The 72,089-nt window shown below is 39.6% G+C and overlaps 1 long non-coding RNA gene and 1 pseudogene across 5 annotated transcripts; one reads left to right on the top strand and one right to left on the bottom strand.

Annotated features, from left to right (window-relative positions):
• The first annotated feature begins 15,153 nt into the window (after nt 1-15,153).
• LOC116621856 lies at nt 15,154-16,111 on the top strand (annotated as a pseudogene).
• An 18,507-nt stretch (nt 16,112-34,618) lies between these two features.
• Nucleotides 34,619-71,440, bottom strand: LOC116621816. 5 transcript variants are annotated; one of them, XR_004297477.1, is made up of 7 exons: nt 55,081-68,439; nt 53,552-53,644; nt 43,725-43,933; nt 43,220-43,470; nt 42,682-42,811; nt 39,671-41,586; nt 34,619-34,969 (listed from the first exon to the last, which is right to left on the bottom strand). It is a non-coding gene; the product is annotated as an uncharacterized LOC116621816 (long non-coding RNA). The 5 variants fall into 5 exon arrangements; XR_004297478.1 differs by lacking the exon at nt 55,081-68,439 and adding an exon at nt 69,298-71,440 and having other exon boundaries at nt 34,619-41,586; XR_004297476.1 differs by having other exon boundaries at nt 34,619-41,586; nt 43,721-43,933; nt 55,081-68,435.
• Nucleotides 71,441-72,089: the final 649 nt, after the last annotated feature.

Here is a 72,089-nt window from a genome sequence, read left to right as displayed (position 1 = left end):
CATCTTCTTTAACCATTCATCATTTGATGGAAACTTGGGTGGCTTCTATATCTTGGCTATTGTAAATAATTGGTGTTTTTTTAATTCCTTGGGTAAATACCCAGCAGTGCGATTGTTGGATCATAGGGTGGTTCCATTTTTAACATTTTCTGGAAACTCCATATTGTTTTCCAGAGTGGCAGCACCAGCTTGCATCACCACCAACATTGAGAAAGGGTTCCTTTTTCTCCACATCCTTGCCAGCAACTGTTGTTTCTTGTGTTGTCGATTTTAGCCATTCTGACTGGTGTGAGGTGGTATCTCATTGTAGGTTTGATTTCCATTGCCCTGATGAGTTATGTTGAGCATGTTTTCATGTGTCTGTTGGCCATCTGTATGCCTTCATTGGATAAATGTCTGTTCATGTCTTCTTCCCATTTTTAATCAGATTATTTTGGTGTTAGGTGGTGAGATGTATCAGTTCTTTATATACTTTGGATATTAACCTTTTATTGGACATGTCATTTGCAAATATCTTCTCCCATTCTATAGGTTTCCTTTTAGCTTTCTTGATTGTTTCCTCCACTGTGCAGAAGCTTTTTATTTTGATGAAGTCCCAATAGTTTATTTTTCCTTTTGGTTCCCTTGCCTCAGGGTACATATCTAAAAAAATGTTGCCACACCTGATGTCAGACAAGATCCTGCCTGTTCTCTCCTCTAGGATTGTTAGTTTCAGGTCTCACATTTAGGTATTTCATCCATTTTGAATTTATTATTGTGCATGGTATAAGAAAGTGGTCCAGTTTCATTATTTTGCATGTTGCTCTCCAGTCTTCCCAACACCATTTGTTGAAGAGACCATCTTTTTCCCATTGGATATTCTTTCCTGCTTTGTCAAAGATTAACTGATCATATAGTTGTGTGCTCATTTCTGGATTTTCTATTCTGTTCTGTTGATCTATGTGTCTATTTTTGTGCCAGTACCATGCCATCTTGATCACTACAGCTTTGTAATACAACTTGAAGTCTAGAATTGTGAAACCTCCAGTTTTGTTCTTCTTTCTCAAGATTGCTTTGGCTATTTGGGGTCTTTTGTGGTTCCATAAAACTTTAGGATTGTTTGTTCTAAGGCTATGAAAAATGCTGTTGGAATTTTGATAAGGATTGCATTAAATATGTAGATTGCTTTGGGTAGTATATAGTATAGACATTTTAACAGCATTTGTTCTTCCAGTCCATGAGCATAGAATATCCTTCCACTTGTTGGTGTCATCTTCAATTTCTTCCATCTGTGTTTTATACTTTTCAGAATATGGTTCTTTCACCTCTTTGGTTAGGTTTATTCCTAGGTATCTTATTTTTGGTGAAATTGTAAATGAGATTGTTCCTTTAATTTCTCTTTCTGCTGCTTCATTATTGATGTATAGAAATGCAGCAGATTTCTATACGTTTATTTTCTATCCTGCAACTTTACTGAATTCATTTATCAGTTCTAGTAATTTTAGGGGGAGTCTTTCAGGTGTTCTATATAGTGTCATGTCTTCTCCAAATAGTAAAAATTTTACTTCTTCCTTACCAATTTGCATGTGTTTTATTTAATTTTGTTATCTGATTGCTGTGGATAGTACTTCCATTACTATGTTGAATAAAAGTGGTGACAGTGGACATCTTGTCTTGTTCCTGACCCTAGGGGAAAAGCTCTCAGTTTTTCCCCATTCATTATGATGTTCAGTGTGGGTTTTTCATATATGGCCTTTATTATGTTGAGGTAGGTTTCCTTTAAACCTACTTTTTGAAGGTTTTTATCATGAATGGATATTGTACTTTGTTAAATACTTTTTCTGCATCTGTTGAAGTGAGCCATTGCTTCATTGTTGATTTTCTCTTTAGATAATCTGTCCATTGATATAAGTGAAGTATTAAAGTCTCCTACTCTTATTGTATTATTATCGATTAGTTCTTTTATTTTTGTTATTAACCGTTTTATGTATTTGGGTGCTCCTGTGTTGGGTGCATAAGTATTTATAGTTGTTATATCTTTTGTTTGATTGTCCCCTTATGATTATATAGTACCCTTTCCTTGTCCCTTGTTAGTCCTATTTTTTATAGTCTAGATTATCTGATTTAAGCATTGCTACTCTGGCTTTCTTTTGACATCCATTTGTATAATAAATGTTTCTCCACCCCCTGACTTTGAATATGTAGGTGTCTTTAGGTCTGAAATGAGTCTCTTGTAGGTGGCATTTAGATTGGTCTTGTTTTTGTGCATTCTGTCACCATATATCTTTTGATTATAAAAATTAGTCCATTTACATTCAAAGTAATTATTGATAGATATATATTTGTTGACAGTTTGTTACCTTTTTGTGGTTGTTTCTGAAGATTTTCTCTGATCATTTCTTGTCTTTCCCTCTTTCCTGGTTTGCTGGAACGTTAGTGATATATTTGAATATATTTTGCTTTATACTTTGCATATTTATTAGTGGTTTTTGATTTATAGTTATCATTAGCTTTGTATATAACATCATCTGCATATAGCAGTCTATATTATGTTGATAATTCTTTAAATTTCAACCCATTATTTACTCCTCTCCCTGTTTTAGGCATATGGTGTCATATTTTACATCCTTTTATTTTGTGAGTCCCTTCACTGATTTTTTTACAAAAATATTAAATATTTTTTACTGCTTCTGTGTTTCTTTTTTTTAATATATTTTTTAATATGTTATGTTAGTCACCATGCAGTTCCATGATTCATTGTTTGCATATAACACCCAGTGCTCCATGCAGTATGTGCCCTCCTTAACACCCATCTCCAGGCTCACACATTCCCCCACCCTCTCCCCACTGAAACCCTCAGTTTGATTCCTGGAGTCCATAGTCTCTCATGGTTCGTCTCCGCCTCTGATTTCCCCCCCTTCATTTTCCCCTTCTTTATCCTAATGTCCTCCATGCTGTTCCTTATGTCCCACAAATAAGTGAAACCATATGATAATTGACTTTCTCTGCTTGACTTATTTCACTTAGCATAATCTCCTCCAGTTCCATCCATACTGATGCAAATGTTGGGTATTCAACCTCTCTGATGGCTGAGTAATATTCCATTGTGTATATGAACCACATCTTCTTTATCCATTCATCTGTTGAAGGGCATCTCGGTTCCTTCCAAAGTTTGGCTATTGTGGACATTGCTGCTATGAACATTGGGGTGCATATGGCCCTTCTTTTCACTACATCTGTATCTGTGGTAAATACGCTGGGTCATAGGGTAGCTCTATTTTTAAATTTTTGAGGAACCTCCACACTGTTTTCCAAAGTGGCTGTACCAACTTGCATTCCCACCAACAGTGTAAGAGGGTTCCCCTTTCTCCACAACCTTTCCAACATTTGTTGTTTCTTGTCTTGCCAATTTTTGCCATTCTAACTGGTGTAAGGTGGTATTTCAATGTGGTTTTGATTTGAATTTCCCTGATGGGTAATGATGTTGGACGTTTTTTCATGTGTCTGTTAGCCATTTGTATGTCTTCTTCGGAGAAGTGTCTGTTCATGTCTTCTGCCCATTTTTTGACTTGATTATTTGTTTCTTGGGTGTTGAGTTTGAGAAGTTCTTTATAGATCTTGGATACCAGCCCTTTACTTGTAGTGTCATTTGCAAATATCTTCTCCCATTCTGTGAGTTGTCTCTTTGTTTTGTTGACTGTTTCCTTTCTGTGCAGAAGCTTTTTATCTTGATGAAGTCCCAAAAGTTCATTTTCGCTTTTGTTTCCCTTGCCTTTGGAGACATGTTTTGAAAGAAGTTGCTGTGGCCGATGTCAAAAAGGTTACTGCCTATGTTGTCTTCTAGGATTTTGATGGATTCCTGTATCATATTGAGGTCTTTCATCCATTTAGAGTTTATCTTTGTGTATGGTGTAAGAGAATGGTCGAGTTTCATTCTTCTGTATATAGCTGTCCAAGTTTCCCAGCACCATTTATTGAAGAGACTGTCTTTTTCCATTGCATATTTTTTCCTGCTTTGTCGAAGATTAGTTGACTATAGAGTTAAGAGTCCATATCTGGGCTCTCTATTCTGTCCCATTGATCTATGGTGCTGGTACCATGCTGTTTTTGTTATCACAGCTTTGTAATATAGTTTGAAATCAGGCAACATGATGCCCCAGCTTTGTTTTTCTTTTTCAACATTTCCTTGGAGATTTGGGGTCTTTTCTGGTTTGATACAAATTTTAGGATTGTTGGTTCCAGCACTGTGAAAAATGTAGTATTTTAATCAAGATGGCATTGAAAGTATAGATTGCTCTGGGCAGCATAGACATTTTAACAATGCTTATTCTTCTGATCCATGAGCATGGAATGTTTTTCCATCTTTTTGTGTCTTCTTCAATTTCCTTCATGAGTGTTCTATAGTTTCTGGAGTATAGGTCCTTTACCTCTTTGGTTAGGTTTATTCCATGGTATCTTAAGGTTTTTGGTGCTATTGTAAATGGAATCGATTCCCTAATTTCTCTGTCTACAGTTATATTGTTAGTGTATAGGAAAGCAACTGATTTTTGTGCATTGATTTTGTATCCTGCCACATTACTGAATTGCTATATGAGTTCTAGTAATTTTGGGGTGATGTCTTTTGGGTTTTCACATAAAGTATCACATCATCTGCGAAGAGAGAGAGTTTGACTTCTTCTTTGCCAATTTGAATATTTTTATTTATTTTTGTTGTCTGATTGCTGTTGCTAGGACTTCCAGTATTATGTTGAACAATAGTGGCGAGATTTTGGCATCCTTGTCATGTTCCTGATCTTAAGGGAAAGGCTCTCAGCTTTTCCCCATTGAGCATGATATTTGCTGTGGACTTTTCATAGATGGTTTTTATGAAATTGAGGAATGTTCCCTCCATCCCTACACTCTGAAGAGTTTTAATCAAGAAAGGATCCTGTATTTTGTCAAATGCTTTTTCTACATCAATTGGGAGGACCATGTGGTTCTTCTCTCTCCTCTTATTAATGTGTTCTATCACATTAAATTGATTTGTGAATGTTGAACCACCCTTGTATCCCAGGGATAAATCCCACCTGGTCGTGATGGATAATCCTTTTAATGTACTGTTGGATCCTATTAGCTAGGATCTTGTTGAGAATTTTGGCATCCATATTCATCAGGGATATTGTTTGTAATTTTCCTTTTTGGTGGGATCTTTGTCTGGTTTTGGTATCAAGGTAATGCTGGCCTCACAGAATGAGTTTGAAAGTTTTCCTTCTGTTTCTATTTTTTGAAACAGGGTCAGGAGAATAGGTATGATTTATTCTTTGAATGTTTGGTAGAATTCCCCAGGGAATCCATCAGGCCTGGACTCTTGTTTTTTGGGAGGTTTTTGATCACTGCTTCAATTTCGTTACTGGTTATTGGTCTATTCAGGTTGTCAATTTCTTCCTGTTTCAGTCTTGGTAGTTTATAGGTTTCCGGAAGGCATCCATTTCTTCCAGGTTGCTTAATTTATTGGCATATAGTTGTTGGTAATAATTTCTAATATTTGTTTCTATTTCCTTGGTGTTGGTCGTGATCTATCCCCTTTCATTCATAATTTTATTAATTTGGGTCCTTTCTCTTTTCTTTTGGATAAGTCTGGCCAGTGGTTTATCGATCTTATTAATTCTTTCAAAGAACCAGCTTTTAGTTTTGTTGATCTGCTCTACTGTGTTTCTGGTTTCGAATTCATTGATCTCTGCTCTAATCTTCTTATGCGGAGCTTAGGCTTTATTTGTTGTTCTTTCTCCAGTTCTTTAAGGTGTAAAGCTAATTTGTGTTTTTGGGATTTTTCTATATTTTTGAGGGAGGCTTGTATTTCCCCCTTAGGACAGCCTTTGCAGTATCCCATAGGTTTTGGACTGATGTGTTTTCATTCTCATTAGTTTCTATGAATTGTTTAAGTTCTTTCATTTCCTGGTTGATCCAATCATTCTTTAGCAGGATGCTTTTTAACTTCCAAGTGTTTGAATTTCTTCCAAATTTTTTCTTGTTATTGAGTTCCAGTGTTAAAGCATTATGGTCTGAGAATATGCAGGGAATAATCTCAGTCTTTTGGTATTGGTTGAGACCTGATTTGTGACCCAGTATGTGGTCTATTCTGGAGAAAGTTCCATGTGTGCTCAAGAGTTGTTTTATGGTGGAATGTTCTGTATATATCCATGAGGTCCATCTGGTCCAGTGTGTCATTCAACGCTCTTATTTCTTCGTTGATTTTCTGCTTAGATGATCTGTCCATTGCTGTGAGTGGGGTGTTGAAGTCCCCTACTATAAATGTATTTTTATCAATATGTTTGTTTACTTTGGTTATTAATTTGTTTATATAATTGGCTGCTCCCATGTTGGGGGCATGGATATTTACAATTGTTAGATCCTCTTGTTGGATAGACCCTTTAAGCATGATATAGTGTCCTTCTATATCTCTAACTACAGTCTTTAGCTTAAAATCTAATTTGTCTAATATGAGAATTGCTACCCTACCTTTCTTTTGAGGTCCATTGGCATGAAAAATGGTTCTCCATCCCTTCACTTTCAGTCTGGATGTATCTTTAGGTTCAAAATGAGTCTCTTGTGGACAGCATATGGATGGGTCCTGTCTTTTGATCCAATCTGCAACCCTGTGCCATTTTATGGGAGCATTTAGGCCGTTCACATTGAGAGTGATTATTGAAAGATAAGAATTTATTGTCATGATGTTGCCTGTGAAGTCCTTGTTTCTATAGATTGTCTCTGTAAATTTTTGGTCTATATCACTCTTGGGGTCTTTCTCCTTTCATAGAACCCCCCTTAATATTTCCTGCAGGGGCAGTTTGGTGGTCACATATTCTTTCAGTTTCTGCCAGTCTTGGAAGCTCCTTGTCTCTCCATCCATTCTGAATGACAGCTTTGCTGGGTAAAGTATCCTGGGATGCATGTTCTTCTCATTTAGTACCCTGAATATGTCTTGCCAGCCCTTTCTGGCTTGCCAGGTCTCTGTGGACAGGTCTGACATTATTCTGATGTTCTCTCTGTACATGAGAAATTTCTTCCCTCTCACTGCTTTCAAGATTGCTTCCTTGGATCTAAGATTTGCAAATTGTACTAATATATGTCGTGGCGTCAACCCGTTCTCATTGATCTTGGGAGGGGTCCTCTCTGCCTCTTGGACATGAATGCTTGTTTCCTTCCCCAGATTAGGGAAATTCTCAGCTACAGTTTGCTCAGATATATGTTCTAGACCTCTCTCTCTCCACCTGCTCAGGGATCCCAATAATTCTGATATTGGAATGTTTCATTGAGTCACTAATCTCTCTCAGTTTGATTCTTTGGTTTTTAATTTGTTTTTCCCATGCTGCCTTGATTTCCTTCTTTTCTACCATTTTATCCTCTATCTCACTAATTCATTCTTCTGCCTCTTTTAACCTGGCAGTCAGAGAATCCAGCTTAGACTGCACTTCATTCATAGCCTTTTTAAGTTCAGCCTGATTAGATCTCATTTCTGCCCTTAGAGATTCTATATTGTTGTTAATATTTTTCTCAAGTCTAGATATCGCCTTGATAATTGTTACTCTGAAGTCAATTTCTGACATCTTGGTTATATCCATATCCTTTAGTTCTGTGGCAGAGGCCACATTCTCTGGTTCTTTCCTTTGTTGGGGGTTCCTCCTCTTAATCATTCTGTTGAGGGGTGGTTGAGGAAATGTACAGAGTTCAAATTATTAACCACAACCCAAGCAAGATGCACCTGTTTTATAGGGACCTTATGGTTGTCGGCCTCTTGTTCTTCCACCCTGTCTTCTGGAGGAGGGGCCTGCCACAATGTTACTCAAGCAAGTTTGTTCAGGCAGCATTGCCCTGCCCCTCTGGGGGGCGGTGGGCTCAGTGAAAACCGGTTTTTCGGGGCTTTTGTTCTCTGGCAGCTTTCCCCATCTCTTCCAAGAGTCAGAGCAGAAGTGACTGTATCCAAACCTCTGTCTCAGAACAGAGATTGCAGTCTGATCTTCACTGAGCTCTCCAGGCCACACTGTCTCCATTTCTGTCTGTGCTGCTAAAAACCGCAGGGTCCTGGGTTGTGTACCCCACAGCAGCACTCCCAGCCCTTGCTTCCAGGTCCAGGCTCATCTCTGCCCTTTTTGCTTCGAAAGCCACAAGCTGCCCCTGGTTCACACACATGCCCCTGAAGCTCCAGCTTTCAGTCTGGGGGCTGCCCTAAAGTCCTTTCCCCACTGCTACTGGTCTGAGAGTCTGTGCCTGGTCCCCAGCGCAAGAGTTTTTGCACTCCTGTGTTATTACACCTTCCTGGCTCCAGCACTTATGGCAGCTTCCTCCCCCTTCCATTTATCTTCTGATATCTGCCCACAGAATCACGCCTCCCTGCTTCATACCTCGAGCCCAGCCACCGGAGATATTCTGTTTGTAGAGATCCAGATATATCTTCTTACATCTCAGGCTGATTTTGTGGGTGTTCAGAATGGTCTGGTAGATATTCAGCTCAATTCAGGGGACCGGTTGAAATAGGGTCCCCTACTCCTCCGCCATCTTTTCTCCTCCCAGGCTGCTTCTGTGCTTCTTACCATGATATTGTCTTTGGTCTTTCTTTTCTACCCAATGAGTCTTCATTAATATTTCCTGCAGGGCTGGTTTTGTGGTCGTGAACTCCTTTAGTTTTTGTCTATCTCTGAAACTCTATCTTTCTATACTGAGTGATAGCCTTGCTGCATACAGTATTCTTGGCTGCAGGTGTTTTCCATTCAGCATTTTGAATATATCATGCCTCTTCTTTCTGGCTTGGAATGTTTCTGCTGAAAAATCCACTGATAGCCTTCTGTGGCTTCCTTTGTATGTAACTGTCTTTGGTCTTGCTGCTTTTAATATTTTTTCTTTATCACTACATTTTACTATTTTATTTTTTTAATTTATTTTTTATTTAAATTCAATTAATTAACATATAGTGTATTATTAGTTTCAGAAGTAGAGTTCAGTGATTCATCAGTCCATTTTACCATTTTAATTACAGTATGTCTTGGTGTGGATCTGCTTTTGTTGATTTTGTTGGGGGTTCTCGTGCCTCTTGGATCTGTTTCCTTACCCAGATTAGGGAAGTTTTCAACTATTATTTCTTCAAATAAATTCTCTGTACCTTTTATCTCTTTTCTTCTGGGACTCCTATAATCAAATGTTATTACATTTGATGGAGTCACTGAGTTCTGGAAGTCTATTCAGGTTCTGCATAATTCTTTTTTCTCCCTTTTTTCCAGCTTGATAACTTTCCAATACTCTGTCTTCTAGGTCATTAATTTGTTGCTCTGCTTCTTCTAGCCTGCTGTTCATTCCATCAAGTGTGTTTCTCATTTTGTTTATTGATTTCTTTATCTTTGCTGTTATCCCTTATTTCTATGTTAAGGGTCTCACTGTTGTCTTCCACTCTTTCCTCAAGTCCAATGAGTATCCTTATGATCATTGCTTTGAATTCTTCATCAGGTGTATTACTTACATTGGTTTCACTTAGATCTCTGGCTGTGGCCTTGTGCTGTTGTTTTTTTGGGGGGACAGATTTCTCTTCATTTTGTCTAACTTCTGTGCCTATTTCTGTGTGTAAGGAAAGTCAGCTACTTCTCCTGTTCTTTGGGTAATGGCTTTATGAAGAAGAGGTCTTTTGTGCCCTGCAGTGTAGTGTCCCCTGTTCCCCAGGGCCTGGTGTTCCTGGAAGTGTCTCCAGTGTATGCTGTGTGTGCTCTGCTATTGTGTCCTGGCCACTTTGTCCTTCAGGCCAGTCTTCTACAGAGGCTTCCTTTGTCTGTTGTGGGCAGTTTTTGGTCCCTGGCCTGAATATGGCAAGTTTTATCTAGGTGTGCTCTGGTCTGCTTGTGAAATGAGACCTGTCACCACTGCTACTTGAACTGAGGCTCTGCAAAACTTCTGGCTCAGGAGACTTGGTCTTGGCAGTGGTTTAGGTTGGTCTTCTGGGGGGAGGATGACCACCATGCTGGAACTGAGGCAAGCATGACTGGGAAGGACAGTTCTCCCAGAGCATGGTTGGGGACAGGGCTTGATGTAAGCAAGTTAGGTAGCAAGTGTTGGCACTGCACTGGTTCCTGCAGGTGGCTCTGTGTTTATGCTGAAAGGTAGGGATGGAAATGGTGTCTACCAGTTCCTTTGTTCCTGGAAGAGTCTCTTTTTTTATTCATTTTTTATTAACATATAATATATTATTTGTTTCAGGGGTACAGGTCTGTGATTCATCAGTCTTACACAATTCACAATGCTCACCATAGCACATACCCTCCCCAATGTCCATCACTCAGCCACCACATCCCCCCCTCCCCTCCAGCAACCCTCAGTTTGTTTCCTGAGATTAAGAGTCTTTTATGGTTTGTCTCCCCTGGAGGGGTCTCTTTGAATGTTGCCTCTCTGGGAAATGCTCTGAGATGAGCAACTAACCTCCCCACTGTGTGTCCTAGGTGCTCTTCAGATAGCTGTTTCCATGGCATATGTCGCAGGTTGTTTGCCCTGCCTTTTCTCTAAGAGCAGCCCCAATGTCCTCTCAGCTCTCTCAGAGAAAGCATGTTGACCTTTAAAATGCCAAGCTTTAAGCCCTGCTCGTCACCAGAACTCATGAAATTTAGCCTCCCTTTCCAAGCCCATTGCTATGGGGATTCACTTTCCCTTTGCACTCCCCTTGTGTGATAGTCTGTCTCTGGCCCTTCTCTGCAACCATAGCTCCCTCCCCACCACAATGGCAACAATCCATTTATCTCCCAAGCTATAGTCTCCACATTTCCTACCTTCTTCTCTACCTTTAGTTGTGGAGTTTGTTCTGCTAGTCTTCAGATTGATTTCTGGGATATCTTGGATGATCTGATAGTTATTTAGTTGTATTCATGGGATGAGGCAAGCCTAGGGTTGTCCTCCTCATCCACCACCATCTTCCCCTCTGTATCTTCCTTTCTTGAAGGTGGCTATTTGATGATCTTGACCTTTTCCAACTTTTTAAAAAAGATTTTACTTATTTATTTGACAGAGGGAGAGAGCACAAGCAGGGGGAGCGGCAGGCAGAGGGAGAGAGAGAAGCAGGCTCCCTGCTGAATAAGGAGTCCAATGCGATGCTCAATCCCAGGACCCTGGGATCATGACCTGAGCCGAAGGCAGACACCCAACTGACTGAGCCACCCAAGTACTCCCTTTTCCAATTTTCTATATCTCATGTGGAACTAGAAATTCTTGATGTTTGTATTTTATTTGTTTAGGGTTTTTTTTCTAGTTATAGTGGGAATAGTGGTCTTTTACTATTTCTATACTATGATTTAAAATCAAATGTCATAATGATCTTCCTAAAATATAAGTTGGATCATGACATTCCTTTGCTTCCTATGTTTTAGTGGTTTCCCACTGTATAGCAAATTTTAAAAAATAATAAAATACAAACTAATTCTGTGTGTGTGTGTGTGTGTGTGTGTGTCTTTCTCTCTCTCTCTCTAAAGTCCTCCATGTTTTATTCTGTCCTACCTTTTCAGCTTCATCACATGACATTATTCTTACTTTCTAGCCCAATGATTGGCAAAAATATTTTTTGTAAAACACTAGATAGTAATTATTTTAAACTTTTGGGCTATATGATTTCTGTTACAACTATTCAGCTGTGCTGTTATAATATCAAGCAGCTATGGACAATAAATAAATTAGTTTGACTGTATTCCAAAAAAAATTTATATATGGACACTGATACTTGAATTTCATATAGTTTACATATGACATGAAATATTTTTTCTTCAGGATTTTTTTCCTTTTAATAATTAAAAAATATACAAACCACTCTCCAGATGCCGGCCATACAAAAAAAGATGCAGCAGGTCAGATTCAGCCCATGAGCTATAGTTTGTTGACCTCTATCTAGCCAGAATAGTTTACTTACATTGCATTACAAGTACAACCCATTCCTTTTGTGGCTGATTTCTTTCTCCTTAGGTCTGGCTTTAAATGTGATCTTTTCACAGATTCCTTCTCTAGCCACCCTTTCTAAAGTAAATATGTCCTTTTCCCTTCTTTTACACTACATCCAATTTCCCTTTCCCTTTAATATTCTTATCACAATGTATAATTTTATGTTTATGTTTTCTTGATATTGCCTGTCTCTTCCAATAGATTTTAAGTTACTTTTGATCAGTGACAATGTCTGTTGAGATTTTATTCACCAGCACTTAACACTTACTATTATTTAGTAAGTATTCAATAAATATTTGCTAAATGCACTAGTCAAGCTCTTTCTGCTCTTTTGGGCTTTGATTGCTTATTTGAAGGGGTTGATCCAACTGTTTTAATTGTGGGTTTACTGAAGACACCTGGAAGTCTTATTGTGCTAAGCAGTGCCAAGTCTATGGCTCAATGAACCTAGTCCATCCTCTCCCTCATTCCACACTGTGGACAACTTGATGGTAGGTCTCTGAGCTGTAAAACAGTGGATGTTTTCATGTAACAGATTCTGGATATACAAAGCTCAGACTTCTCCCTTGCAGACACTGGCCTTGGCATGCCTAAAACAGTAAGATAGCGTTTTTTACCTTACTCTACAGATATCTAGTATATGTTAGTTAGTACAATATAAATAAGGCTATCTATTGAAATCTAGATGTAATTATACTCCACAAAAGGTCTATTTAAAAAAAAAAACTTGCCAGCTTATAATTGACTGTTAAAAAAAGACAATTTCACATATATGTCCACATACATACTAAAATGATCAGTATTCAAAGCAAATAGTAAAAATACTAAAATGATCAGTATTCAAAGCAAATAGTAAAAATGTCCTCATTTTGCACAGTTCTAGAATGCATAGATTCCAGTTACCATGCTTTAGTTAAATAATACCAGTCCCCCAACAACACACAGTTCAAATTTCATTTACCATGGTACACTGACTATCAGTAATTGAATAAAGTACAAACTTTACTGTTAGCTCTTCAGTACATAAATTATTATGCAAATAACAGATGTACATTATGGTTAATGACAAATCACATTATTTTGTTTTCAGTCTTTTGGTGATTGGTCACTGAGCATATACTTAGCTTATGTGCAGTGAACAAAGCATGTGTTTATGTTGCCTCTTTGTTTCCCACTGATAAACCCACATGACATTTAACAAAAATGTATAATGAAAGAGTGAATTATCCAATAAAGTAAAAGTTCAAAAAAGAAACTAAAAGTGATTTTAAAAAGTAATGTATATATTTTTAACTCAATAATAATTAACATAATGTTATACTAGCTTCAGGTATACAATATAATGTGAAATAAATCAGTCAGAGCAAGACAAATATCATATGATTTCACACATAAGTGGAATTTAAAAACAAATGAACAAAGAAAAAGACAGACTGAAAAAAGAAAGAACCAGACTCTTAAATACAGAGAACAAATTGGTGGTTGCCAGAAGGGAGGTGAGGGGATGGGTGAAATAGATAAAAGAGATTAAGAGTACACTTACTTTGATGAGCACTAAGTAATGTATAGAATTATTGAATCATTAAATTGTACACCCAAAATTAATAATGCTGTATGTTAATTATACTTCAATTTTAAAAAAAAGAAAGAAAGGGGAACAGCTGCTGAGAGGAGAAACTGCTGGCGAAGACGGACCTGCCAAAGAAATGAAGCTGTTGCTGAGTTTTTAAGAGAACCATCTTGAAAATCCCAGTGACTGGGGGAGGAGTTAAGATAGCAGAGCAGTAGGAGGACCCTATGCTTGTCTCGTCCATCAAGCCCAGCTAGATAAATATCAAATCATTCTGAATACCCAAGAAATCAATCTAAATGCTGAGAGAACAAACTGCAGAACTAGAGGGAGTAAAGAAGCCATATCATGGAATGTGGGGAGACATGATTCTGGGTAGAAAAGAATCCTGGATGCTGCAGAGGGGAGGGAGCCTTGATCTTGGAGAGAGAGAGAAACAGAGAAAAAGCAGCACACAGGGAACTGCACAAGAGAAACACATCCTCCAAAAAATTAACTGGAAAAACTAAAGCACCTGATTATCGGGTTTTTATAAGCAGGCGAGCTCAAAGTCTGAGGTTTTAGAAGTCCGTGCCACCGCCAAGTGGAGACTGACTGGCATAGCAGTGCTCCTGTGGGGAAGAAGGGCAGAGGCCTGGGAGTAGACAGCATGGTTTGAGGATCCCCTGGGTCACATTGGGAGAGAAATTTCCCCTTCTTGGAGTGCACTTGGGAGAGGTGGCACAGCCTCTCAAGGGACAAAAGAGCTGATGAGCACTAAAGTGCTGCCCTGGTCATTAGCATAGGAACAGAGACACCTGCTGAGGGCAGCAAACCTTGGTGTTAGCTTTTTGTTGCGCTTTACCATAAACTCCAAGCCCCAGCATGGTAGTGCAACTGCTTCTCTAGAACTAACCGGTACCAGCCACAGCAGGAGAAGACCCTCCCCCAGAGAATCAGCGCGGGTCCACGGCTCACAGGATCCCTAAAATTTGGAGTTTTGAAACTGCTGTGTGCCTGAGATAAAACACAGGCGTACTGTGCCGCCTGGCAGGCAGTCAGCTAAGACACAGCCAGGGTAAAGGCAGGGATCTGACGGAATCCGGGAACAAAAGAAAGGAGATTGTTCACTCTTCTGTGAGGGTTTCCTGAACAGTTGCAGGTGTGAATTCCCCACTCTAGCGACTTGAGAGCGGGACGTCGCCATTTTCCCCATGCCCAACAGCATTGACAGACTTCAGTGAACAACACAGCACCCCCAACGGAAGCTGGAGCCACTTACACCAACGCCTGCCCCCCTGCACCTTGCAGGTGCATCTTAGGGCAAGTTGGCCTAAGAACCAAAGCAGCAGTCCCTTCCCAGAAGACCATATTATTTCACTCATATGTGGAAATTAAGAACTAAAATAGATGAACATAGGGGAAGGGGAAAAAAAGAGAGAGGTAAGTAAACCATAAGAGACTCTTAACTATAGAGAACAAACCGAGAGTTGATGGAGGGAGGCGGGCAGGGGTAGGCTAAATGGGTGATGGGTGTTAAGGAGGGCACTTGTGATGAGCACTGGGTGTTATATGTAAGTGATGAATCACTAAATACTACACCTGAAACCAATTTTACCATATATGTTAACTAACTAGAATTAAATAAAAACTTGAAATAAAATAAATAAATAAATAAGAAAATCTCAATGACTGAAATTATAACGATCTTCAAAGCTCGAGACTTTTTTGTCTGAAAATCAACTGCAGACCATAAACTTCCAGCAGAGAAAGGAATCTTTTGTTCAGGACTTGGTTCTGCTTTGGGAGGAGAAGTGTGCAAGTCTCAATGACGCAGCCCTTTTAGACATCATTTATACTTAATTTCATTGGCACCAGAAAGCTTGGGATATTTTTCAGATTAGTAAAGAACCAGGTGAAGACATTAACCTTTTTGATATGGAACAATTCAAAAGTTCATTTAAAAAAATTCTTCAGAGAGCATTAAAAAATGTGTGTCAGCCTCAGAGATGCTGAGGAAAATGCAGTATGGATTCAAGTTGCCTGGGGTACAGTATAGAAAGCCAAACCAGTGCAGACCTACTTATGTGGTGTATTATTCCCAGACTCTCTATGCCTTCACTTCTTCCTGCCAGCTGAAGAGCAATATACCCCTTCTAGGTCAGGCACTAATAGTTGCTAGCAATCACCATAAGATTGTGAATATGGACCTCAGTAGCCAGCATCTGGGCTCTCTTAAGTCTATTGTATTTAAAAAGAATAATCAGACCATTGAAACTCACAGCTCTACTACACTTCTACAAGAAAGAACCCTTGAGCTGGATATATACATGGATTCAGTGATCATTCATGAAAACAGAACAGAGAGTCCAAAGAGTGACTCAAGAAACTTTTGGAGACTATCTTCAACCAAGACTAGAATTTTCACAAAATAAGCTTGAAACAAAATTCAGAAGTGACTTAAAAGGAGACATCTTGGCTGAGAGAAAAAAACCCCTCTGGTGCCTAAAAATGTTCTCTAGCTCACATCTTCTGGAAGTGTTGAAATCCTTAACACCAGCTAGTATTGCAAATGCACCACTTCCTCCATTGCTCACTTGCATATCCAATAAGGGAATGTATTATTTTAAAATTAGATATCTCTAATAAGAGGTATGTGGTTTTGTAAGCACAGTATTCCTTTGACTACATTGCATATGCATTCCAGTTAACAGCTAGGTGGATGGCTTCTGTTTATAAACTTGTGTTTTAGAAATTAACTCGATATTGACAAGTTTAAAATGTTAATATGATCATTGGGACTGATTCTTTCCTCCTCCACTGTGAACTCCTCTCCCCCATACCCTGCAAAGCATAGGAATTGTGGACCTTTAAAAAGTGACAAGATGCCCTTTTTCTCACTCCTATCCCTCCTCAATCCTGGAGAGATCATGTTATAATTGCTTGTTTCCAAGGATTTTATCTTAAGCCTTGAATCATGGAAAGAAGCAGCAAGAAACTAAACTCAAAACTTTCTAGGAAAAATCATGAAAGTGGTCCATTCAGAGGGTAGAGTTGTGTCCATTAAGTTACTGCTGTAGGTGGCAATATCAGATGATTCAGTTATATAAAATAAGAGTTTCATTGTGAATATGATACTTTTCATAATCTGTTTTACCATACATATGACATTCAAATGCAACAATACTATACTGATTTGTAAATAAAGATCTTTAGAAACTGGTTTTAAAAAATTTGAAAGAAAAAAAGGAAAGGTAAATGGAGTCATAGAAGAAATAGCTGACCTTGGATATGGTGACACTGCCACTGGTTGGAGAGGTTTGATGTATGAAGACATCACATAAATTAAGAATCTGGTTGTGATGACCAACCACTGTTTTAGATTGATGGCTTGCATCTACATTAGGGACTGTCAGCAATCCAAAACAGTGGGTATTAAAACTGTTTAAATTATAACACATCCCAATGTTGACTTTTAGTTCCCAAGATTATCTGTGACCATGATTAATGCTTTTAGTATTAAATATCACTGCCAATAGTGAAACGATCTGTGGACATAAAGTATAAAATTTACATTCATCTTTATCCACACTTCCCAGTGGAGCCCCTGGCCCTGAGAATGTTTAACAATTCCTACTTTCCATTTTCATAGATACAAGTTACATGGTGATGTGGCTTCAAATGTTTTCTAGATAAACCTTACCACAGAACAAAGTGATCCTCAAATTATTGTCACCCTGGATAATATCCTCTCTGGAGTGCTGTGAAAACCAAATACAAAGGGACTAAACAAAATAAACAGTATACTCCACTCATTTTAAGCCCATTATCTTGTTTCCATGAGGTTTCCCCACAGGTTATGTAGATCTGGCACTGGAGTGCATGAACAATGCCAATTATTATTTTCCAATGTTGTTCAAAAATTAATAAGGCAAAATATTAGAACTCACTTAACTTTCTTGCAAGACATATCTATTCTTTCTTTCTGAGTTGGGGCTACATGATACTTTTTGGGTTTGGGTTTTGGTTTTTGGTTGTTTTTTTTTTTTTCCATTTGCTAAGTTCTTTCTCTTTAGCATTGCCATCAAAGTGATCTATTTCAGGTGAGACGTTCTCTTTTCCCTCTGGCCACTTGTCTGCAACTGAAGGCCTTATTTCTCTGAGCACATCTTTCCAACTTATACTGTGAACCAGAGAAGGCCTAAGAGAAAGTTTTAAAGGTAAGATTGATATTGTCCCAGTTCATCCTTTTTCCTGTCCTCTCAGAGACTACAAGCCTTCTGTTCTCCAGCTTCTTCACCATCTTCCTTCAAAATATGATCTGCTCTTTTTTATTTTATTATGTTATGTTAGTCACATACAATACATCATTAGTTTTTTGTTTGTTTTGTTTTTGTTTTTGCTGGAGTGGAGGGGGGTGGGAGGGATGGGGTGGCTGGGTGATAGACATTGGGGAGGGTATGTGCCATGGTGAGTGTTGTGAATTGTGTAAGACTGATGAATCACAGACCTGTACCTCTGAAACAAATAATACATTATATGTTAAAAAAAAAAAAAAAAGAGACCACTAGTTTTTGATGTAGTGATCCATGATTCATTGTTTTTCTATAACACCCAGTGCTCCATGCAGTACGTGCCCTCCTTAATACCCATCATTGGGCTAACACATCCCCCCAACCCCCTCCCCTCTAAAACCCTCCAATTGTTTCTCAGAGTCCATAGTCTCTCTTGGTTCATCTCTCCCTCCGATCCCCCCCCCCTTCATTTTTCCCTTCTTTCTCCTAATGTCCTCCATGCTATTCCTTATGTTCCACAAATAAGTGAAACCATATGATAATTGACTTTCTCTGCTTGACTTAGTTCACTTAGCATAATCTCCTCCAGTCCCATCCATGTTGATGTGAAAGTTGGGTATTCATCCTTTCTGATGGCTGAGTAATATTCCATTGTACATATGAACTACATCTTCTTTATCCTTTCATTTGTTGAAGGGCATCTCAGCTCTTTCTACAGTTTGGATATTGCGGACATTGCTGCTATGAACATTGGGGTGCATATGGCCCTTCTTTTCACTACATCTGTATCTTTGGGGTAAATACCCAGGAGTGAAATTGCTGGGTCATAGGGTAGCTCTATATTTAATTTTTTGAAGCACCTCCACACTGTTTTCCAAAGTGGCTGTACCAACTTGCATTCCCACCAACAGTGTAAGAGGGTTCCCCTTTCTCCACAACTTCTCCAACATTTGTTGTTTTTTGCCTTGTCAATTTTGGCCATTCTAACTGGTGTAAGGTGGTATCTCAATGTAGTTTTGACTTGAATTTCCCTGATGGCTAATGATGATGAACATTTTTTCATGTGTCTGTTAGCCATTTGTATGTCATCTTCAGAGAAGTGTCTGTTCATGTCTTCCGCCCATTTTTTGACTTGATTATTTGTTTTTTGGATGTTGAATCTGAGAAGTTCTTTATAGATCTTGGATACCAGCCCTTTATCTGTAGTGTCATTTGCAAATATCTTCTCCCATTCTGTGGGTGGTCTCTTTGTTTTGTTGACTGTTTCCTTTGCTGTGCAGAAGCTTTTTATCTTGATGAAGTCCCAAAAGTTCATTTTTGTTTTTGTTTCACTAGCCTTTGGAGATGTATCTTGAAAGAAGTTGCTGTGGCTGATGTCAAAGAGGTTACTGCCTATGTTCTCCTCCAAGATTTTGATGGATTCCTGTCTCACATTGAGGTCTTTCATCCATTTTGAGTTTATCTTTGTGTATGGTGATAGAGAATGGTTGAGTTTCATTCTCTGTATAGATCTGCTTTTAAAATTTTATCCTTTAGTGCTAGGATGGTAAGTAAATTTTATCTTGCATGCCAACTCTAAATTATTAATAGCAACTACCTGAAATGCTATGTAAAGGATTATGGGGCTGTATCCAGTTGTTTTGAGTCATGGGAAGAAGAGTGGGTTCCTGTAAGGATGAAAATCCACAATTCAATGACTTAGACAAATATTCTCTTTCCTACATGACACTCCCAATGTAGAAAATTCAGGTCAGAGGGGCAGCTTTATTTCTTAGTCATTCAGGGACTTGCTTTCTTACCAAGTAATTGTACTTCCATCTCATACGGAATGATTGTCATCTTTATGGTTGAAGGTAGATATCTATTATGTCTATGATGCAGGTGCTGGGAAAAGGTGAGAGAGTGGAGAGGTAATAATATGCTAAGTCTCAAGAGCCAGGCCCAGAAATGGCACACATCACTTCCACTCACATTTCAGTGGTTATAACAATCATCTGCATACATATAAGTGCAAAGGAGGCTGGGAATTATAGTCTAGCTGGACAGCCACATGTCAAGCAAGAAAGGAAGATTGTATTTTTGTGGGCAACTAGCAGTCTCTAGGGACTAAGTGTAGGAGGAGTAAGTGCCAAAATTGTTTAATACTATCTGCCATGGGTGGGGAGAAAGAAACTGTGATGTATTTGCTGATCTTGCCTTATGTATGAAATGAAAATCATGTTTTCTCTCCTAGCGTGTTCTGAAGTTTAGGTCAAATTCAACAGATATTTGTTGAGCATCACCTATGGGCAAGGCACTGTTGTTAGATTGTGTGCAGGTACAAAAACGAAATAAACATAGTCCGTTTTGTCACATATTAAAGAATCAATGACTCATCTCTAAATAATGGGATTTCAGACATCAGCTACCAGGAAGGGGAAATACAGGTTTGAGAAATAAGGCCTTCTTGTACTTTGGAAGTCGCACCACATAGGCACTATATAGCTCTACCTATATGCAATGCTAGCTCTATAAAAGTGAGATTGTGGTGTTCCAGAGATATTAAGAAATGGACAGGCAGAACTTGGCAAGGTAAAAGCTGTAAACACTAAGGTGAGAAAGGGTCACAATACAGGCCAGGGTTATAGAGGCAACTAAATGGCATTGGTATCTGGTTAATCAGCCTATCAGATAAATGTGCACACTCCTCCCCACCAAACTAACATGTTTTGGGCCCCTAGGATATGGGAGCCCTTGCTTGATAACAGGGTCCTTCTGTGGCTTGCTATCCTAAAGCCTGCTGCCACTTCTGTAACTTCCCTTACAGGCTTATTTCCTCTAAGACTGGTCATTCCTCCAACATGCCTTATTCCAAAGATGGGCAGGTAAAAAAAAAAAAATCAATCAAAAAATAACCTGATGGAGGAAAAAATGCTCAGTGATTGGCATTCAAAAGAGGGAACTGAGCATTGTTTCTGACTCAATTAAGAATGGCATAAAATGGGGGCACCTGGGTGGCTCAGTCAGTTAAGCGTCTGCCTTTGGCTCAGGTCATGATCCCAGGGTCCTGGGATGAGTCCTGCATTGGGCTCCCCACTCGGAGGGGAGCCTGCTTCTCCCTCTCCCTCTGCCTGCCACCCTGCCTACTTGTGCTCTCTATCTCTCTGTCAAAAAAAAAAAAAAAGAATGGCATAAAATGGGGAGGAGTAGGGGACCCTATTCCAACTGGTCCCCAGAATTGAGCTGGATACCTACCAGACCACTCTGAACACCCACGAAATCAGCCTGAGATGTAAGAAGATAGATCTGGATTTTTAAAAACAGAATATCGCAGGTGGTTGGTTTTGAGGTAGGAAGTGGGGAGCCCTGATTCCACAAGCAGATATTGGAGGATAAATGGCAGCAGGAAGGAGCCTGGCCATGGGGGTCCTAAACCGCTGGTGAGCGATAGCTTCCTGTGCTGAGGATGGGGCACAGACTTGCAGACCAGTGGGGAAAGGACTTTAGGGCAGCCCCCCGGATGGAAACTGGAGGGGGGGGCATGCCTGCGAGCTGGGGGCAGCTGGCGGTTTCAGAAGCACAAAGGGCAGAGACAAGCTCTGACCTGGAGGCGAGGACTGGGAACACTGCAGAGGCACGCACAACCCAGGATGCAGCAGTTTATAGCAGCACAGACAGAAACGGAGATAGTGTGGCCTGGAGAGCTCACTGAAGAACAGACTGCGATCTCTCTGCTCTGAGGCAGAGGGTTAGAAATAGTCTCTTCTGCTCTGACTCTCAGAAGAGATGAGAAAAACCACTGGGGAAAGCCACCAGAGAACAAAAGCCCCAAAATACCAGTTTTCACTGAGCCCATCCCCTGCCATAGGGGCCAGGGCAACTCTGCCCAAACAGGGTTGCCTGAGTAACAGTGCAACAGGCCCCTCCCCCAGAACACAGCCTGGAAAAACAAGAGGGCAGCAACCCTAAGGTCCCTATAAAACAGGTGCATCTTGCTTGAGTTGTGGTCAATAATTTGGACTCTATACATTCCCTCAACCACCCCTCAACAGAATGACTAGAAGGAAGAACCCCCAAAATAGGAAAGACTCAGAGATTATGATTTATGCCACAGATTTACAAATGGATTCAGATATAACCAAGATGTTGGAGATGGAATTCAGTCTAGCAATTGTGAAGACAATAGCTAGAATGGAGAAATCAATTAATAGCAACATAGAGTCTCTAAGGGCAGAAATGAAAGTTGAATTGGCAGAACTTAAAAATGCTATCAATGAGATCCAATCTAATCTAGATAATCTAACAGCTAGGGTAAGTAAGGCAGAAGAATGAATTAGTGACCTGGAAGACAATTTAATAGATAAAAAGGGAAAAGAGGAGGCAAGGGAAAAACAAATCAGAATCCGTGAAAATAGAATCAGAGAAATAAGTGACAGCATGAAACGTTCCAATGTCAGAATTATTGGAATCCCAGAGGGGGTGGAGAGAGAGAGAGGACTAGAAGATATATTTGAGCAAATTGTAGCTGAGAACTTCCCTAATCTGGGGAATGAAACAAATATTCGTGTCTTAGAGGCAGAGAGGACCCCTCCCAAGATCAAGGAAAACAGGCCACCGTCCCAGCATGTAATAGTAAAACTCACAAATCTTAGAACCAAGGAAACCATCTTAAGGGCAGTTAGGGGGAAGAGATTCCTTATGTACAGAGGGAGGAACATCAGAATAACGTCAGACCTATCCACAAAAACCTGGCAAGCCAGGAAGGCCTGGCAAGACATATTCAGGGTACTAAATGAGAAGAACATGCAGCCAAGAAAACTTTATCCTGCAAGGCTGTCATTTAGAATGGATGGAGAGATGCAGAGCTTCCAAGAACGGCAGAAACTGAAAGAATATGTGACCACTAAGCAGGTCCTGCAAGAAATATTAAGGGGGGTTCTATAAAAGGAGAACGACCCCAAGAGTGATATGGAACAGAAATTTACAGAGACAATCTATAGAAACAAGGACTTCACAGGCAACATGATGACAATAAATTCATATCTTTCAATAATCACTCTCAACGTGAATGGCCTAAATGCTCCCGTAAAATGGCACAGGGTTGCAGATTGGATCAAAAGACAGGACCTATCCATATGCTGCCTACAAGAGACTCACTTTGAACCTAAAGATACATCCAGACTGAAAGTGAAGGGATGGAGATCCATCTTCCATGCCAACGGATCTCAAAAGAAAGCTGGGGTAGCAATTCTTATATCAGACAAATTAGATTTTAAGGTAAGACTGTAGTTAGAGGTATAGAAGGACACTATATCATGCTTAAAGGGTCTATCCAACAAGAAGATCTAACAATTGTAAATATCTACACCCCCAACATGGGAGTAGCCACCTACATAAGCCAACTGTTAACCAAAATAAAGAGTCATATTGATAACAATAATTAATTGTAGGAAACCTCAGTACTCCACTCTCAGCAATAGACAGATCATCTAAGCAGAAAATCAACAAAGAAACAAGAGCTTTGAATGACACACTGGACCAGATGGACCTCATAGATATATACAGAACATTCCACCCTAAAACAACAGAATACTCATTCTTCTTGAGTGCACATGGAACTTTCTCCAGAATAGACCACATACTGGGTCACATATCAGGTCTCAACCGATACCATAAGATTGAGATTATTCCCTGCATATTCTCAGACCATAATGCTTTAAAACTGGAACTCAATCACAAGATAAAGTTTGGCAGAAATTCAAACACTTGGAAGCTAAAGACCACTCTGCTCAAGAATGTTTGGGTCAACCAAGAAATCAAAGAAGAGCTTAAAAATTCATGGATACCAATGAGAACGAAAACACATCAGTCCAAAACCTATGGGACACTGCAAAGGCAGTCGGTCCTAAGAGGGAAATACATAGCTATCCAAGCCTCACTCAAAAAAATAGAAAAATCCCGAATTCACCAACTAACTCTGCACCTTAAAGAACTAGAGAAAAAGTGACAAATGATGCCTAATCCACAAATTAGAAGAGAAATAATTAAGATTAGAGCAGAGATCAATGAACTAGAAACCAGAAACACAGTAGATCAGATCAATGAAACTAGAAGCTGGTTCTCTGAAAGAATTAATAGGATCGATAAACCACTGGCCAGACTTATCCAAAAGAAAAGAGAAAGGATCCAAATTAATAAAATTATGAATGAAAGGGGAGAGATAATGACTAACACCAAGGAAATAGAAACAATTATTAGAAATTATTATCAACAACTATATGCCAATAAACTGAGCAATCTGGATGAAATGGAGGCCTTCCTGGAAACCTATAAGCTGCCAAGACTGAAACAGGAAGAAATTGACAACATGAATAGGCCAATAACCAGTAACGAGATTGAAGCAGTGATCAACCTCCCAAAAAACAAGAGTCCAGGCCTGATGGATTCCCTGGGGAATTCTACCAAACGTTCAAAGGAGAACTCATACCTATTCTCCTGACCCTGTTTCAAAAAATAGAAACAGAAGGAAAGCTTCCAGACTCATTCTATGAGGCCAGCATTACCTTAATCCCCAAACCAGGCAAAGACCCCATCAAAAAGGAAAATTTCAGACCAATATCCCTGATGAATATAGATTCCAAAATCCTCAACAAAATCCTACCTAATAGGATCCAACAATACATTAAAAGGATCATCTACCACGACCAAGTGGGATTTATCCCCGGGATGCAAGGGTGGTTCAACATTCGCAAATCAATTTAATGTGATAGAACACATTAATAAGAGGAGAGAGAAGAACCATATGGTCCTCTCAATTGATGCAGAAAAAGCATTTGACAAAATACAGCATCCTTTCCTGATTAAAACATTTCAGAGTATAGGGATAGAGGGAACATTCCTCAAGTTCATAAAATCCATCTATGAAAAACCCACAGCGAATATCATGCTCAATGGGGAAAAGCTGAGAGCCTTTCCCTTAAGATCAGGAACACAACAAGGATGCCCACTCTCGCCACTATTGTTCAACATAGTACTAGAAGTCCTAGCAACAGCAATCAGACAACAAAAAGAAATCAAAGGTATTCAAATTGGCAAAGAAGAAGTCAAACTCTCTCTTTTTGCGGATGACCTGATACTTTATGTGGAAAACCCAAAAGACTCCACCCCCAAATTACTAGAACTCATACAGCAATTCAGTAAAGTGGCAGGATACAAAATCAATGCACAGAAATCAGCTGCTTTCTTATACACTAACAATGCAACTGTAGAAAGAGAAATTAGAGAAATGATTCCATTTACAATAGCACCAAAAACCTTAAGCTACCTCGGAATAAACCTCACAAAAGAGGTAAAGGATTTATACTCTAGGAACTACAGAAGACTCATGAAAGAAATTGAAGAAGACACAAAAAGATGGAAAAACATTCCATGCTCATGGATCAGAAAAATAAACATTGTTAAAATGTCTATGCTACCCAGAGCAATCTATACCTTCAACGCCATCCTGACCAAAATTCTAATGACATTTTTCAAAGTGCTGGAACAAACAATCCTAAAATTTGTATGGAATCAGAAAAGACCCCGAATCCCCAAGGAAATGTTGAAAAAGAAAAACAAAGTTGGGGGCATCACATTGCCCGATTTCAAGCTATATTACAAAGCAGTGATCACCAAGACAGCATGGCACTGGCACAAAAACAGACATATAGACCAATGGACCCTCAACTCTATGGTCAAATAATCTTTGACAAAGCAGGGAAAAATATACAATGGAAAAAAGACAGTCTCTTCAATAAATGGTACTGGGAAAATTGGACGGCCACATGCAGAAGAATGAAACTCGACCATTCTCTAACACTGTACACAAAGATAAACTCAAAATGGATGAAAGACCTCAATGTGAGTCAGGAATCCATCAAAATCCTAGAAGACAACATAGGCAATAATCTCTTTAACATTGGCCACAGCAGCTTCTTTCAAGATACATCTCCAAAAGCTAGAGAAACAAAAGCAAAAATGAACTTTTGGGACTTCATCAAGATAAAAAGCTTCTGCACAGCAAAGGAAACAGTCAACAAAACAAAGAGGCAACCCACAGAATGGGAGAAGATATTTGCAAATGACACTACAGATAAAGGGCTGGTATCCAAGATCTATAAAGAACTTCTCAAACTCAACACCCAAAAAATAAGTAATCAAGTCAAAAAATGGGCAGAAGACATGAACAGACACTTCTCTGAAGATGACATACAAATGGCTAACAGACACATGAAAAAATGTTCATCATCATTAGCCATCAGGGAAATTCAAGTCAAAACTACATTGAGATACCACCTTACACCAGTTAGAATGGCAAAAATGGACAAGGCAAGAAACAACAAATGATGTAGAGGTTGTGGAGAAAGGGGAACCCTCTTACACTGTTGGTGGGAATGCAAGTTGGTACAGCCACTTTGGAAAACAGTGTGGAGGTGCCTCAAAAAATTAAATATAGAGCTACCCTATGACCCAGCAATTGCACTCCAGGGTATTTACCACAAAGACACAGATGTAGTGAAAAGAAGGGCCATATGAACCTCAATGTTCATAGTAGCAATGTCCGCAATAGCCAAACTGTGGAAAGAGCCAAAATGCCCTTCAACAGATGAAAGGATAAAGAAGATGTGGTTCATATATACAATGGAATATTAGCCATCAGAAAGGATGAATACCCAACTTTCACATCAACATGGATGGGACTGGAGGAGATTATGCTAAGTGAACTAAGTCAAGCAGAGAAAGTCAATTATCATATGGTTTCACTTATTTGTGGAACATAAGGAATAGCATGGAGGACGTTAGGAGAAGGAAGGGAAAAATGAAGGGGGTAAATTGGAGGGAGAGATGAACCATGAGAGACTATGGACTCTGAGAAACAAACTGAGGGTTTTAGAGGGGAGGGCGGTGGGGGGATGGGTTAGCCCAGTGATGGGTATTAAGGAGGGCACGTACTGCATAGAGCACTGGGTGTTATACGAAAACAATGAATCGTGGATCACCACATCAAAAACTAATGATGTATTGTATGGTGACTAACATAACATAATAAAATAAAATTTAAAAAAAATACTGCACCGCCCCCAAAAAAGACATAAAATGGGACAAGTGCCTGACTTAGCATAATCATGATATTGACTGGAAGCATAATCATGATATTGACTATTCTATTGCTTATTTTCCACATGGTGTATTTATTCACTGCTTAATCTTGGGGCTGTTTGTAGATCATCCAGACTGTCTTCTGGCCATTGCACTCTCCTTAGCAATGTAGGGAAAGGACAAGAAATAGAAGGGAAGAAATAAAAGTACTTCTGATTCCAGATTAGATATGGAAGGGAAGTCATGGTTAGGGCTTTGCTTTGGCTTTTTCTTAGTCTTTCCAGAGTAGCTAATGTTATAACTATTGTATCTTTGGGTACTGGTTATCAACCTAGTGCCTAATGGGGCTGCTGTTACTAGAGCTATTTTCTGTGAACATTGTAGAATTCCAGCACTCTCTTTTGCTGAAAATGGCAGGATTTGCTATTAATCTGAGTTTTCTCCAAAGCCAACTTGCCATCTATCATAATCAGTGGTAATTTCTATTTGGCAATAGTTCAATTAAGTCCCTTATCTCATGTCCTGTTTCTCAACCCTTAGGTGCCCATGGCCAGAGCCCTTGTCCTAATGGGGGCTTTTGGGTTCTAACCCTAAAATAATGTTAGTTGCTGTATCAAGAAATAGGTAGTAGCTTTTAAAGAAGGTCCCCTCCTTCAGAGTGTGGTTGAGCCAATATTAGTCAGTGGCAGCTATATTCTTTATTCTCTTCCCTTTGAAGGCAATAGCTTAGTAAAGACAAGATAGCTAAAACCACGTCTATATCTTTCACCACATCTTGGAGTTCAAGAATAACTTAATTCCCAGCTAAGCCCTATTCTTTTTTTTTTAAGATTTTTATTTATTTATTGAAAGAGAGAGAATGATAGCATGAGAGGGGGGAGAGTCAGAGGGAGAAGCAGACTCCCTGCTGAGCAGGGAGCCCGATGCGGGACTCAATCCCGGGACTCCAGGATCATGACCTGAGCCGAAGACAGTCGCTTAACCAACTGAGCCACCCAGGTGCCCTAGCTAAGCCTTTTCTTTCCAATGATTATTCAAGCAAGAAAGGGGTGACAGTGAGAAGATGGATTTGGGATAATAAAATGGTTTCATCCAAGGTACTCTGACAACTACCTCTCTCATGGTCTTACTACTTCCCTGCAGACTCGGTTTCAACTACTCCCTTATGTCCACATACCGAATACCATTGGTTGGTTATTAAGCCAGAGAAGGCCTCCAGTTCTTCAGGCAGTAGCACCTGCGAGTACTCTAGCACAATGACTGGATTCTCACCATGAGTAGGTCCAAGTAAGGGTTTTTTCAGACTGTTCTCAGTTCAATTCTTGCCTACACCCAGCCACTTTTTGTCCTGTTTTGTAGTGATATAATAAGTCAAAAATGGATACAAAAAGGGAGGTCACAATGAGGAAGTGGAGGGGAGAAAGGGAATTTGATAGTTTCAGCTGCCTAGTAGTAATAGAAGAAAAATAGTTTTTTGCCTGCTTCAGACCCTACCTCTGAGCTAGAGGAGGTATGGGCTGGGATCAGAGGAAAGGGGATGGACAGAACACTTTTGTCTTTCTCCAAGCTGTTCAGACTACTTTGTTTTAGACACCAAATTTGAACAACCACCACCCCCACTCAGCAAGGCAGGAGGCATCATTTGAAGGATTCTCTAGTGTCTGGAAGATCAACGTTTATAATCATTTTCTAGGGATTCTTTAATCATCCATTTTTGTCCATGTCTTCGGGGCTAGAAATTTTTATCAATGCCAAAAAGAGTTCCTTCATGACCCCTTGACTTTCAACTCCAGGTTCAATCCTATTCTAAGATTGGAAGATTCATCTTAACTAGAGGTGCCTCATTCTCATAGCAATTTGAAGGTCACTGCATTTCTTTTCCAGTTGGTCTATAACAAGATTTGCTAGGCAGTCTCCTGCATCTGCTTTAAGTTGAGGTAAAATGTGAATCACGCGTGAAGAAGAGATATAAAAAAAACTCCGAGTTCCAAATCCTGTCCTTTATAGACACATATTTTTCACAATTCTCTTACTTGAATAGTATCTGTCCCCTTGGAACAATGTTTTTACACACAGTAAAAATGGCAAGTTCTTCCTTACAGGCCCAAGATGACCATGTGCATAAAAATAGCTGTAAGATCATGGGCAAACTGTGGTTTCTCGAAGGCTTTTTGGCCCATTCTTTGGAAAATTCTTGCTATGTCTTTCAACCCCCAATCCCAATAAGAATTCACTTATACTGCGTCTGGGTGAATTATCAAAAAGTGGTTATACCCACTTCAACCATATAGTTAAATTATTATTATATCTAGCATTTATTTGCTTACTACGTGACAAACACTGTTGTACTTACATGCATTTCCAAATTTAAAACTGACATTCTATGAGATAGGTACTGTCATCAATCTCAATCTCAAAGCAGAGATTTAATGACACAGTACGTTGCAAAAGCAAAATGTAAACTCAGGCAATGATTCCCAAGAATGCTGTACAATTACTATAATCCGGCCTTTGGGTAGTCTGTAAGACTTTCTCCATGAACATAATGACATGAAGTACTCTGCTGAAGGTTAGTTATAATTAGGGAGAGCTATTCCTAACTATAAGCTATTCATAATCCAAACTCTTCTCATAAAAATGTTTCCTCTCTCATAAGAGAGGCTATATGGAATATATAGTGAGAAAAGGACTAATTTAGACATCAAGCGATCTTAGATCTGGGTTCACCTCAGCTATGTTTATATTGTGACATTGAGCAAGTCATGTTCTCTGGACTTCAGGTGCCTCATTTTTATTATGTGCATTTATATATACAATTCTAATTACTCTGAGAATTACATGGCTAACACCCTCCTGCACAAAATCCAATGGAATCTAATTGGAGTGAGGGAATAAAACCACACTATGAAGATGAGTCTATCTGCAGTCATAAAAGAGCAGTTTCTTAACCTCCAGCATTATCGCCAAATGTCCCATGGGAATGGGAGGGCACAGTAGCTCACCATCATAAATGGATTCCACATCTCTTCCTCTATTCTCAAAACATAGATGGCATTCCAGGGATATTTTTAGAATCATTGACTGTTAAAAAAATTCTGAAAGGGAAAGGGGATGGGATTTATTCTAAGTCTGGGGAGACCTAATTGTTTTTTGTATATTAAAAAGTGAGGCCTTCAAAACCCATCCTACCTTTACATTCCTCTTCCATTTATTTTTCTTCCAGAGAAATAAGGTTTTTTCATTCTATCTGCAAATTCTGCTTCCTCACCACTGAGTTCCCCACAGAAATGACAGTTCTAATTTAGTTAGCTATCTGCAAGTCTGCTCAATCCAACTTCTTTCCTACCCTACGCTATATTCTCCTATTCCTTTATCTTTCCTTATGCATTCAAGTGATGAGAACTTTCATCACTCTAGCACTCTATAGAAGTTATGATTTTGATCCAGAGTACACATGGAAAAGAAATCAGAGTGGGTAAATGGAACACCACCATTAGGAATGCTGGTCCTGGGAGAAAGACTGTGGCAAACCCAAGAACTGATGGCAATAAAAAACCTTTAAAAATTACCTTTATTACTAAAAGGCTACCTACGGAATGGGAGAAGATATTTGCAAATGTCTTGTCAGATAAAAGACTAGTATCCAAAATCTATAAAGAACTTACCAAACTCAACACCCAAAAAATAAAACAAACAAAAAACAGTCAAGAAACAGGCAGAAAACTTTCAAGTCTCCAAAGAAGACATACAGATGGCCAACAGACACATGAAAAAATGCTCAACATCACTCATCATCAGGGAAATACAAATCAAAACCACCATAAGATACCACCTCCCACCAGTCAGCATGGCTAAAATTAAAAACTCAAGAAACAACAGATGTTGGTGAGGGTGCGGAGAAAGGGGAACCCTCTTACACTACTGGTGGGAATGCAAACTGGTGCAGCCACTCTGGACAACAGTATGGAGGTTCCTCAAAAAGTTAAGGAAACAGTCAACAAAACAAAGAGGCAACCCACAGAATGGGAGAAGATATTTGCAAATGACACTACAGATAAAGGGCTGGTATCCAAGATCTATAAAGGACTTCTCAAACTCAACACCCAAAAAACAATTAATCAAGTCAAAAAGTGGGCAGAAGATATGAAAAGACACTTCTCTGAAGAAGACATACAAATGACTAACAGACACATGAAAAAATGTTCATCATCATTAGCCATCAGGGAAATCCAAATCAAAACCACAATGAGGTACCACCTTACACCAGTTAGAATGGCAAAAATGGACAAGGCAAGAAACAACAAATGTTGGAGAGGTTGTGGAGAAAGGGGAACCCTCTTACACTGTTGGTGGGAATGCAAGTTGGTACAGCCACTTTGGAAAACAGTGTGGAGGTGCCTCAAAAATTTAAAAATGGAGCTACCCTATGACCCAGCAATTGCACTCCAGGGTATTTACCACAAAGACACAGATGTAGTGAAAAGAAGGGCCATATGCACCCCAATGTTCATAGCAGCAATGTCCGCAATAGCCAAACTGTGGAAAGAGCCAAGATGCCCTTCAACAGATGAATGGATAAAGAAGATGTAGTCCATATATACAATGGAATATTAGCCATCAGAAAGGATGAATACCCAACTTTTACATCAACATGGATGGGACTGGAGGAGATTATGCTAAGTGAACTAAGTCAAGCAGAGAAAGTCAATTATCATATGGTTTCACTTATTTGTGGAACATAAGGAATAGCATGGAGGACATTAGGAGAAGGAAGGGAAAAATGCGGGGGGGGGGGAATTGGAGGGAGAGATGAACCATGAGAGACTATGGACTCTGAGAAACAAACAGGGTTTTAGAGGGGAGGAGGGAGGGGGGATTGGTTAGCCCGGTGATTCGTATTAAGGAGGGCACATACTGCATGGAGCACTGAGTGTTATACAAAAACAATGGATCGTGGATCACCCCATCAAAAACCAATGGTATATTGTATGGTGACTAACATAACATAATAAAATTTTTAAAAATAAATAAATAAATAAAGTTAAAAAAAAAAGTTAAAAATAGAACTACCCTATGACCCAGCAATTGTACTGCTAGGTATTTATCCAAAGGACACAGTGATTCGAAGGGGCACATTCACCCCAATGTTTATAGCAGCAATGTCCACAATAGCTAAAATATGGAAAGAGCCCAGATGTCCATAGACAGATGAATGGATAACATGTATATGTATATATATGTATACACACACATACACAATGGACTATTACTCAGCCATCAAAAAGAATTAAATTTTGCCATTTGCAACAATGTGGATGGAACTGGAGGGTATTATGCTGAGTGAAATAAGTCAATCAGAGAAAGACAATTATATGGTTTCACTCATGTGTAATTTAAGAAACAAAACAGATGAACAGAGGGGAAGAAAAGGAAAAATAAGATGAAAACAGAGGGGGAAGCATATCATAAGAGACTACAGGAAACAAACTGAGGGTTTCTGGAGGGGAGGTGGTGGGTGGGGGGATGGGGTAATTGGGTGATGGGCATTAAGGAGGGCACATGAAGTAACGAGCACTGGGTGTTGTATGCAACTGATGAATCACTAAATTTTACCTCAGAAACTAATAATACAATGTATGTTAGTTAAATTGAATTTAAATAAATTTTTTAAAATTACCTTTATCCAAGATATGGAAGCAACCTAAGTACCCATCAATAGACAAATGGTTAAGGAAGATGTAGCATTATGTATACAATGGAATATTGTGCAGCAATAAAAATGATGAGATCTTGCTATTTGTGACAACATGGATGGACCTAGAGGGTATTATGCAAGTGAAATAAGTCAAACTAAGACAAATACCGTTTGAATTCAGTCATGTGGAATCTAAAAAAAAAAAAAAAAAAAAATGAATAAACAAGCAGAACCAGACCTATAGAGAACAAACTGATGGTGGCCATAGGGTGGGGGGAAGGAGGATGGGCAAAATAGGTTAAAGGAAATGGGAGATACAGGTTTCATTATGGAATGAGTATATCAGAGGAGTAGAGAAGTTAATAATATTGTTTTAGCATTGTATGGTGATAGATGGTAGCTACACTTGTGGTGAGCATAACATAATGTATAGAGGTTGAATCACTATGTTGTACACCTGAAACTAATGTTAACATTGTGGGTCAACTATATTCATATTATTTTTTTTAAAGATCACCTTTATTAAGTCAAGGAAAGCAATATAGTTAAGAGATTAAAGGTATGGGATCTGTTCATAGGTTTCCCCATTTACCATTTAACTGTCATGATGCTCCATCATTTGGCATAATTCCTAAGAATGGTCTCAAGTTCCTTCAATTGGTATTCCTGGCCCCCTTCATCTTTTTTTTTTAAAGTATGGTGACTAACATAATAAAATAAAATTAAAAAAAAATAAATTTGCACCTATAACTATCAATTTTTATGCCTAATCATTGTGAACAGAATGGCTGGCTCAATTTTAGACCCAACTTAAATTATAAAATTTTCCATTTGAAATGGTAGAAGGTTGGCGATGTCTACTAGTCCCAGTAACATCTGAGGAAATAAGCCCAGAAATAACTGAGGAAAACATCCCATAACCAAGGGTAATAAAAGAGTAACTGGACAGGAGGCACAAGTTAATTTGTGGGTGTGACTTTGGCCTAGAACAAAACATGACTAGGAGCACAGTGATCACCTCATCCTTATCCCATAGAAAATACAAAAACTGGAAAATACTACCATATGCTTTGACATTTTCTAAATATTCCTGCTGCCCCTTTAAAACTGCCATATCCGACCTTTCCTCATTAAGCAGAAGACATGGTGCTTTTCACTTCCTCTCCATAAGAGGACTGTAACTGAGAATTTTGAGCACTGATGGTATCACAAACCCAGGAGTAAGCAGAGCAAAATGACAAGGAGACTGGTAAGTCAGCCCATAAGGGAATCAGAGCTGCCAATGGAGTCAGAGTCTCATTAGACAGCCAAAAATAACCTCAGCAAGAACTCTTTCCTAACCTCTCCACTTTTCCCCCACCAACTTATCCCTGTCCCACACACCTAGCCTTGCAGGGAAATGAAAACGAACAGCAAGGACTACCTAGGTCCATTCGCTTTCAGAAGCAACACACCATGATATGGGTCAATTTTATCACCTGACACCCTACTCATTTATAACATGGTTATTATAATGAGTTCTCCAGGCATCAGTATTATAAGCACATGTACTTAAGTCACTTACCCCATAATGACTTAAGACTTTCTTCAAAGACAATATGTCAGTTTGTCAAAAAGGAGTATAAACTCTTGCCTATAAGCATTATAAGGAGTCATATGCCTATGAAGTCACCAATCTAATATTTGGGTATTTAGCCATTCAGAATTCTAGGAACACCAAAGATCCATTCCCCCAGTCAGGATTCTTTAATTATATCATTTCCTGCCTGAAAATATCTTACTTCCCACATCCTTCAAAAAGTTTCATTATGCCTTACTCCTCTACCACCCCCATACCTCAATAGTTTTTTGCTTCTTTTTTCTATTGGGTTTGTACTTCTCAGTATCCCTGGCCAAAACAACTGAAGGAATAAAGAAATGAGATCTCAAACCATTTATCCATGGTGGGTGATTAAGGTAGTTAAAAAAAAAGAGAGAGAGGGAGAGAGAGATTACTAGTGTACCTAGGAACACTGAGGTAGAACTTACCACATCAAAATACAAAACTTTCAAAACAGTACATTTTATTTGACATTAGACAACATTCCCCAATTTCTCTCAGTTGTGACATGTAGATGGCTTTACATTGTTTTTGTGGTCACCCATGCTGAGCAAGATTTTTCAATCTTCAAAACACTCAAAGCTAAAAAATTCTGCATTTCACATCAGTTCACAGGTCCAAGTGTATCTTCCCATTTATCGGAGCATTTGACATAGATTCCTTTTTAGGTAGAAAGGTAGAGACGAAGCCATTTTCTTTAAAAACGGATTTGTCCACAATTTCATTTATGCCATAAAAATCAAGATGACAGCATGTTCTTATTCTTATCAGTAGCAGTAGTCTTAAGATGCCAGAAACTGTGAAAGGAAGGCTTTTAGTTACTTTCTCCTTTCCAATTTCCAATAATGTAATCCCCGACCCCAACCTGAAAATAAGAGTGTTACAGAATCCAGCTGATACCACATATTAAAAGCCAAACGTTAGTATTTAGTTGATAAATATTTAGTCCAAAATTGTTTCTCAAAAACTACTGTGTCTTCATCTCAACAATGGCCAGTTATTGGAATTGCATTAAACTAAAAAAAGCAATCCCCTAGTTTGATCTTAAAACCAATCCAAAACACAAGCAGGCTGCCCTTAAAACTGGTTTGACCTTCTCTTTCACTCTTCCTCCTAATCCCACCCTCTGTGAGTGATTTAAAAATAGAAAAGGTCAAAGCCCAGTTGGGCGCTAGATTGAGGATTTTTTTATTGTTTACCTCCAGTTTTTGCCAATTACTTCCAATTTCTATTATTTTATAATTTTAAACATGGTAAAATTAAGCTATTTTTATTCACTGACATAATTCCACTATAAGAGATCCTTTCTTGAACATATTTTGATGGTGAGATTTCTAAAGATTAAGTTGCAAAGCTGTTGCAAAAGAGAAATCATGTCTCTCCCATTATGTTATGTACCATCTGAAGATTGTTCTTAAAAGAGATTTAGGCAGTGTATATTTGTCAGAATGTGAAATGTAAAGAATTAAAAGCAAGTAAAACTGATAAATGCGTTTCAAAACCAACTGTGGCTTGAGTATGAGTGTTTCCCCAAGGCTGGTACCAATGAGACTGGGGTTTGGGAATTAGTTGTTTCTCATCCCTCCTTCTGCCTAGCAGTGGTCACAGCCATTTCTCCTGAGGGATGGGCCAAGAAAAATAAAGTAATTCTACTATAAGGAAAGTTCCTCACACTTAAAGAGCTAGCTCAATAGAAAACCCTGCTTATTGTAGTGGCCAGAGTGGTAGAAGAAACACAGAACAGGAATTAAAACCTACAACATTATTAAGGGACTAAGCCATGCCCCTAATCAGAAAACAGGCCAAAGGAAAGTTTTAGAAGTTCTATAGGAAAGCATTCATTTTTTCGTGTCTCTGAGGAGAACTGGGAACATAGCAAAAAACCTTATACATAATAGGCACTCAAACATACTTGTAGAATGCATAAATGAAGAAATGAACAGTAACCTCTTATATTCTAGTCTCCAAGCTAATAAAAAATCAGTTTCTTTCAGTCATGATCTTTTTTGTTTTCTGCCTAGCAACAGAATACCTTTAAATAGACACTTCCATTTAAGGAAGAATTTCATTCCATTTTTTGTGTTGTTTTGTTTTATTGCATCTCCAAGATAAACTAAGTGCATTTTATACCAGATCTGTTCCAATTTAACATCACCTTCAGTATTAGTATGAATTAATAGAAAGCCCTCTCTTATTCCCACTCTACAAAACATGCCAAAGAGAAGGTGGTCACTTGTTCTTAGTGTCTTAATGTCCTAGCTGCTCAATAACATTTATTCAAGTAATAGAAGAACTGCAGTCTCTTATTAAATTTGTTCTTGTGTTTCCACCATAGACTATTGAGATTAAATTACATTTTGGTCTAGGACTTTTATTTCTTAATTCTCAGCATTTGAGAACAGTACTTTATTCAGGGTAAATAAATTTTTACAAAATATGGAAAATGTAGGGAAAAAATCTGCTCAAGTGGCTTCCTGACTCTAAGCCAGGTCAATGAGCAAATATTTTTAAAACCAGTTATTTCATCTTAGTTCTCATCTTAAATCATTCATCTATAATAAAAACAGAGTATTAAAGTAACGAATAAAAGGACAAGTCCTAAGCGCCCTTGTATCAGTCTTCGGGCTTCAAACTAGGTCAATGAGCAAGTGACATTGGGACTTTCTAGAACTAGGAATAATGTGTTCATTTAATATTAAAAGAACCATGCCTTATTTTTCTATTTTTTTAATCTCCAAGGCATGTCAATGTGCATTTTCTGGACCAGACCCACTTAACTAATTTTTCTAGCATAATACGTTCCGGAGAACAGGCACTCAAATATTTGCTCAAAACTCAGTATTTTCTTATCTTCATCTATAATCTGTATTCTAATGCCCTTTAGACTTGGCCCATTTCACTTCTCTTAGGACCTAGAACGATGTCTTTCATCTCAAATGAATCTAAAAGCAAAGCCATTTGCTTTTTACTCCTGAGTCATTTATTTTTACTCCTTTAATGACTCAAGCCAGACCAGGGTGGATTGAATTCACTTCCACCTTCAGCATTCAGCATTTTAAAGACTGAGAGAACTGTAACACCTTGCTTTTTAAAAATATTTCCCATCTCTTCAGCCAGGCCAGGGAGAAAGTATACCTCTGATTCAGATTTTATCTTTCCACAGAGGTCAGCATTTAGCATACTGACTGGCACAATTCCATTTTCCCCATGTTTTTATTAAATAAGCTTTGCAGTGCTTAAGTAACTTTTAGTCTGGATCTCCCACCTATTTGCTTATTTCCTCCAATGAACACCCCATAAGGATAAAATCATTTTTGTATCGTAGGGCATAAGTTCTGAGCCTCACAGAAAGTAACCAGTAATCATTCATTAAGCCAAATTATTTCCTTATATCTGTATAGAACAGTAGGCTCTGTAAATTTGCACATCTCTGATAACGAATTTTTGCATCCCCACTTGCTATCTCTGGGGATAAAAGAGAGTAAATAATCAATGTTCACTCAGCAGATATTGTTTTGGCAGTATAAAACTTATAAATTGATTTTATACATTATCTGCTGCTACCCAGGACACAATAAAGATCTATAAAACTTCACATCGCCAATGACTTATGAGATTGGCACATAATAGACAATTATTATCCAGTTTTATATTTATCAGATATTTAATCCTTTATATATTACATTCAGAGTGTTCAAGAGGTAATTTTTCCTCAAAAATTTTTCAACTTTTTTCATAGTATAATGACGACTGCGATATAATTTTATAAGCCTAGTACTCAGCACCAAATTAGAAAATAAGTAGTTACACTTACAAGGTGCTTTAGAGTTTCCAAAATACTACACATGCATTGCCTTATTCTCAGCTGTAAGCACAATGAAATGATAAGTCTATCTCTTTAGTGCCTATAATAGTGAGTTTACCTAGTGAGCAACTGATGATATTCATTCATTCAACAAGTATTTAAACCCTCAGTTTGTATAACTATTTATACTACCTTCATCATAGTCAAGCACACAATGAGAATTTTGTAGACAAAATGCCTATCTCACAGAAAGTTTTATTCACACAGAAAATAGATAATGTCCTATATTTATAGAGCACTTTAGAAAGTGCAAGGGCAATCTCAATCATTACATTTTCCCGTCACCTGGGAAAATATACTGATCATTTAATTTGACATGACCAGTAAAGTCTTGATTAAAACAAGCAATATCTAATTCCTTATATCTAAATCTAAATAGTCTAGGACATAAACCTCCCTCTTATTACATGGGAGCATTATCTTAGATTTCACAGTACCCGAACAGTACCGGGCCCATAAAAGGCAATTAATATTCATCCATTCATAAACATGTAACCCACTGGCTTTTATATAGTGCTTTAGTATATAAAGCACTTTAACATGCACCTCATACTCTGAAATTTTTAATTCCATAATGAGAACACTTCTTTTCCCTTTGGCATCTGTAGCACCTACCATGGTATCCGGCACATTTTAAGGGCTCACAATAGTTTAATACCCTGTGCTTGCAGTATATTTTATGGTTTCAAAGCAGTTTCCATGTGTTTGCTTCTCTGCTACCTGGAATACTGTATTTTTACCTAAAAATTACCAGAGCAGCAGAAACACGATAGCCACAAATATAGGAGTTATTCATTTTTCAAACAATTCCTAGTATCTGCATAGTATTATATACTTTGGCAAAGTACTTTATTCAGGCTTCTTTTAGAATGTAGATACTATGTAATCAATATTCATTCATCAACTCTGAAACTCATAAATCTTTAAGTGCTTTATAGTTTACAAAGCACATTCACATATTTTTCTTCAAGTCACCTGGATGTGATCATAAATAAATATTGCATCCTTAGTACACAGGGACAGGCATACAGAAATATTATTATTCAGCACATAGTCCCTGGTATTTACATCAGGGGTGATAAAAACTATGGCCCCCAGACTAAATCTACTTGGTTCACCAGCTAAGAATAGTTTTTCCTTTTTAAAGGGTTGTAAAGGAAAAAAATGTGTCAGAGACCATATGGCCCACAAAACCTAAAATATTTATCATCTGACCCTTTATGGAAAGTGTGTGATGACTCCTGATTTACATAATGCTTCACAACTGACCGTGCACTTTAAATGTTAGCTGTGCATGGCTGCCAATATACTATTAATGAGAATGCCTTGTTTTTTCTGTGCTTTACAGTGCTTTCACATATATTCTCAGTTATTTAAATTATCTGCCCTCGTGGTAAGGGGGAAAAAATCAAGGAAAGGATTAAACCTGCTAATATTCCCAAGTTCTCTCACCTTTAAGCCTAGAGGTGGGTATTAAACCCAGGAGCAGTGCTAGCACAATCTACCAAATTATTAGGCCACTACTATAAGCAGGGAGTTCAAACTGTCTCTTTGGAGCCTCACTCCATCCCAGGCCCAATCATTCATTTTGTAACCATTACTAGGAATCCCAAACCCCAAGAATCCTGCTCACCCAAGCTCAAAGAAGAAAGGTGTTGCAGGCTGGTGCTTCTCAACAGGATGGCACATCTGGGTATTTCTTGTCTAATTCTTCTCATTGGCCTGGAACATCTCTTCACATTTCCTCTAGATAGCCTGGCACTTTTTTTCCCCCAACAGCCTGATGCTTGCCTTTGCTCATCAGGCTAGAGCTTCTAAGGAAAAGGGAGGACTGAAATACAATGTTACCTATATGTGTCTCTCAAGGAGCAGAGGTGAAGAGAAATGGAAATTTAAAAAATAAACAATAAATGGCTCAAAACTGTGATAAAATTTGGCTTAAGACTGGCCCAAGCATAATATTGCCAATCTAAAGATACGTTTCCTAAGGTAATAGCAACATCAAAAAGGGCTCCTCAAAAGAAGTTGGGCTTACATGAAAACATAAGAACTGGAAAGGGAGAACTGAAAATGTCAAGGGTAGGGAGGGTAGCAATAGAAAGAAGCTGGGGTTTAGTTTTCTCATCTTGGGATTTCCTTTGGTCTTGGGGCTTCTATTCTTCCCGGATTCTGTGTCATGGGCTTCCAGCTTCCCACCTAATTTAGCCTTGAGACATCTTTCTCTCTTCAGCCTTCTGTCCATTTAGACAGGCAAGAGTCCTGGGTCTTTATGTGTGTCTGGGGCCTTCCATCCTGGATCTCAGGTTTTTATCTCAAGTCTTAGACCTTGTGTCTTAGGTCTCAAGCCTTCCATGGGTCCCCACACTTAGGCCTACAGTCTCCCACTCTGGGTCTTTGGACTTCTATCTAACTCAAGATTTGAACTTTCCATCCAACTCAGTCAGGTCTTCTCTCCAACAAGAGCCACCTTTTTACATCATAGCTGTCAGGGCTTTGTTGGGTCTCAAGCCTGAGGATTCCATCTATCTTGAAACACAGGTTTTCCATGTTTGTCCTCAGGTCTCAAGTCTCAAACCATCTGTCTTTTACTTTGGGCCTTCTATCCATTATGGGTCTTCCACCTTCTGTCCATCATAGGTCTTAGATCATCTCACAGGGTGTCCTGGCATAACGAACAGCTCTGCATGATTTTGATAGCTGGCACTCTGTACCTATTGGGAAGGGGTTAGGAAACCCCTTTGTTACAAACACACACACATGACCACACAGATGCACAAAAATATGCAAGGAGAGAGGACTGCATAAAGTCAAAGGGGGGGGGAACACAGAACATATAGAGACTGAAATACTCAAAGGTAAGCAGAAGGGGAAAAGCAGAGAAGAAACAAGAGAACAGAGATGAATGCTGAAATGGTAAATCACAAAGAACAGAGATGGATGCTGAAATAGTAAATCACAAAGAACAGAGATGAATGCTGAAATGAAAAATCACAAAGAACAGAGATGAATGCTGAAATGGAAAATCACAAAGAACAAAGAGACACTTAGCAGGGGGAAAAAAGACAGAAAATGGCCAAGAGAGGCAGAACAAATATGTAGAAAAGAGAAATGTGAGATAATGAGTAGAAAAAGCAGAAGGGAAGCCAGAATGAGAAAAAGGTGAAATGTCAAACCAACAACAAGGGGAAGGGAAGACGAACAATCAAGAGTTCACAACAGTAAAAGAAGAGAGGTATAGGCAGAACAAGAAATGAACAAAAAGCACACAGCATGTGACACAGAGACAAAAAGGGAAGAACAGTGAAAGAAGAGCCAGTTCTAGGAGAGTAAAGAGAATCAGTAACAACAACAACAAAAAAAACTAGAGAGAGACATCTAAGACAAGGCACAGACCACTCTTAGGAACAAAAAACAAAATGAGACAAAGATACAGAGAAGATACAGAGAAGAAACTAGGAAGAGAATCATGGGATGGCTAAGACACACTTTAGACGGAGAAAGACAACCAAAGAGATTCAAGAAAGAAATAGACAAGCAAAGACATACACACTTACGAGTGAAAGAGATAAGCAAAGGCAGACATTCAGAGGAAGAGGATAAGTAAAGACAAGATACAATACGGGGCACAAAAGGCATATGAGAAGCATCACAAAAAGAAGACAACAAAAGAAAAACAAAAAGTACATTAATAATTACAATTAGCTATTATTAGTACCAATACTACTTATATTACTAACAATAATAATTATAATAACAATCACCAACTTAGATGTTTCCGATTTATAAACTTTTACCTTACAAATTTCTTACATAGAACCAAAATATGCCAACTCTGCCTGCCACTAGATGGTATTTGTGGTCACTTGTATTGTGCCAAATGAACTTATAAAACTTCTTGGGTTACCTTTTACTTACCATGGGCCAAACACTGTACTGAACACTTTACATACATGATTTCACTTAACCGTCACCTACAAGTCTAACCAAAAACTCTAAATTAACAAAGGCCATACACCTAATGAGTGGCAGAAGATTTAAACACAGAATGTGTACTTTTAATATTCTGCTTCAACTGTTTACAAGGATTTCCAAAAGAGCCAAACAAGATGCCACACATGTATGAATATTATAATAAAGGGCCCTTAGAGAGCACCTAGTCAATCACCTCACTTTATATCTTCGTTTTTCTCCATCCTTTAAAAAACTAACTTCATTTTCACATGCTTCACAACTATAATGGCAGCTTCATGGACTGGGCTTCCTTTAACACTAAATCTTAACTGCAGATAGTTTCTTTCACAAGAGGAGGTGAGAAAGAGCCACTCTTTCAGGAAAAAAAAAGAAAACCTCTTTTTGTTTTAGGCTTCCACAGTTTAGGCCTCTAAGAGTGGCAAAGCATTTATGCAGTGAAGACAAAGAAGAGACAAGGTGAGACTCAATTACTCGGACACAACTGGTACGCAGACTATATCTTTGAATTGCTTCAGTGAACCCAGTTGGTAATACAGGTTACTGGTTATCCTCACATCTCACCTTGGGAACCCCCTCCATGTTAGACCATCATGCCTCATCCCATACAAACCTACAACAAACAGCTATGAGCTCTAAAGTGAACCTCACAGGATTACAACACCAACAACTTACTTCATTCTGCTGTTCTAAAATGGTAGCATGCCAGGCATGTTGATCTTCCTTTGGTATGTTCCACTTTCTTGCACTCTGCACTGCTTTTGGGAGACAGTGATTTGGCAGATAAGAAGGGAAAAATCAGGAGCTATAAAAAATGAGAGGGAAACCATGTAAATGCCATATAAAAGTATTCACTGAGTACTATGCAAGAGTTATGGGAAGATTCAAATTAATGAGCTATAGAAAACTATCTCTACAAAGCTTAGAAACATAAAGTTGAAGCCTTTAAGTCCTTAGATAAAACTAATACAAGTTCTTTGTTCAAAAAAACAGGAAACTATGGCAATCATAGGAAAATGTCTTGCCTAATAACACTTAGTGAGTCACTGGAAACACCATCAATCACAGTCTGTCTTTTGGTTGAATAATCTGTACAAAATCTGTATAATTAGGGTTTACTACTTACTGAATGGTTACCTCCATCTCCCAACCTGCACCCCCCAATCAGCTTCTCTTATCACCAAGACAGAGTATGCAAGGTCCTGGTTCTTACCTGACAACGGAAACTTTGTGCCGTTTCTGGTCAGGTTCCATTAATCAGCAAGTATACAATTCCTATTTATCTTCTCAAACAGCTTGTTTTGTGTTTTATCCCAAAGACATCCTAAGCCATCTTGAAGTATGTAAATGATTGTCAAAATTCCCCAACAGGGCCTCAAGAAAGACTCTGGGGACCAGAGGGTCCAAAATGGTGATCTGCCCATGATCAAGGTCACAGATGTGGCACTTGTTGCCCATGTTCTCCTAAAAGAAAGAATAATTTAGCTGTAAGTTTCTACCACACACTAGTCCCACCCTAAATATCCTAACTCACGCAGCCTGCTACTCTCTTCACATCATTTTCACCCATTTCACACACAGTTAGTTAGGAAGCTATTTTTACCAAACCAGACACAGTCAATAATGATGCAAACAATATCAGTGGAAAGCTATGTGCAGCATAAAACAAGGTCAGAATTAATAGCTATTAGTTATGCTTTTAGAGACAACTTACCCACCTCTGATGGGTGGTGGTTGTTTTGAGACTTCATCTTCCTCCCTGGGCCCAGGGAAGAATCTTGGTAGAACCTCCTGGCCTAGGGTTGTTGCCCAGTGGTAGTGAGCTTTTCCCTTGGAGGATCCTCATGCCCCATCTCCACCTAGGGATCGTCAAAGGGAACGGGTCACTAACACTATAGAGCAACAAGCCTATTCTTCTGAGGAAGATCTGGAGAAGAGATCAAAGAAAAGTAAGTTACTAAAATGCAGAACACTGGGAAAGTCTGTCCCAATTAGCAACTAGTAGTTAAATTAAACAATGTCTACCCTTTGCTTCAGATGGATTGAGGGGTGAAGATTTAGTGCTCTATATCCTAGCTACGAGCCTAGCAACACGTAAATTCTTCTGTTTATTCCAGCTCCATTCCTTGCACCTCCCCTCATCTCCAGGAGCAATTTAGAGCTGATTACCAAAATTCCCATACTGTGCTTTATTCTTCAGTCTCCACTGATGAGCATTTCCCTAGAGGGTATTATTAATACCCTGGTATTCTCATCATAAAATAGTGGAGTTCAAGAAATTAAGGAGTTGAAAATAGTAGAAATAGTTTTCTCAACCAAGTGAGCCAATCAAGTCACTTAGAAAAGCTCCCATGTGATCTGACCCTATGGGTTAAGAATTCTTCTTCACATTGCCTCAGGCTTCTTTTATAAAGCAGTATTTTAAGAACTGAGCGATCTACCTCAATCAGAGGGCCTCTCATTCTATTTTATTTTTATAGCATTCCCCTCTTTTAAAACTTGTATGTCAAGCAGTAAGTTGCTGGAGCATTGCCAAGGTAAACAAACTGTTTTCTACTCAATCCACATGGTACATTTCTTGAACTCTTATGTAAATGGGGCACCACCAGAGTCCCAGGATATTCAGAGAAGTCAAGAATGGTTACAGGCATATCAAACACCAGTTATTATAACAGTTAAGCAAATCTATGCAAAAGGAAAAAAGATACAGAAAGCTAGGAAACCAATAAATAGCTTACACAGACCCTTGGGTCTTTGTTTTTCCACCTTTCAACAATTTTATGATTCTTCAAATTAAAAAACCCTCAAGTTTTGTTTTTGTTTTGTTTTGTTTTTGAAAGCGAGCAAGGAGGGAGGTTGGGGGGGGGGCGGGAAGGGACAGAGGGAGAGGAGAGAGACAATCTTTAACAAGCTCCATGCCCAGTGTGGAGCCCAACACAGGTTTCGATCATTCTCACAACCCTGAGATCATGATCTGAGCCAAAACCAAGAGTCGGAGGCTTAACCAACTGAGTCACCCAGGTACCCCAACCCTCAACTTTTTAAAACAAGGAAATGACAGTGACAATAGAATTGGGCCTGCCAAATCAGGGCTTTGATACATATTGAGTTGATACTTTGCATCAACGAATCCACAACACTTAACTACCAGTCTGCTAAAGGAAGGTGGAAATAATTTCAAGGGCTGCTAATTAGATACAGGTTTGTTTGATCTTTCCTGCTAAGTAGCTTTGAGATGTGAATGGAAGTAATTTATTGTTTTGCGTCTCTCATTCTTTGTTTATGAAATGGGGATCAAGTATGCTTGTCCTTACAGACCTCACTGGAGCCTAACTCAGAGGGATAAATGAAATGATAGGCCAAACTCATCTGTAATGTTAAAATATATATGTATATGCAAAAAAAAAAACCACTGTAGGAATTGATAAAAACTGGATCATTTTCTGTTTTAAAAAGTAGAGCAGCAGGAAGTTAAAGTCCATAAAGCCAAAGACAGAATTCCCACAATGATGAGCTCCCCAAACTACCTTTTTTTCCCCAGGTGGCTTGAGAGCCATCATTTTAAAGATTATTTGGAGCTTATCCAGATTCTCAAAAAGAAAGATCTGCTGAATGTGAAGCTGCTTACACCTACTTGCAGTCCTCAGGCTTCACATGCTCTGAATGTCCTTGAGAAGAAAGACAGGGCTCAGGAGGATACCAGAACTGCTGAGAAACCCTCAAAAACAAACAAACAAAAAAAAACTAGGACGCATTAACTTGAAGCATTAGATATAGGCATGTCCTGTCTCTCCTCTTTAGCCTATCTGGTCTCCCTAAGGTCTTATAAGAGCAAGCACTGGCAGTATCACAGAAGGATTAGGCAAGTGCAGAAAAATAAAAGAAAACCATGGGTCAAACCCATATTTTTATATGGGTTTATATACCCACCTTAAGGGCTAACCAAATTTGTGGCCTAAGGGTCATCCTTTTGCTGAAAATACAAGATACAAGGTAGCAGACCAACTGCTACTACTACCTTAAAGTACAACTGCCTTGATCTTTTTTACTAATTCACTAGTCACCTTTACAATAGGATAGGAGCTCACTGAAGCAGGTCTAAGCCAGGTTTGCAATCCTGAAAGCACTTTGTATGGTGTGGAAAGCAGCAGGTATGGTTTCCAGATTCCTGATCAGGAATTCCCTTATTATAAGGACTTTTATATCAATATCAAACAAGCTCTAACAGTAGTGTATGAAAGGTCAGTTATTCAACTCTACTCTCTAGATAAGATGTCCAGTCAAACCAGTGTTCTATGATGTTCTCAATATGAGCAGAACAGGCTTCAAAATCTCTTGGCAACATCCTTCCCCATCTTTATCTTATTTAAGATTATATACTTTATCTCCAAATATGGGCTTCCAAGTTAAACATGGCAGTTCATACATATTTATACATATTTATTCTGCTCCTTCCTGAAATCCCATTAATGACAGTAAATGGACGCTCCATGTACAAGCAAATTTACCCAAAGAATTTTTAAATTAATGGATTGAAGTACAAATTCATTTATACACACCCTAGTTAAGATACCTAAAAGGAAATGACTATTCCAGTCTCCCCAGATCTTCTGAGCCGCTCTGAACCATATTTACTGAGTATGGCTGCTTTAGATCAAAGCCTTCTAGTTTTGTTTGTTGTTATAGTGATGAAATATTCAAGAAGATTCCCTCTCCCTTAAAGGGAAACTAAGGCCAGAGAAAGTGGTCACATTTTGGAACTGGTACAGAACCATATATTAAGGTTCCATATTCATTGACAAGAATTTTGAGATTCCTGATCTGTCATCTCATAGTTCAACAAAATGTCAAAATACTTTAGACATAAAAACCAAGTGGCATACCTGGCCATCTGGTTCAAGTACTCCAACACTAGCCAAGTCACAGAAGCATCACAGCTAAGAAAGGGTATTAATGATCATGTAATCAGACATTTTCATTCTTTACATAAAGAAACTGGAAGCCCTGAAGATGAGACTCCATCAGTGTTATACAACTAGTAAGTAGGTGGCCAAGTGGTACTTAAATCCATGTCGTCTCTCAATTCAGGTCTTTTGCCTCTGGGATATGGGCAAGGACACTCAGGGGTATAGGAGGTTTCTATAAAATTTTTTAACATTTTTATATCTCACCATGAAAACAGTCTAGATCATCTAGATGACTACCTTATAATGGAGAATTCCAGTGCCAGATTGGTGGCAAGTGGTACTACTTTTGTTGCCTAGAGCTTAAAGAACAGAAGAAACCAATATATAAATGAGGTTTGTGCCAAATGAAAAAAAAAATAGCACTGGTATGTGCTATAACAAGATCTTGCTGCAGCCTGAAAAGGATAATTCGGTTAAGGGCATTAACAAAGCACATGAAAGAGGAGACATGCCATGCTGCAAAGAAGCAATGTGATAATAGTACCATTTACCCATTTTAGTAGCCATTTATTTACTATTATTTTGCACATTTGCTGTGTTTTACAGTTGTACTGTAGACCTAAGCAGAAAGACTTTCTTCTTATTTTGTTCATACCCTTAGCTTAAAAATTACTTCCATGAACTCAAAGGGACGTAAGAACTTTTTTAAGGAAAAGCTTAATCAAAATTACAAAAAAATGTTTACTCAAATTACAGCAAAATGGTAATTGTAGAATCTAAGAGGGGAGCATGTTGGTGTTCACTGAAGAAATTTTTCAACTTTTCTGAAGATGTTCATAATAAATTTTGGAGGGAAAAAAGGAAAACTTTGAGACAACAGCTCCCTACTGTCAAACTTGTTATACAGATTTCAGAAAGTATCTCAAATATTTGACATAAAATATTAAAATTATGCCCAATACAAATTTGTATTATTTTGTTACTACTCTATATGCAATACCTGTAACATTAATCAGAACACTTTAAAATTAGCATACATTAGCTTGAATAAAATCAAATAAAATTAAACTGTTGAAAATCGCAATTGGATTACATATTGCCAAGAAATAAATCTACTCTTTGAGTGATATAGGTACTTTGGACAACTAGCTGGAGATCACTAAATGGATTTTCCCTACCTCACATAGGAACACGTCTTTCTCCTCCCTCCCACCTCCAGTGTTCTCAAGATACTGTAATTATCAGAAAAAAAAAAACTGAGAAAATAAATGCATAACCAAGGAACAGATTACCTAACTATATCAGAGTAATTTAATCTGAAAGTGAGGTGCAAATTTGGAAATTGGGTAGATCTTAGTTCTTAAGAAAGGTTTGTTTCTGTAATCTATTATAAGTTTCAAAACTAAAAGAAACATCAGGAACTCGTAGTCATTTTTAGTTTCAGGAACTTTTAATCAACCTATAGCTAAACTCTCCCTAAACTCAACCACAGAGACAACTGTCAATGTTCTCACCTACCCTAACATGAACATAAAAAAAGTCTCCCAACCAAGCCAGGTTGTTGGGAGTGGGAAGTAACAGATAAGCAAAGGATACTATTAACAATTCCTGGGGTAATAGATCAGAGTTGGAAACATCTGTATAAACCCATGTTTAGCTTAAAATAGATACAGATTATTACATACACAAATATTAATAAATACATGCATGAGTTAATATGCATGTGTATATCTCCTCATTCTTATCAACTCAGGTGTTGAAGCAATGACACCCCAGTAGCAATGAGCACACATAACACTCACATCTTGATTTTTTTTTTAGAAATGTGTTTCTTTTTTTTAATTATGTTCAGTTAGCCACATAATTAGTTTTTGATGTAGTGTTCAATGATTCATTAGTTAAGTATAACACCCAGTACTCATCACATCTTGATTTCTAATACTGTTCTCCAATAAGAAGAATCAGGACTCCTTGAAGACACGGTAGATCCTAGGACTGGGATAAGAAACATACAAATGAGCCCAGAGCATCTTGGTAGTGCCAGAAAGAAAGAAAGTGCTCAAACAAAAAAAAGAAACCCACAAGGATGGGGTTATGTCCAACGAGCCAACTGAAAGAACTCCCAGAGGCCAAAACTAGAACAATCTGAACAAAAATAAGTAGTAATGAATTATTATCAGAATATAAATATTCATGAAACGATATTGATATAAATGAATTCTCAAATAAATACATAATTTAGGAAGACCAGACACATTTCCTGTGCAGAAGAAATCTAAATAACTTATGTAGACACTCAACCATCAAAGAGGTGGAGGATAACTCCCCATTTTTAAGCACATCTGGCCTCCCTTCAAATACAGTATGGGAAGGGGAAAAAAATAATTTTAAATGTTAAGTGGAAAAACTTGGCAAACAGTACCTTAGCCAAGTAATAACAGTCAACATCAGTAGTGGTATGTCACGTTGATAGTACGTACTCGAGAAAGAAGAGTGGCAGTGTACTGCTATGATCTTCTTCCCAAAAACTCAAGCCCAGTCTAGTCATGAGAAGAATATCAGACAAATCCCAATAGAGGGACATGCTACAGAATACTTGACCATTAGTCCTTAAAATTGTTAAGGCCATCAAAAACAAGGAAAGTCTGAGAAACTGTCATAACTAAGAGCCTAAGGAAGACATGACTACTAGCTGCAAGGTAGTATCCTGGATGGGATCCTGGAACATAAAAAGAGCATTACAGAAAAACTAAGGAAATGTAAATAAAGTATGGACTTTAGTTATTAATAATGTATCAATATTGGTTCACTAATTGTGACAAATGTATCATAGTACTATAAAATGTTAATAATAAGGTAAAATGGGTATGGGGTATATAGGAACTCTCTCTGTACTATCTTCAAAACCATTCTGTAATACTCTAAAATAAGTTTTTTTTTTCTTTTAAATCTGCCAACTAGATGCTGAAGGCTTACAAATTTCAGGGGTTTTTTTTTATTTTTTTTTCAAAAAAAAAGCAAGCATATGGCCTTTCTCTTCACTACATCTGTGTCTCTGGGGTAAATACTGAGTACTGCAATTGCTGGGTCATAGGGTAGCTCTATTTTTAATTTTTTGAGGAACCTCCACACTGTTTTCCAAAGTGGCTATACCATCTTGCATTCCCACCAACAGTGTAAGAGGGTTCCCCTTCCTCCACAACCTCTACAACATTTGTTCTTTCTTGCTTAGCAATGTCCACAATAGCCAAACTGTGGAAAGAGCCAAGATGCCCTTCAACAGACAAATGGATAAAGAAGATGTGGTTCATATATACAATGGAATATTACTCAGCCATCAGAAAGGATGAATACCCAACTTTTACATCAACATGGATGGGACTGGAGGAGATTATGCTAAGTGAACTAAGTCAAGTAGAGAAAGTCAATTATCATATAGTTTCACTAATTTGTGGAACATAAGGAATAGCATGGAGGACATGAGGAGAAAGAAGGGAAAAACAAAGGAGGGGGAATCGGAGGGGGAGATGAACCATGAGAGACTATGGACTCTGAGAAACAAACTGAGGGCTTTAGAGGGGAGGGGGGCGAGGGGATGGGTTAACATGGTGATGGGTATTAAGAAGGGCATGTATTGCATGGAGCACTGGGTGTTATACGCAAACAATGAATCATGGAACACTACATCAAAAACGAATGATGTACTGTATGGTGACTAACATAACATAATAAAATAAAATTTAAAAAAAAAGCAAGCAAAATGGAACCTGAGAACTGGTAATTCTGTTTTCCAGATTTTGCTACAGTACGTAACATCATTGTTGGCAAATCTGGCCTAAAGACTTGCTTTTTCTTTTCTGTTTATAGGGATTTAATTGTAGTCAGTTTTTAAGTTGAAACATATGAGGCCCAAATATCAAGAATCCATAATATCAAAAAGTTATTAAAATTAGCAACTTGAACTCTTGTTCTTGTTCATCACAGACCATATGGAAGGACCTACTCAATACATTATATAAAATGAAGGCAGCAGTTATAGCAGTTTTCAGTCAAGGGAGACATGTAAGGCTAGAAAACTCTAATGATCATAAGAGTAACTGCATACCAATTATATTATACAGCGGCAAGCATACTAACAAACATAAAATACAGTATGCCAAAGTTTTCAAAGCTATTGATTAAAGTAACCTAGATATTTTATAATTAGATCCAGTAATGTAAAAATACAGTATGCCAAAATTTTTCAGAGCTATGGATAAGGCAATTTAGACATCTTATAATGAAACCCCGTAATGTACACTGATCTCCCAGCCATATCCCTATTTTGAAACTGTTACAAGCATTCAATTACATATTTTATGCAATAAGAAGGTACTGGGTCTATTGTATAGCTCCTAATATTTCTAGGGAAACTAGAAGAATAGCATTCCAGTTGGTCAAACAAAATAATTCTTTAAGTCTACCCATCATCTAAGAAATCTAGCATGAGTAAAATTTAAATTTTGCTTCAATCTCTCACCCTAACATGAAGAAATCAAAAGCTCATTTCCAACATAGTCATCAAAATAGTAAAGGAAAGAGTTCTTTATCAAACTCATTTGTATAGGGTGCACAAGGAGCCTAACATTCAATGTCTCAGTGCTCTAATTTGGAGAGGTCAAGGAAAATCAAGTAAAGCCTAAATCACCAATAAAAATAGCCAACTCAATGCCATCAATACAATGATATGTAACTGTGCACAGCCACTGAAGTTTAACTTGTTAAATTCAGTGGATCAGCTAAGTCTCAAATACTTGACATCCAACTTGAGTTGGACTTTGAGGGACACCAGTGTTAAGTGCTATTTGTCTATAGCCAAAACTATAGTGAGAAAATTGAGTTTTCATCCAATCCAATCTGTAAGACTCGAAGCAGAAGAAGGCATTAGCTCTGTTTAATCATACACATCAGTAGTCTTCACCATCCAAATTTATAAAGTTTGGGGGAACAGTTAGCTCAGTTCAGCTATCAGTTTTCTTCTTTCTTTAAGCTGGTAAAAAATTCTCCCAGGATGCTTTCACAAATAAGAATATCTTAGCAACCACCACAGATCAACTTTTAAAATTCTTTACTTAAGTCAAAAACTCCCATGCAGGTATACATTTTAGCAGCCACCACAGATCAACTTTTAAAATTCTTAAGTCAAAGGGGGCGCCTGGGTGGCTCAGTCGTTAAGCGTCTGCCTTCGCCTCGGGTCATGATCCCAGGGTCCTGGGATCGAGCCCCGCATCGGGCTCCCTGCTCCGTGGGAAGCCGGCTTCTCCCTCTCCCATTCCCCTGCTTGTGTTCCCTCTCTCGCTGTGTCTCTCTCAAATAAATAAATAAAATCTTTAAAAAAAAAAAAAATTCTTAAGTCAAAAACTCCCATGCAGGTATACATTTGCTAACCAGGGCCCAGATATCCTGAAAAACTATGAATGCTTTATCATAGCAGCCCTAGGTCTTACGATTTTCTACAATTTAGGGAGGTTGTTAGAGAAATGTGTAGATAAGTTACAGAAAGATAGGTAGAAAAAGTAAAGGGGGATATGGGAAAAGATGGACAAAACCAGGGTCAGAAAACTTCTTCCAATCCTGTATATTAACGTTCTCTAAGGAAGAAAGTCAGAAAGGAAAACACAATAACCACGTAGGGAAATGCAAAAAAAAAAAGAAAGAAAGAAAGAAACTTAAGTGCCTTCAATTTTCCAAATGACAAAATGTCATTTTCAAGGATTGAGATACTCAATTCAAGTCTCTGTCTTAATTCATCAGCCATCCCTAGACACTGAAGTTGAGATGGATGGTGATTTGATCCAAGGTTAGAGGCAGAACCAAAGGTTAGGTGTTCTTATTCCCAGTTCAGAACTTTTTCATAATTTTGCCAGCATCTCATTCCTTCTGCCCCCAAACCCATGAAAAAAATAGTGACTCATTCCAGGGGAACCTGGGTGACACAGTCAGTTAAGCGTCCAACTCAGTTTCGGTTCAGGTGGTGATCTCATGGTGGTGGGATTGAGCCCCACATCAAGCTCTATGCTCAGAGCGGAGTCTGTCTGAGTTTCTCCTTCTCCCTCTGCCCCTCCCCACCCTCACATTCTCTCTCTCTCTCTCTCTCTCTCTCTCTCTCTCTCTCTGGAATAAATAAATCTTTTCAAAAAAGTGATTCACTCTGTTTAAGAAGTTATGTGCTTCATTAAAATGCATTTGCAAAAAGCAAGAAATACTGGTGTAGGGTCTGTAGACCCTCAGCTTATATATCCCCTGAGTAAACTGACCAGGGTGCTGCCTAGTCACACTTTTCATTTTCCCCTTGCCACTTTGTTCATTAAGTATGTTTCTTCCACTCTTCTTCCCCTGTGCCCCACAGAACTTCCCAACATTTTTTATGGTACACATCAAATTGCCCAATACCATAATGATTTGTTCATTTTGGGATCCTCCTTATCAAGAATCATGTCTTTGGTTTTATTTATTCCAGTGTGACCCAATAAAGTTTGTGGAATTAACACAAGGATTATCTCAATTTTGAAGATGCCCACATTCGCAGAGAATCCCATTTTACAAATGCTAAAGACTTTATTTCAAGCAATGAATTGAAATACAACTCCAAGATTCACCTTTGAATGCTGTCTAGTGCAGGCTTCAATCCACTTAAAGTTGATCCATCCTTCCTCTTGACTGGAGGTACAAAACCAGCTCAGAATTCATCCCTTTAAAACAAATTCCAATAAAGTTATACTTGTATATTAATATAGAATAATTTGATTAGTAACAATAGAAGATCTCATAAGCATAGACCAGTGTTTCTCAAATTGGGGTGATAAGAACCCTGGGGGTTTGTGGATATATCTTCATGGATTCCTAAATCCTATATAAATTATATAAAACATTGTATATCTTTAATAAAGGTATCTTAAAACTGGAAAACATTTACATTTCAAATAACTTTAAGTCAGTGTTCCTCAAAACATTTTGTTCCTTTAAAAGGCATTTTATCCTGACAAATTACTTCAGTTTGAGAAACAATGGCATAGACCACATTTCCAAGAAGGCTCAGGACCATTTGTATACTACACTACCCCCAATCAGTCAGACTGGAGGATGTCTTCAGGCACTCATGGGAAACAAGCCATGAGGAAATATGGATATGAATTAAAATGGGCAGTAAGCAATGCCACTCAAAATGGTTCTTCTTGCTCCTGCCAGGATGCATGGATGTGCACCAGAAAGTCTCAAATATGATGTTAATATTTTTTTCAGCTGGACCTCTGTGTTTGTTTTACATCAGGGAGACTAAGCTTTTTAGCTTACCAATGTACCTGTAGAAAAAGATGAAGGGGAAAGGGTATAATTGACTTCATAAAGTGGGCAATGTCATAGTTTTCTTATAAAACTTACACTTCTCCATTGCCTTCTTGCCAAACAGGTTCCACAAATATCTCCAACTAAAAAGGCATCGCTACTCTCATGTTTTGTGGCAGAGATAGAATAAAAAGGCACAAAAAGCCAATATATCATATTTATACCCCCAATCCCTGAACCTTGAAAAGCTCAAGCTTATAATGAGATTTAACAATGAACAATTTCCCAGCCTTGGCATATAGCCATACACAGTAGCTAGGCCTTATCTCTTTAATCACTTTTCATACTTCCAAAAGAGGTAAAAACCAAATTACATTAAAATAAACCAACTGGACTACACATATGGCTGCAATATTAAATCATATCCTGGACCAAAGCAAAAAAGTAAACCCACTTCCCTCTTTAAGTTTATCCAACTAACTTCAAACCCTAGTGGGCTCCCTTTTTAAAATTCTGTAACTTATAATTCACACAATGTAGCACTTGATTATCATTTCCTAAAGGTATTTCAAGTGTGCTTATATTAGCTCCTCGGCAATACATCACAGGAATGAGGTTATAGAGGACCACATCATTTCTACCCCTCACTTTGATGTAACCCAGCATAGGGTGGGGTATACGGTATTTCTGTTGGTTAACTCATATGGTGATATATATAATTGCAGATGAGGTAGGAACAGGGAAGGAGACTTACAGGACCCTCTGACTTTTCTACAGGTAGCATTTAAGAGAATGAAAATAGAACAGGGAAAAGATTACTTAATAACTACAAAGTAGTACTTACAGTATTCTAAAGAGCCAGAGACTCTTCTTACAGCGGTCCAAGGAGCTAGTAGTGCATACTGCACCCTGAGCTGGGCCGATCTTTTGACATCCTTGTTAGAGGAATAGTATCCTTTTTCAGTGATTACAAAGAACTGCTGTTGTGATGACTAGTTATTTGCTTCAGCAGTTCCATATTAGATACTTCTCTGCCACACCCTGCACACTAGAGGCTAGGATATTATTCATTTTACCAGGAAGCTATCTCACTGTTGAAAATTTATGTCCAGAAGAATGACTAGATCTTGGCTTATTTTTCCTTTAATATAAAACAGGGAAATTGGTCCCATCATTTCTAAGTCCTCACTTCAGTGTAGTGCTTCAGGCTACTTTAAATTAGCAGAATTAAACAGGGTGCATTTTATTTATGTAATAGATTAATCAGGTAAAGTGAACTATGGTTTTCCAAAGTGCCTCAGCATATGTTCTCTCAGTTCATTCTTTTACAGCAATCTTCTTGAAATAAGTGTGGTTGATGATCCAGATGAAGAAATTTAAGGATGAGAAAGTTTAGGTAGTTTTTCTAAAAGTGAACGGTGGTAAAGCCCGAATAAAGAATGGTTTTAAAATGGTGGTAGAGCCCAAAGATATGTGTCTGAAGAGCTCTGCTCTAGAACTCTTGGGAATACTAAAACAGCAAGATTCACAGTGGTCTATCCACAGACCCACCACCCATAGTAAAATGAGAGACACTGGTCATCAGGTACATAGTATAAATGGGTTTTTGGACTTCAAAAATTAAATGACCAGGTTTACAATGCCATCTTGCAAACAGCATTTTTTTATTGTATCCTGGCAACCGGCACTGTACACTAGCAATATACAAGAGGGGAAGAGAGATTCCTGGCCAGGCAATCTGCTCTGGAAGGAAGAATGCACAGATGGTGCTAACCTTTCTTCCTGGGGAGACAATTTTCAACTGATACTTATATTGAAAATCCATAATAAAAGGCGGCAATCCGGCTTTCGAGGCCTGACTTGCCTTGAGCATTTTGTTCAGTAAAGCAGTAACAAAGGTGGGTAGGGACGGTTCCTGTCCCAGAATGTGACAACTGGAATTGGATCATTAACAAATGCAGAAAAAGGAGTGAAGGCCCATCCGCTTAATTCAGGTCTGCTTTTGGTAGTCAATACTGCACACTTGACATCAAAGTGGTAGGAAAATCGTGGGCTGATGAGCTGAAAAATGGGACAATCAGTACTGTGTCAATAACACAGAAGGGACTTTGGGTAGTCAGCAATGCAATGCAAAGAAGTGGAGGGGTCCATGTCTGATGGGTGGGACTAAGGAAAGTACAACTGAGGCATTACAGCAATATAAAGTGGGTAAGGCAATGACACAGGGATTGTTAATGTTTTAAGTCCAAGAGCAAGGGCCTTGCCCAGTCAACATTCCCCAGCAATAATGCAAAGGGAGGGGGAGGGACAATCTTATTTAATGGCTGAATAGATGAACACCTGAAACTGTGACAAAGGTCCACAGGAAGGGTCCAAGGGTGAGCACGGGTTGGGAAGAGGGAGGATAAGGGGAAGACCATGACTACTTGGAATTTTATAGATAGGAGCAATACAAAAGGAGAGGGAGTATGGGTTGCTATTTGATAGACAAGTTCACAGCATACTGCAATGTTTATACTTAAATTATGTCATGCAAAATTGGGGCTGGGAATGTTTGCCTAACAAGGCCAGGGAGGAAAAACTCATTGCTAATTGCCATTGTGCCCATTAACAGTCCCAGGAGAAGTTTTGTGTGGTCAGCACAAAGTATAGTAGTATAGTAATATAGTAATAGTAATTACTATAGTAATGCAAAGGGGGTTTAAGGGAATGTTATCCTAAATCTAACAGAAGGGAACATAGATAATTGCCCATTGACTGTCCAAGAAAGGGACCTTAGTCAGTACCCCTGATGTATACAAAGGGAGTACATAGGTCCCATCATTGCTAGTGGGGCATATTAATTGTCCAAGAGCTGAGGTCATGATAGCAGTCCTCAGCAGCAATCCAAAGGCAATGGTAGGGGCATAAAGCATCCTTTCACACTGCACAAATCCACAAACAAATACAAGTATGTATATTAATACTCTCAGGAAGAGCTCATTTATGGTTAACATGCCCCTGATGCAAAGGGAGTTTGAGGGGATGCAATCCTAGTCCAACAGAAAAGATGGACAATTGCAATTATACACATTAAAGTCCAAAAGAAAGGGCATTAGGTAAATAGCATCTCCTTACTCCAAAGCAAAGAGGGTACAGGGGTTCTAGTATAAGGCATACTTAGCAAACTGCATTTATACACATGAACTTTCCAAGTGAAAGAGTTTTAAATAGTGGACACTACCTGCTAAACATGCTAAGGAAGTAGGTAGGTCCTTATTGAGTACATAAAACAGGAAAAAATGCAATTGCACGTACTAACAGTCCAAAAGAGGGCCTTAGTTCATCAGCACACTCTGCTGTATTGCAAAGGGAAGGTGAGGGTATAGGACCTTAGTCTACTGAAGACAACAGAACAATTTCAATTATGAATGTTAGCGGTTTGCTACAAGGACCTTTGGGAGAAAAGAGTATCCCCTGCAGCAGTGCAAAGGAGGTATGATAGTTTTGGAAGTGACAGGGTTGTGGAAAACTACAATTCTGCGCATTAACTATCCAAATGCAAATGTATTAGCAGTGGGCACCACCTACTGGAAGGCTTAGAAGTAGGGGTGGGTGGTGTCTCCTCATCTAGTGCCTAAGAACCCGGACAAATGCAGTTATGCACATTAACAGGACAAGTTAGGGGTCAGCAACCTTGGTATACTGCAATGACATACAACAGGGTAGGATGAACTAAGCTGCAATTATGTACATTAATGCCTAAGGGATATGGTATGGTTAATTAAAACCATGTACCTTGTACAAATATAAGGATCTTAAAGTAATGGGCACTCCCTGCTAAAAGGTAAAGGGAGTGGGGAGAGGGGTGTCCTTAATTCAGTGTACAGAAACATGTACAAATGGAATTACGCATAACCACAAGCCATGAATAAAGGCCTTAGTGATCAGTACCCCTGCTATACTACAAAAGGGGTCTGAGAGGGTAGTACCTTATTCAAATGGGATGAGCCATGTGCAATTATGCACATTAATATCCATGGTGCATGGTTGTGGTCAATTACAATTGTGTTCCTTGACTGCTCAAGTGTAACAGCCTTGTAGAGGGGGCACTCCCTGCATAATAGATAATAGATAGAGGGAGTGGGGAGAGGTGTTCTTCTCTAGTACACAGGAACCCAGACAAATACAATCATGCATCTTAACAGGCCAAGAAATGGGACCTTATGGGTCAGAATTTCCTGCAGTACTTCAAAGGCAGTGTGAAGGGTAAGAATCCTAATTTAATTGTCATTATGCACATTAACAGTTTGAGAAAGAGGCCTTAAATTGACAGTATCCCATGCAGTAAAGCTTAGAGGTTCTGAAAAGAGTCAGGGACCCAAGTTAACTCAAAGGACAGTGGACAACTGAAACTACACACATCCACAGTCCCAAGAGAAAGGCTTTAATGTGGTCAGTCACCTCTGTTTCAGTAAGTGCAAAGTCCTGAACTTAGGCACAGTTGTGGACAACTGAGTGTGTACAAAACAACAAGGTTGTGCACATTAAACTGCATTAGTGTGTAAAATCTTGAGTAGTAGGCACCTCCTGCTGGAATATAAATAGTATGGGGAGGATGCTTACCTGGTGCACAGGTATAAGAGCAAATGTTAAGTATGCACAAACAGTCCAAGGGAGTGAATCTTGGCTAGTCAGAAGCCCCTGGAATAATGTAAATTGGGCAAGGAAATGAGATCTTACTCTAACATAAGGGAGCATGGATTGCTCTAATTATGCACATTTAAACTGCACAGGAGAAGCAGTCATAGTTGGTCAGCACCCCTGACACAGAGAAGGTGTTATGGGGATGGGATCCCAGTGCAATTTGGCACATTAACTGTCCAACAGAAAGGCTGTAGGTCAGTACCCCCATATAATACTAAGAAGTAAGGATATTAGCTTATCAAGAGGGCACATGCACATTAAGAGTCCCAAGAAAAGAACTTTGAGATACTAGCATCCCCTGATGTAATATAAAAAAGGTGGGAAATTAGTTTAAAGAGAAGGACCATAATCATTGGAATTTTGCACACAAATAGTCCTGGAAAAAAGTAACTGAGGTAATTAATTCCAAGAGAGTACAGAGGACTTAAATGAAAGACACAGTGTGGTCAATTACCATGGTTCACTTTATCCTAGTACAAAGGTCTTAAATAAAGTGCATCCACTACTGAATACATGGGAAATTAGTGAAATCTTATCTACTGCAGAGAAAAAGGAACAAATACAATTATGCACATTAACAGTGCAAAAAAAGGGGGGCCTTGGTTTTCAGCAAACCCCTACTGTAACGTTAACAGGGTGTGAGTGAATGGGATACACCTTAATAGTCCCAAGTACCTTCTGAGGTAATGTAAAAGGAGTGAGAGGGCATGGGACCCTAGACTAACAAGAGGGACCACAACTGCATTTAAGCACATTCACAGTCCCAAGTACCCTCTGCTATAATGCAAAGACAGTAGGAGGGCATGGGAAAATATACTAACAAAGGGAACCACTGCTAAAATTAAGCACTTTATCCTCCCCAAATATACTCCCAGATAATGTAAAGGGAGTTGGTGGGCATGGGATCCTACAAGACAGAAGGTACCACAGCTGTGAGCATTTGACAGGCCCAAGTATTCTCTGCTGTGATGCAGAGTTGGAGGTGTAGAATCCTAAACTAACAGAAGGGAACACGGCTGCAATTAAGCACCTTTCAGTACGAAATCTGCTCCCAGGTAATATAAAGGGAGGAGGTGGTCATGACTAGCAAAATGGACCACACCTGTATTTAAGCAATTAACAGTCCCAAGTACCACCTGCTGTAATACAGCAAAGGGAGTTAGAGGGCATCGGATCCTAGACAAACAGAGGGCACCACAGGTGCAAATGAGCACTTTAACGGTCCCCAAAGTCCTCCCAGGTAATGTAAAGGGAGTAGAAGCGGATGGGATCCTAAACCAACAAAAGTGACTACACTTTAAGTGTTAAGTACTTTAACAGCCCCAAGTACCCACTGCTATAATGCAAAAGAGTAGGAGGGCATGGGAAACTAGACACACAAAAGGGACCACAGCTCCAACTGAGCATTTAAACAGTCCCAAATATATCCTCAGGTAATGCAAAGTGAGTTGGAGGACATAGGATCCTAGGTTAACAAAAGGGATCAGGACTGCAATTGAGCCCATTAAAAGTCCCAAATATCCTCTGCTGTAATGGACAGAAAGTTAAGAGGGCATGGGATGCTAGACTAACAGAAGGAACCACAGCTGCAAATAAGCACATTACAGTCTCAAATCTGTTCCTAAGTAATGCAAAGGGAGTTGGAAGGGACTGGAAACTAGACTAATAGAAGGGACAACAACTGTAATTAAGCTTGTTAACATTCCCGTATCTGCTCCCAGTAATGTAAAGGGAGAAGGGAATGAGATCCTAGACTAACGGACGGGACCACACCTGCAATTAAGTACTTTAACAGTCCCAAGTACCATCTGTTGTAATGCAAAGAGAATAGGAGGGCATGGGAACGATACTAACAAAAAATGCTCGATTTAGTTGTGTGGCGCCTTCTAACAGTCCCAAAAATCCTCCCAGGTAGTGTGAACAGAGTAGGAGGAGATGGGATCCCAGGAATTACAGAAGCTACAACAGCAGCAATTAACAATCCCAAGGACCCTCTGTTGTAATGTAAATTGAATAGGAGGACATGGGAAACTATACTAATAGCAGAGACAACAGCTGCAATTAAGCAATTTAACAGTTCCAAATACACTCCCAGGTAACACAAAGGCGGTTGGAAGGCTTGGGATACTAGACTAACAGAAGGGACCACAGCTACAGTTAAGCCTATTAACAATCCAATGCCCTCTGCTGTAATACAAAGGGAGTTGGCGAACACTGGGATCCTGTAACAACAGAAGGGACCACAGGTGCGATCAAGAACTTTTTAGTCCCAAATACTACCAGGTAATACAAAGGTGTAAGAGGAGATGGGATCCTAGACTACTGGAAGGGACCACAGCTAAAATTAAACATATTAGTAGTCCCAAGTAGTCCTTGCTGTGTGCAGAAGGAGTTGGAACACACGGGACCCCAGACTAACAAACGGGACCACAGCTGCAAACAAGCACATTAATAGTCCCAAATCCACTTCCAGGTAATACAAAGTGAGTAGGAAGGGATGGGACCCTAGACTAAGGAAAGGGACCATAGCTGCAACTAAGCACTTTAACAGTCCCAAAGACAATCCCAGGGAATACAAAGGGAGTTAAAGGATGTGAGATCCTAGACTAACAGAAGGGACCGTGGCTGCAATTAAACACCTTAAAGGTCTCAAGTACCCTCTGCTGTAATGCAAAGGAAGCGGGAGGGCATGGGAAACTAGACGAACAGAAGGGACTGTAACTGCAGTTACGCACAAGAACAGTCCCAAATGCCCTGCCATGTAATGTAAAGGGAGTAGAAGGGGAATGGGATCCTAGACTTGACAGAAGGCAGCACAGCTACATTCAAGCACCTTAAAGGTGCCAAGTACCCTCTGCTATAATGCACAGGGAGTTGGAGAGGAGGGAATCCTACATTAACATGAGGGACACAAGGCTTCATTTAAGCATATGAGACTTCATATACATTATGTATAATGCAAAAGGAGTTAGGTGGGGATAGGATTTAAGCACAATAACAGTCTCATGTAAACTCTGTAATGCAAACTGAGTAGGAGGGGATGGGATCCTAGACAAACTAAAGGGACTCTGGTGGCAGTTAAGCACATTTACTGTCCCAAGTATCCTCTGCATAAAGGCAAAGGAAATAGGAGGGGATGGGATCCTAGACTAACAGAAGGCACCATAGCTGCCTCTGAGGACCTTAAAGATCCCAACTACCCTCTGCTGTAACGCATAGGGAGTTGAAGAGGATGGAATCCTACGCTAACATAAGGGACATGGCTTCGTTTAAGCACATTAACAGTCCCATGTACGCTCCATGATAATGCAAAGGGAGTAGGTAGGGATGGGATTCTGGTCTGTAAGAAGGGACCACAGCTGCATTAGAGCACATTAACAGTCCCTCACACCCTCAGTGGTAATGCAAACCCTGTAGGAGGGGATGGGATCCCAGACAAACAGAAGGGACTATAGCAGCAATTAGGCACATCAACAGTCCCAAGTACCCTCTGCAGTAATGCAAAATAGGAGAGGATGGAAACATAAACAGAAGGGGACACAGCTGCATTTAAGCACCTTAAAGGTCTCAAGTACCCTCTATGTAATGCAAAGGAAGTGAGGTGGGGATGGGATCCTAGACTAACAGAAGGCACCATAGCTGCCTTTGAGGACCGTGAAGATCACAACTACCCTCTGCTGTTAATGCATAGGGAGTTAGAGAGGATGGAATCCCTACACTAACATATGGGCTGTAGCTGCATTTAAGCAACATTAACAGTCCCATGTACCCTCCATGATGCAAAGGGAATAGGTGGCGACGGAATCCTCGTCTAACAGAAGGGACCATAAGTACATTTAAGCACATTAACAGTTCCTCGCACCATCGGTGGTAATGCAAATGCTGTAGCAGGAGATGGGATCCTAGACAAACAGAAAGGACTATAGTGGCAAGTAGGCACATTAACAGTCCCAAGTATCCTCTGCAGTAATGCAAAGGGAGTTAGGTGGGGATGGGATCCTAGACTATCAGAAGGCACCACAGCTGTGTTTAAGAACCTTAAAGGTCTCAACTACCCTCTGCTGTAATGCACAGGGAGTTAGAGAGAATGGAATCCTACATTAACATAAGGGATCATAGCTGCACTTAAGCACATTAACAGTCCCAAGTACCCTCTGCAATTATGCAAATGCAATTAGGTGGGGATGGAATCCTAGGTTAACAGAAGAGACTTTAGCTGCCTTTAAGCACATTAACAGTCCCTTGTACTTTTTGTGGTATTGCAAACCCTGTAGGAGGGGACAGGATCCTAGACAAACAGAAGGGACTGTAGTGGCAATTCGATACATTAACAGTCCCTTGTACTTACTGTGGTAACGGAAACCCAGTAAGAGGATAGGATCCTAGATTAACAGAAGAGACAGTAGCTGCATTCAAACACTTAATTGTCCCTTGTACCTTCTGTAGCAATGCAAACGATTTGGGAGGGGATGGGATCATAGACAACAGAAGGGACTTTAGTGGCAATTAGGCACATTAACAGTCCCAAGTATCCTCTGCAGAAATGCAAGGAAGTAGGAGGGGATGGGATCCTAGACTAACAGAAGGCACCATAGCTGCCTCTGAGGACCTTAAAGATCCCAACTACCCTCCGCTGTAACGCATAGGGAGTTGAAGAGGATGGAATCCTACACTAACATAAGGGACCATGGCTTCATTTAAGCACATTAACAGTCCCACGTATGCTCCATGATAATGCAAAGGGAGTAGGTAGAGATGGGATCCTGGTCTAAAAGAAGGGACCATAGCTGCAGTACAGCACATTAACAGTCCCAAGCACCCTCTGCAATAATGCAGACAGAGTTAGGTGGGGACCAGGTCCTAGGTTAACAGAAGAGATCTTAGCTGCGTTTAAACACATTAACAATCCCTTGTACCCTCTGTGGTAATGCAAACGGTGTGGAATGGGATGCGATCTTAGACTAACAGAAGGGATTGTAGCAGCAATTGGGCATGCTAACAGTCCCAAGTATCCTCTGCAGTAATGCAAAGTAGGAGAGGATAGGAACATAAACTAACAGAAGGGGCCACAGCTGCATTTAAGCACCTTGAAGGTCAAAACTACCCTCTGCTGTAATACACAAGGAGTTGGCCAGGATGGAATCCTACACTAACTTAAGGGTCTGTGGATGCATTTAAGCACATTAACAGTCCCATGTACCCTCCATGACAATGTAAAGGGAGTATGTGGGAACGGGTTCCTACTCTAATAGAAGGGACCACTGCTATGGTAAGTTCATTAGCAGTCTCAAGTACCCTCTGCAATAATGCAAAGAGAATTAGGTGGGGATGGGAACCTAAGTTAACAGAAAAGACAGTAGCTGCATTTAAGCACCTTAACAGTCCCTTGTACTCTCTTTGGTGATGCAAACCATGCAGGAGAGGATAAGGATCTAGACAAACAGAAGAAACTATAGCGGCAATTAGGCACATTAACAGTCCCAAGTAGCCTCTGCAGTAATGCGAAGGAAGTAGGAGATGGGAACAGAAACAGAATGAGCCATACCTGCACTTAAGCACCTTAAAGGTCTCAAGTACCCTCTGCTGAAATGAAAGGAAGTAGGAGTGCATGGGAAACTAGATTAACAGAAGGGACTATAGCTGTAATTAAGTTCATTAACAGTCCCAAACACCATCTGCTCTAATGCAAAGGAAGTGGGAGGGCATAGGATCCTAGACTAAAAGAAGGGACTGTAACTGCAGTTACGCACAAGAACAGTCCCAAATGCCCTGCCATGTAATGTAAAGGGAGTAGAAGGGGAATGGGATCCTAGACTTGACAGAAGGCAGCACAGCTACATTCAAGCACCTTAAAGGTGCCAAGTAGCCTCTGCTATAATGCACAGGGAGTTGGAGAGGAGGGAATCCTACATTAACATAAGAGACAGAGCTGCATTTAAGCACATTAACAGTCCCGTGTACACTGTGTGCTAATGCAAAGCTAATAGAAGATGGAGGGGATCTAGACTACTGGAAGGGACCACAGCTAAAATTAAACATATTAGTAGTCCCAAGTAGTCCTTGCTGTGTGCAGAAGGAGTTGGAACACACGGGACCCCAGACTAACAAACGGGACCACAGCTGCAAACAAGCACATTAATAGTCCCAAATCCACTTCCAGGTAATACAAAGTGAGTAGGAAGGGATGGGACCCTAGACTAAGGAAAGGGACCATAGCTGCAACTAAGCACTTTAACAGTCCCAAAGACAATCCCAGGGAATACAAAGGGAGTTAAAGGATGTGAGATCCTAGACTAACAGAAGGGACCGTGGCTGCAATTAAACACCTTAAAGGTCTCAAGTACCCTCTGCTGTAATGCAAAGGAAGTGGGAGGGCATGGGAAACTAGACGAACAGAAGGGACTGTAACTGCAGTTACGCACAAGAACAGTCCCAAATGCCCTGCCATGTAATGTAAAGGGAGTAGAAGGGGAATGGGATCCTAGACTTGACAGAAGGCAGCCCAGCTACATTCAAGCACCTTAAAGGTGCCAAGTAGCCTCTGCTATAATGCACAGGGAGTTGGAGAGGAGGGAATCCTACACTAATAAGGGACAGAACTGCATTTAGCACATTAACAGTCCCATGCACATTGTTGTGCTAATGCAAAGTGAATAGAAGGGGATGGAATCCTAGACTAACAGAAGGGATTGTAACTGCAATTAAGCACATTTACAGTCCCAAGTAGCCTCTGCAGTAATGCAAAGGAAATAGGAGGGGATAGGAACATAAACTAACAGAAAGGGCCATAGCTGCATTTAAGCACCTTAAAGGGCCCAAGTACCCCATGCAGTAATGCATACGGAGTTAGAGAGAATGGAATCTTACAGTGACGTAAGGAACCATAGCTGCCTTAGAGGACATTAACAGTCCCAAGTACCCTTTGCAATAATGCAAAGGAAGTTAGACAAGGACTGGATCCCAGGTTAAGAGAAGAAACCATAGCTGCCTTTAAGCACATTAATAGTCCCTTGTAACTTCTGTGGTAATGCAAACCCTGTAGGAGGGGATGGGATCCCAGACAAACAGAAGGGACTACAGTGGCAAGTAGGCACATTAATAGTCCCAAGTATCCTTTGCAGTAATGCAAAGTAAGAGGGGATGGGAACATAAACAGAAAGGGCCATAGCTGCATTTAAGCACCTTAAAGGTCTCAAGTACCCTCTGTTGTAATACAAAGGAAGTGGGAGTGCATGGGAAACTAGGTTAACTGAAGGAACTATAGCTACAATAAAGCTCATTAATAGTCCCATTGTACCCTTCATAATAATGCAAAGGGAGTAGGTGGGGATAGGATCCAGCCGAAGGGACCATAACTGCAATTATGCACATCAACAGTCCCAAGTACCCTCTGCATTTAAATGGGGAAAAAGGGATCCTAGGTTAACAGAGGCCATAGCTGCCATTTAAGCACATTAGCAGTCCCTTGTACTCTGTGTAATGCAAACTCAGTAAGAGGGAGGGGACTGGGATCCTAGACAAACTGAAAGAACTCTGGCAGCAATTACCCACATTACAGTCCCAAGTATCCTCTGCAGAAATGCAAAGGAAGTAGGAGGGGATGGGATCCTAGACTAAAAGAAGGCACCATAGCTGCCTTTGAGGACCTTAAAGATCCCAACTACCCTCCGCTGTAACGCACAGGGAGTTGAAGAGGATGAAATCCTACACTAACATAAGGGACAGAGCTGCATTTAAGCACGTTAACAGTCCCATTGTACACTTTACGCTAATGCAAAATGAGTAGAAAGGGACAGGATCCTAGACTAACAGAAGGAATTATAGCTGCAATTATGAACATTAACATTTCCAAGTATTCAGTGCAGTAATGCAAAGGAAATAGGAGGGGATGAGAACATAGACTAACAGAAGGGACTGTAACTGCCTTAAGCCCCTTAAAGGGCCCAAGCAGCCTCTGCAGTAATGCAAAGGGAGTTAGGTGGAAATGGGATTCTAGGTTAACCACAGGAGACATCGGAGATCGCCATTTTGCACATGAACAATTTTAGGAGAAGAGCCTTAGGTAATTAGCACCTTTTAGATGTAAAGATGGTGCAGAGTTCCTAATACAAAAGACTCAGTCTAATCAATTAATATTGTACACACAAAGTATCCTAAGTGTATAGTTCTTTAGTAAAGGTCCCCTGCTAGAATACAAAGGGAGTGCGTGTGCCTAGTTCACAGAATACGTGCCAATGCAATTATGAAAATTATCAATTCAAGAGGATCCTTGAGTGATCAGCCCACATTATAGCATGCAAATGGGATACAGTGGCCCTTTCAAATGGACAGGACTCTGCACAACTGCAACTGTGCAAATTAACTGTCCAAGAACTGAGTTCTTGAATAATCTGCACTCCCTAGCAATATCCCAAAGAGGTTAGGATTTCATTTTTCATTGCACAGCACCATGGATATATGCAATTATGCACACCAACTGTTTAAAAGAATTGACCTCAGGTAATCAGAACTCCTCATAAGCAATGGCATAAAGATAAGGTTATATCCCAAACTAACTGGTGGGGCCATGGGCAATGAGGATTTTATATATTAATGCAAGGTAGTAAGCAGTCTGCACTACCTAGAAGTAACGAAAAGAGCATGGGTGGGTCTTGTCTTTTAGACAGGACCATGAACAATAATAATTGTACTCATTAATATCCCAAAGTTAAAGGACTCTGAGGATGAGCACCTCTGCTATAATGCAAAGAAGTTACAAAGGATTTGTGTAATGAACAGGGGTGTGGACAATTGGGATTATACTCATTACTCATTCAAGGAATATGATCCCAGGTAGTCAGCACTTCCTAGTAGCAATGCAAAGGGGATGGAGGGTCATTGATTACTGGGCAAGACGATGTACAATTACAATTTGGTACTTTAATCCCAGAAGCAGGACAAAAATGGTAGGGTGCCTTTGTTTAATGAACAAGGCTGATACAATTGGGACTGAGCATGTTAACCGTTTAAAGACTCATGTTTTCTGCACCCACTCCTGAATTCAGCACAAGGGTATTGGACTGGGATCTAATCCAATGGGCAGGATTACGGACAATTAAAATTTCACTCAGTGTAGAGTTCAGGTGGATCAGCACAATTTATGAACACTGCCCAGAAAACTGGGACTGTGACTACTGCAGCAATGACAGAGGAATGGTTTCTCCTTCCTGAAGGGCAGGGGAGAGATGATGAATAACCAAAATTATGAACAATAGGTGTCTGATATGAAGCTCTCAAATAACATTTTCTAACATTAACACAAAGGTACATGGACTGTTTGTTCTAACATGGGACAGTGGACAAATGGGATTGTGTACATTAATTGAAAATGACTCAAGTAGTCAACTCAGAAAATTAGCAATGCTAGAGAGGCAGATAGGGTATTCCAGTCTTATGGACCAGCAATGGACAACTTATTTTTAGCACCAAATCAATGCAAATTGGGAATGACTTTAGGGGTGATGGCTGGGGCTGGGGCTGGGGCTGGGGCTGGGCCTGGGGCTGGGGATGGGCCTGGGCCTGGGACTGGGACTGGGACTGGGGCTGGGACTGGGGCTGGGATTGGGACTGGGATTGGGACTGGGGATGGACCTGGGGCTGGGGCCGGGGCTGATGCTGGGGCTGGGGCTGGGGCTGGGGCTGGGACTGGGACTGGGCGGCTGGGGCTGGGGCTGGGGCTGGGGCTGGGGCAGGGCTGGACACAGGGCAGGGGAAGGGCTGGTGCCAGATAGTCGGCGGCAGGGGGGGCGGCTGCTGGGAGGAGGGCTGGGGAGGATCTGGGGGCTGTGGAGACAAGGAACCACAGAAAATTGAAACTGTGGGCATTAACTTTCAATAATGTTTGACTAGAGGAACAAGTCCACAGCAAGTCAAGTTTCCTGATAGGTAAGTTATTAATTAGTGCAGCATTCAGGATGGCAACAAAGCAAGGCCTGGACTGGAGTGGACCTTCAAGTATTCCTTATTACATTTAATCATAAAGTTAAAATTTTAATTATTTCTGTGCTATGACTTTTCAAAAATCCAAAAGGAAGTAGTTTATTAAGTCAATTTCAAAGTAAAAAAGTAACAAAAAGTTTTTAAATGCCGATTTGACTTTGAATATCTAAAGCCAAAAAAAATAGTTTAAGCAATTTGTAAAAAAGAAACTGAAAACTTTAAGGAATTTTAAGGAACCCAAAAATGAAAACTCATTTAATGTAATTGAATTCTACAAATAAGCTCCTAAATACATTCCCAGAATAGTCACTTAAAGCTTAAAACTAAAACTAGCAAACCACATAATCAAACTATGTAAGACTGACATCCAAGAAATAAATATAAATCAAAATCCGACCCCAGCATTAGCCACGGGGTAGGTGTTCCTCTTGAGGAAGGCAGGGATTCCTCTTCTGCCACCTGTTGGCCAACGATCATCTGTGATCCATTCTGGTTCTTGCCAGGACTCACCACCATGTTCACACCTGGCAGGCATGGAGCACTGCCCCTGGCCACATTGCAGAAGAGCAAAGGCCCGGGGGGAGGGGGGTAGACTAGCCATAGGCCATGGCACCAATGCAGAGAAATGGGGGTTAGGTTCAGCCCAGAGCCAAATATCCAACACTGCAAGAGGCAGTGCTGGAGGGGAGGGAGCAAATCAAAGGGGAGGGAGCAAGTGAGAGGGGAGGGAAGTGGTAAAGGCAAGTGTCCTTGGAAAGACCTTGGGTACCACCCACTGAGAGGAGAAGACGTACAAACATGGCTCCTCTGCTTCCTCCTGACTGGCTGAATAAAGACGGCAGTGTGGTGCTATGCTAACTCACACAGTCTAATTCCATCCTCCAGTAATTGGCTATGCCCAATTCTACCACCCTTTCTGATTGGGTGGGTCATGCGGCAATCCAACATTGTCCATCCCACCTTTCTCTCACTTTTCGCGGCAAACACGACAACGCCCGCCATCTTTAACAATGCGGCAGGCCCACCTGGTGCAAAGCCCGCCAAGAATGTACCGGGCAAAAATCCCCGCCACGACGTCCACGTGACAAACTGCCATGATATCCAAATGACAAGGTCTGCCATATTGTCCCTGCGGCAAAACCTGTCAGGAAATGCATACGGCAAAGAAAAAAGCCCGCCATGTTTTACACTGCGGCAAGTACTCCAGCCGCCATCTTTTACTATGTAACAGAATATTTGCACCGCCATGCTGTGTACTAGAACAAAGACACCACCATGATGTGGCCTTCCCGCCACATGAACACTGCGGCAAAATTGGGTCCGCCATTTTGGACACTCTAACAAAGCAGAGAGCCATGCTGAGCAATGCCGCAAACCCAAAATCGCCATTTTGAACCCTGTGCCTAAGTCTTCTCCCTATCATTTTCGACCAGCCTCTTGTAACATGACACAAGACCATCCTGTTTTTCTACCCCATGATACCACAGTTCATGCAAAGCTCCTAACAAGCTCCAAATCAGCTCATTCAAAACATTTAGCTAATGCAACGCATATAACTGCCTTTGCCTGTCCCGCTATCCATCTTAGCTCCCTAATTTATAGTTGGCACAAACAACCAGCCCCCAACCGACCGGCTGAAGTGGCCGCCATCTTTCCTCCCCAACCTAACTAACCCCTTAGCCTAACTGCAAAGTCATCTCCCAGCCAAAGCCGTAGGTTCACTCACACAACACCAAACGATTAGCAGCATAAATTTGCAGACATTCCAGATAGCACAACCAACACTTCCATCCATAAAAGGCCCCGATGGGCAATGAGAAAAAAAAAAAATCTAAACAGGTATCCACAGCCCCGATGGGCAAGGAAAAAAAAAAAATTAAGGCAGGTATCCGAGGCCCCGATGGGCAAGGGAAAAAAAAAATAAAAGCAGGTATCCGAGGCCCCGATGGGCCAAAAAGTACATTTTTTTTAAAGCAGGTATCCATTGCCCCGATGGGCCAGGGGGTTGGGGAGAGAGGGGGGGACACAGCAGGTATCCGAGGCCCCGATGGGCTAAGGGGGAAAAAAATAATAAAAGCAGGTATCCGCGGCCCCGATGGGCAAATTAAAAAAAAAAAATTAAAAGGCAGGTATCCACAGCCCCGTTGGGCAAAAATAATAAGAATGATGGTGATGATAATAATAATAATGAAACCCGGTATCCGCAGCCCCGATGGGCAAAATACAGAATAGAGAAGGAAAAAGAAAACTAAACCACGAAAAAAGATACATCAACCAAAAATCATTCCAATGAAAAATTCCTTTAAAACTGAAAATTGCCTAAAAATATCCCAAATACCTGAAAAATAGGGAGGAGGTGTCAAGAAAACACTCGAAGAAAGTTTAGGATTATCAAAATATTTTATGGAATTTTGGTGAATTTTCTTAAAGAAATACGCCATAAGAGGTGGTTGGGGCTGGAAAATGTTCCAGAAAGAACCACACGGGCAAAGATATCCACTCTTATCGAGCTTCCAAGCCGGGAAGGGAAGAAATATGGCGGCAGCAGCAAATTGCAGTGCTTTAAGAAGTGAGGGGGAGGGGACCTGAGGGCGGAGGGAGTAGAAGAGGAGTGGCCTAGAAGATTGAAAGCCAGACATCTTTGTGGTTTAACTGGTTCAAAATTTAACCAGTAACAAGAAAAAGGGAGATTTCAAGAAAACAGCAACATGTTAGAAAGAACACTAGACTGGAAGTAGGCTTCATTTCTTGACCACAAATTCAATGGGTTTTCAATGGGTTCTTATCTATAAAATAGGGACGTTGAGTAAATCAAATTAGATAACTGAGGCTAAAATTCTCCACAAATAGCATAGCAAGTGAAAGGGTTTTAATTTAGTTTGGTTTTGAAATGGGAAGAAGGGGGAGGTAAAGCTTTGATATGTTGATAAAGAATCCCAATACCTCTTTCAGCCAGAATGTGTAACTCCCCCACCAAACGTTTGAACCAAGGAAGCTAGGAAGGGTACTACATTAAGGTTAGAACCCTCTCCAAGGGACTTTCCCTTCCATTATCTAATGAGATAGTGCCCGTTTATTCCTATGTTTTATAGATAATGAAGCTGTTACATGATATGCATGAGGTCACACGGCATGATTTTGAGTCAGTGTATTTTCTACTCCAGCACTCTAACCTTTGCATGGCCTCTG

This window comes from Phoca vitulina, unplaced genomic scaffold, assembly GCF_004348235.1.
Source record: "Phoca vitulina isolate PV1807 unplaced genomic scaffold, GSC_HSeal_1.0 scaffold51, whole genome shotgun sequence".
NCBI classification, from domain to species: Eukaryota; Metazoa; Chordata; class Mammalia; order Carnivora; family Phocidae; genus Phoca; species Phoca vitulina.
Note: the sequence above shows the minus strand (reverse complement) of the source record. Positions and strands in the feature narration are given on the sequence as shown.